General features: G+C 36.6%; 3 protein-coding genes and 1 non-coding gene across 6 annotated transcripts in view; 1 reads left to right on the forward strand and 3 right to left on the reverse strand.

The window, feature by feature from the left end:
- Nucleotides 1-14,507: 14,507 nt before the first annotated feature.
- LOC127132051 (soluble inorganic pyrophosphatase 1) lies at nt 14,508-16,259 on the forward strand. The gene is made up of 8 exons (XM_051060919.1): nt 14,508-14,668; nt 14,768-14,906; nt 14,992-15,020; nt 15,117-15,182; nt 15,289-15,462; nt 15,552-15,672; nt 15,844-15,925; nt 16,010-16,259. Exons 2-8 carry the CDS (start codon nt 14,768-14,770, stop codon nt 16,050-16,052), a joined length of 654 nt encoding a protein of 217 aa, XP_050916876.1. The 5' UTR covers nt 14,508-14,668; the 3' UTR covers nt 16,053-16,259.
- A 507-nt stretch (nt 16,260-16,766) lies between these two features.
- Nucleotides 16,767-27,497, reverse strand: LOC127132052 (endoribonuclease Dicer homolog 1). Its single transcript, XM_051060921.1, has 20 exons — nt 26,393-27,497; nt 26,149-26,262; nt 25,509-25,719; nt 24,952-25,346; nt 24,647-24,881; nt 23,573-23,745; nt 23,356-23,478; nt 23,104-23,264; nt 22,125-22,358; nt 21,879-22,029; nt 21,614-21,796; nt 20,740-20,901; nt 20,552-20,647; nt 19,817-20,448; nt 19,339-19,439; nt 19,057-19,256; nt 18,071-18,982; nt 17,760-17,924; nt 17,290-17,657; nt 16,767-17,203 (listed from the first exon to the last, which is right to left on the reverse strand). The coding sequence occupies exons 1-20, from the start codon at nt 27,239-27,241 to the stop codon at nt 17,026-17,028; spliced, it is 5,643 nt and encodes a 1,880-aa protein (XP_050916878.1). The 5' UTR covers nt 27,242-27,497; the 3' UTR covers nt 16,767-17,025.
- Nucleotides 27,498-32,675: 5,178 nt separating this feature from the next.
- Nucleotides 32,676-32,782, reverse strand: LOC127134127 (small nucleolar RNA R71). The gene has a single exon (XR_007807895.1). It is a non-coding gene; the product is annotated as a small nucleolar RNA R71 (small nucleolar RNA).
- Nucleotides 32,783-71,076: 38,294 nt separating this feature from the next.
- Nucleotides 71,077-72,089, reverse strand: part of LOC127132053 (protein LATE ELONGATED HYPOCOTYL) — an 11,615-nt gene continuing 10,602 nt past the window's right edge. For all 3 annotated transcript variants that reach the window (XM_051060922.1, XM_051060923.1, XM_051060924.1), the window contains 2 exons: nt 71,894-72,089; nt 71,077-71,808 (listed from right to left, as the gene is read on the reverse strand). The exon at nt 71,894-72,089 is cut by the window's right edge and continues 1,205 nt beyond it. In XM_051060922.1, the coding sequence (XP_050916879.1) occupies nt 71,416-71,808; nt 71,894-72,089 (589 nt within the window). In that variant the 3' untranslated portion in view covers nt 71,077-71,415. The remainder of the gene's footprint in view (nt 71,809-71,893) is intronic.

Genomic DNA, 72,089 nt, shown 5'->3' on the forward strand with positions numbered 1-72,089 from the left:
GCATGCATGTGTCATTTAACACTTGTGCACATGAATCTGGCATATGCATGTGTTTGTGATGCATGTGTCATTTAGCACTTGCGCACATGAATCTGGCGTATGCATGTGTTTGTCTGTGGTGTCTAGCCATTTGCCGCATGCATTTCATGGTTCATCTACAAATACCTTGCGCATCACCCATATTTGGCGTCTAGCCCTTTGGCGCATGTATTTCATGGTTCATCTACAAATACCTTGCGCATCATCCATATTTGGCGTCTAGTCCTGAGGCATGCATTTTATGCTTCATCTATAAATACCTTGCGTATCACCCATATTTTTTCACATAGCTTTTATCCTCAAACTCCATTTTCTTTCATTCTACTTCAAATGTATGAATACATTCACAAGAGAAATGTCGATTTAATTTTTTCAGTCGTCACACCTCCAATAAAGGTTTGACTTTGGAATATATATTCGTTTGAATGTCTTAATCGGACGTTGAACCATTGGTTAGATGGAGAAATTGCAGATGGTGAAAGGATTAGAAGGATTCAATGACTTGTGTCCACATTCAACCAAAATGAAGAAGTGTTTTTTATGTTGAATATGATGTATTTCTTCGTATAACTTCATTGTGTCAGACAATGTCCCCATGATATTCTGGCCAGTAATCCTCTTTTGCAACTATTGAAAAACTAATTTTGTAAACATTGGATAAGCTTGTGACTTTGTAAACGTCAGATATTAAGTGGGATGGATTCCTTTGAACATTTGAATGTGTCGCAATGACATGGGAACATGGCATATGAAAGGCTTGGAACTTTTTGCAGTCACACCAACCTCTATCTAATTCCACTCTGTATTGTCTCATCGGCGTGCCTTCATTATGATCCATGGACTCAGCAACAATGTACCAACCTTTAGTGCGGTCAAACACCGTGATCACGTGTGTGTTTACTTTGGCAGCTTCATGTCTAATGAATTTCATTGAAGCATCACTGAACAACTTCCTAGATGGCAACACTGAACTCCATTTGGAACGTCTAGATGGCAACACTGAACTCCATTTGGAATGTCTGGTCTCAAACAGCGTCCCTAGCCTGAAATATGTTGCATACACCAAAGCGGTTATAGGTAGGTTTCAGATGCCTTTGAAGACAGAGTTCATTGATTCCACGAGATTTATTGTCATGTGGCATCAACGTTTTCCGTTGTCGTATGCCCTAGTCCACTTCTCCAATGGAATATTGTCGATCCACCATACTGCATTTACGTTTGACAATCTTATTTCTTTCGTGGTAGTGTTTGAAAGAAGGTTCTGATAATGCGTAACATGTGTTGACAACCTTCTCCCACAATGTTTTATCTTTGATCTCTCGCATAAAATTCTGAGCGATATGTCTAATGCAGAAGACATACGTCGACGGAGGATCCTGCCAGCCATTATCAATGTTTTCGGATGCACTGACTATTGAAGGGTCTCGGCCAGAGATCAAACAAAAGTTAGGTTGAGGAAAAACGTGCAATCGGAGATTTCTTAGGAAAAAACTTCATCCCTCAGCAGTCTCCCTTTCAACAAGCACAAAGGAGATTGGAAAAATGTTGTTGTTTCCATCTTGTGTCACTGCCATCAGTAACGTTCCTTTATATTTCTCGTACAACCATGTACCATCAATTTGTATAATAGGTTTTCAAAAAGAAAAACATTTGATGCATGGTTGATACGCCCAGAAGAGACGGTGGAATATTCCATTTCCAATAGCACAAGTCCTATCTGGTGCATACGCCGACAACGTTTCCAACTTGACAATAGTCCCTGGAGCATACTGTTTAAGAGCTAACAAGTATTTTGGAAGTTGTTTGTAAGACTCCTCCCAATTTCCATACACTTTTTCAACCGCCTTTGTCCTAGCTATCCAAGCCCTCATATATGATGGAGTATAGTTGTATTGTGCTACAATATGCGAGATTATTGTACTCACCTTTAACGACAGATTGTCGCTAATGACAAACAAAATTTCATAGCATATTAACTGAGAGCTAAGTTTCTGATGGTCTTGCATTGAGTTCGTGAGCATGCATGTGTGAAATGGACCCATGGATCCAATCTCCCAAGAATCACTCCTCTTCCGGTGCGAAGCTGACAACCTGAAAAGGTAGTGCTCGTTTCGACAATAAATTTTGTACCTCACTGCATTAGTTCTATCAACTCTATAACCGGCTGATAGTTCCATGTGAAACTTTTTAATAGCTTTTACACAATTTTCTTTTGTGCGAAATGTGTCTCCTTTCAAAGATCCTTGAATTTGCACATAAGGATTGTAAAATATATCTGATGAAGGTTCATTGACACCCAAATTCAAGCTTGTCATGTGTTGAGGTGGACAATATACATGACTAGCTGGTAATGGATCCTCTTCTTCATCATCGTTTACCATTGAATCAACCAAAATCTCGATTTCTTCTTCTTCCTCATCTACAACATTGACCTCAGCTTGTTCGTCGTCATCAGTTTCACAAAACACTTGCGACTGATCAATGAACTGAGACACTTGTTGTTGTTGTTGTTGTTGTAATATATACAACTCTATATCGTTGTGTCCAGATTGTTCTGACTGACAAACATATGATGAACATCGTCATCATCTTGAATATTCTTCTAATAAAACTTTACCTGGTTGTCTGCAATCCACACCGGATTTTTGTAGATGATTTGGCCCACAGGACTGCACTGCAATTTCTTTTCTATTCTTTGTTTCAGATGTGAAAAATTTGATCGTCGATTTATTGTAAACCGAGTTACTTCTGTGTTGCGAAAACAAAAATCGAATAATTGATGCCCAAATATTTCACCTTCGGTATGGGAACTAATCATGTAATGTGGTGAGAAAGGTATTTTTTTTAATGTAACTTTAGTGTTTCTACTGATGGTGAACGCATTGATCTGTTATTCACATGCAATTAAATAGGGTAAACGGTGTATGCACTAATCACGCAATTCATCTGCAAAGACAAGACAATGCAATGCAAAGAATCTATGCAAAGACAAGATAATACAATGCATGCGCCTGGAAGGAATCTCTGCACACAAAGCATGTTCCTGTACATAAGGAATCTTTGCCCTAATAATCCAAGGTAGACACCCATTGCAATGGTGCATAAAGCAAGACACGCGTCCTAGCCTTAGGCGCCTCTTCCTTGCATGCATAAAAAGACATGCATGTGCCACTAGCCTTGGTGCATGTGACCATGCATGTAATAAAGCAAGCATGTGCCATAGCCTTAGGCGCCTACTGAAGGAGAATGGCGATCCAAAACGCAGCGGAATTTAAAATTTCTCCTTTAATGATCCTTACGAATGGGCATGATCAGTGATAGAATCGTTACCTCTTGTGGCGATCACGAACATTGAACGATGACAACGCCTCTACTCAGTCCACACGAACGGATTCCTTCAATCTCAGTGCTAGCTGCTACGAATGAAGGCTTTGAGTGAGAGAGAGAGAGAGAGAGAGAGAGAGAGAGAGAGAGAGAGAGAGAGAGAGAAACGAAATTGCAAGTGTGACAATGCTTCTACACAAGGGTTATATTTATAGAACCACTTGTGTGGGCTACAAGCTAAAAAGTCCACTCAAGTGTATATGGCCCATATCTTATAATATGCCAAAATCACTTAAGCGTGTGGTACCTTACCATATTTCGTATTCTACTTAAGTACATCGTACCTTACGATGTTCTATAATTCACTTAAGGGCACCGTACATTACGGTATTCCTTAATTACTCTATCTCTCATCAATCCGTCCTTTGTGTGCGACCCTATAGGTTTTCGCGGCATTGGCAATTATATTAAATCACGTATTTAACATAATAAATAGTGAGCGGTATCTAGCAACACATCACTGCTACCCAAGACACAAAAATGTCATGTGATCTGACAAATCCTTCTGTGATAATAATTATGTGTATAATTACCCTTTTGCCCTTATGTCTATATTGAACACAAGGCATAGACTGTGTCATCCTTGTCCAGTTCAATATTGGGCTCATAGACATTTATCCTGTTACGCAGGATGGGCAAATTCCATCTAGGTCACTAATGTCCCTTAGCATGCTTCGTGGAGTACCCATCAACTGTCTTTATGGTCATCCAATTACGGACAATGTTTGATCATCAATAAGGCACTCGACTCTACATCTAGGGTCCATAGTGGTTTCAGGTCGAAGGGTGGTATACACCATTATCACCATGAGAATAACTTATGACACTTTGCATAACATTCTATATAGTATTCTCATAGCGGGTCAATCCAGTATAAATATTACTCTTAATATTCATACCTATGTTTAAGACTTGATAACTCTTTATCCATGATCCATGAGATGTGATCATCAGTCTATAAACATAATAGTCTTCATGCTTTAATGTTATCCCACTTCACAATAAAGCTTGACTACGGATACTTTAAGAATAGTGTCCTTATGTTTAATGTGATCTCATGATTAAGTCATACTTGATACATTAAACGGACTAGCTATTCTAGGGACTTTATTAAACAAACATAATAAAGAAAAAGCCTTTTATTATTAATAAATAATTTGATACAAGTACCAAAAGTATTGGCCTCTAGGGCTTACACCAACACCTACACCCTTGTCACATGCATCCACCCAATCCAATGCTTCACATGTTGCATACCTATTCAACCTCGGTAACACTTACTCATCTATAAATAGGGCATCAACTCACAACACTCATGATTTGCAACACTAGCAATCAACCTCTGCAACACTCCATCTTTACCATACCCAATCTCTGTAACACTCAACCTCTGCAGCATTATGTCTCTATTGACTATGGGTGATGAACATTGAGGAACAATCGACAATATATCGACATTTGTATGTTATTACTTCTTTTTACTTATTTCGTATTTATTTTGTATTTATTTCTTATTAATGTTTTTATTGTATATTACTTCTTCTTATTTTATTTCTTACTTATGTTTTATTAGGACCCAAAACGATTTCGATGTCGTGTACATGAATATGTACCCCACGATTCTTAGATAGAACCATATATTAGAGGATATGGTTTTGGAAATCTCTTCAACACAGTCATGTACTCGGTTGACTACAAATTTATTCTTGCTTTGTTGGAGAGATGGAGACTCGAGACCCACACATTCCACCTTCCTTTCGGTGAGTGTACCGTCACACTTGAGGCCGTCTACATGTTGTTAGGTCTACGTATCGATGGTAAGGCCGTGAATGGTAGAGTTAACCAGGATAACTCTATTTGCAATGAATTATTGGGTGCCCCTTTATGTGATGACCAAGCTGTGGGAGAGACATCTGGTCAAGCAAGGGGGCAAGGTATTAATTTAAGATATCTCAAACAATATTATGCGGGTATAACATTGACCAAAGAATCTATCGAGTACGAAAAAATAATTAAAGCTCGGTGTTATATTATGATTTTATTTGGTAATTTTTTATTTCCCGAAAGTACTGGTAATACGATAAATATTATGTATTTACCGTTGTTACGAAACATAAATAAGGTAAGCACATATAGTTGGGGTTCATCTATTTTGGCACATCTATAAAGTGCGATGTGTAAAAATGCCAAAAACAAATACTTGTATTTTTTATTCATGCGCATATTTGCTACAAGCATGGGGTTGGTCAAGAATGTCGTCACTCGCCCCGGTAAACGAGAAGCCATTCATATTCTTGTCTGCAACAAAGTAAGTTTAAAACTTTACCATATAATTAAATAGACTTTATATTATAATTAACTGTAAATAATATTTTTCAATTGTTTTTTATCTAGGTGATCAGTTAGAGGAATGAACTACAATAGGTGTCTGAAACACGTTATAGTAGTCTATCGCAATCTATTGGATCACATTGGACTAGACGATGTAATACTTCTACACAACTCTATTTTAATTTAAAAATAATTATCAAATTATTTATCACCTAATCATGTCGTATTATTGTACAGTTTATCTGGAGGCCATATATGGGTCTTGATCATCAAGTTAACCATGATGATGATGCAGTTTGGACAACAAAAACACCAATTATCTGGTTCACTACTGTGGAGATGCACTAGAGTGACCGGGTAAAACTACAATTCGGCATGCAACAACAAATTCCAGAACCTCCGACATGTTTGGGAGATTGGCATAAAAAAAGAGTCGATGCCCAATGGGATTATTCCAACTGGAAAGACTTCGCAAAAGAGATGTGTCGTCATTGGAGGAATCGACGACAACACATCTTAAACGAACCAGTCATACAGGGTGCTAGACCAATTCAGCAGTATATGGCATGGTTTAGGTCAGTTACAACGCAACAATTTGTGTCTGAGGCAAGGTATTTGATTGATCCATGCCAACTAGCTTCGTCATCATACCAACAACAAGTCCCCGTCCAACACCAATGTCAAACCACCCAAACCTAACAACCAACCTCACACCATCACCCTACCACATACACCCAACAACCAAACACCCAACCTCGTAACCCATTCATGTCAAACACCCAACCTCGCAATCCATTCATGACACACACCCAACCTCAAAATCAAGAATCAAACCCTACCCACCAATAACCATACACAGCCACCACAACAGTCTATAGCCCAAATGATTCATACGATTCACTTCATCGTAGCCCCCCACCAATGACCATCCAAACATCTCATCACCATAACCCCCAACCATTTTTTAACTATAGTACACCTCAAGAACCATTGCTTCGTTTCCAAAACGTTTCAATGTCCCAATTCGGGCAACTATACCATCCATAATTTACCCAACCACATCGACCCAACTATGAAAATATAGGCACCAAACTCAATTACGGAAGCATCGTCGGCCAATGCCCCCCCCCCCCCCCCCCGGCTATTGGGAACAAATGATGACACATCTATCAAATACCGTTGAACCTTCCACCGGACCTTCACACCAGTCACCATTGGATCATGTCAGCACTCAAAGATCCCAAACACCTCAGGAAAATCGTGGGAGACCTTGAAGACAGACTAACACACCTAGATGTGGAACAGAGGGACATTTCAATCGGGGCGGTCATTGAATTTTTGGTCAATTCCATGTAATTTTTATTCTAACATAAATAAATAAATAAATAAATATTTTTTTAATTAATTGTTAAATAAACTTTTAAAATTAAAAATAAGGTGTATACGTCTGATGAATTGGCACATACACCAATGCATAAATACATGTGCCATGGTTGTCGGCGCCTCCATGCAATGCTTTGGAAGCATGCGTCAGCTCTAGTGGTGCCTCTTCTTAATGTTAAATGGATGTGCCATATCAATTGTTGCATTTGTTTGGAAAGGTGGTTATTTCGAATTTTTGTTTGAAAAATTGATTATTTTAGGATTTAATTTGAAAAATATGATTATTTTTAAAAAAATATATATGAATCTGCATTAAAAAAAGGAATTAAATTTGGTTCTAGTACATAATAAAAGGTTTAGGTTTAGATAAATAAAATAAGATTAAAAGTGAATTTTATAGGAGTAAATACATAATTACTCTCTTAAGTTTGGACTATGAGCAAAATCTTTTTGTTCAACTGTCTTTTATATAAAAGTTCAAACTTAATAATATAATGGAATAATCATTTTTCAGTGTTGAGACAACTCGAGTGGCTTTTGGCGCATTTGATGATGAGAGATTAACTTGTTTTAGCACAAGATTTTGTGGTGCATGTATCAACTAATAAGTTTAGTTTTCTTAATTTGAATAAAAGAGTATGATGAGTTCTCAATCTTTTAGACCATTTTTAACGCACTCTATAAGTTTCTACTATGCTACACGAATTTTTAAAAATGTCTCACGTTTCTGAAGATGCATTTTCGGACGCACTCACACTCAAGTAAGACTATTCAGAGTGATATCCTATTGTTTGGTTTATTTGATTCCGGGGATGGATCTCCAAAAATTTCTCGTAGTTATATTTCCGTAAGACAGACACATGAGTACTAGACTCAAAAGCATGTAATTTTTTAAATTGAAATTAAGATTCATAAAATAAAATTAGAATTACATAGTGAGTTCAACATAAAATGCAACATTACACTTCAATATTCAGGTGGACGCTTCAACATTTTCATAATATCTTCAACCCATCTTGAAGTCGTCGCTTCCAACTCGAGCGAAACTTTTGTTTTGAAACGGAAAAACGTATTCCACATAGCTCTTACATCCGATTGCGTCTTAAGCTCAAGTTTGCTAAACTCAATCTTCCATTTGTTGCTAATCGACGGTGAACGGTGTTTGAGCTTCACAATCTTCCGATTGTATCCGTAAGGTATGAGATAATGAATTTCTTCTTTTATATCTTTGGGGGAGGTGGAATTGTTGAGCTTGAACGTATGCTTGAGTGTAGAGCTGGAGAACGAGACATTTGAGACATACCAGTCAATGTTTGTTTGTGACGTTTCAGACATTTTCAGTTTGTGTGAAATATAACATAAGAGCACTTTAATTTATAGAAGCCATAGATCAATATGGACCACTCAATGACTGGCATGTTGATTCCGAAGATATATCTCTGAAACCACAACGTATTATCTTGTTAAGGAGGTGCATTTCCGGGACTTCTCCTGAACCAATTTTAAAACAGAACATGATTTTTCATTTACAAAAAACAAAAATGTTGTTACGAGGAAGATAAAAGTATATTAAGACAAAATATGAACAAACTGTGAATATATAACACATCATTTATATTGAGACACAATTACATACAGTTATTTGTTCGATAAAATAATAAATTAAAATGAATCGAAACACATGTCGTCGGCTAAATCTATTGGTGGTACCCCCTTGGACTTTTGTGCATTTGATTATTTTTCAACGTTGTTCAATTTCTCGAATTCTTGCATCCTTTCCATAAAATGACTAGGCAAAGTCTCAACTTTTGTTGTTGAATGAGTCGTCCATTCAGGTGATGTAAGTGGTATAGGGCATCCTGGTTTCAAGTAAACTTGTACAAAATGACTTGATTTTGAAAGCCACCTAATACACATGATACGGTCATTTGGATTTTGAGGTGGGACGGTGCGCAATGGGAAAAAGGTTTCCAAAAAATGTAGTGTGTCAGGTCATCAAACAATCTATCATACGCATATGCTATTAGGTGACTCGTGTCAGGGAAGCACATTCATTTTGCCTCCGGTGCCTGGCCTCTAAGGCAAGGAACAAGAGACTCATAAACTTCATCGAATTTTTCTTTCTTTTCGTACAACTGTGTGTATGATTTTTTATGCATCTTCAACTATTGGATAAGTTGATGACGGACAAGTGTATGATTATCTTCTCCTTTACCGAGTAAAGCTGAAGCGGCTTAGTAACCGCAATTATCGTCCCACACAACATTGACGATCTATTCGATATATTTGTGCATAAAAACTGGCATCTCGTCGATGAATGGAATCTTTGGCGGAGGCGGTGGTGGTTTGCTAATGAGAGCTCCTTTGGCAACACTTTTTTGAGATTTTAGAGTTGGTGAGTAGAGAAACGTTTTGTCAACATGTTCAACATATGAAGGAGGCCGTGTAGTCGAATTGTCATTCGATGTAGGCTTCATTTTCTTTGGAGCACCTTTTGTTTTTACCGGTTGAAAGGGAGGTTTCATGTCAGTGGTTTTAGGATAGGAAATATTCCTCAATCGTTCTTTGATGTGGAGTATCATGTTGTCATCGAATTTCAAAAATATCTCTTATATGACTTTCCATTCGATCAAAATAGAGATATTCTATTTACATTTATTCATGACACCATCATCATCAAACCTAAGTCTCTTCCATTACGTGCAAACTTCGTCCATTTTTATTGGGTCACCAAGTTACACCTTTTTAGAATTAACACAAGCACATGGAAGACCATATGTTTTCACAATTGTGCATCCATACTTTGCACTATCGGAGCCTACATTATCAACTCGCTTAGCCTTGTGAAAAATATAGTTCAAACTCGTCCGAGAAATGTTACCGACCAACTGAGAATTTAGACTGTTGTCTTTAAATCTGTGTTCCAAAACTGTGATGCTCTGGACAAATGATGTTTGTATCTCATTATGATGGTTTTGAATTATGTGGTTCATAGATTCCTAGTCTCTACACAAATCACCATTACTATTTCCCGACCAATTTTTCAAAGTAGCATGGGCATACCTAACTCTATTAGTTGTTGTATTTCCAAGGTGTCTAACATTATCAGGCCATGCACAAACAATTTTCTCCTTCACCTGTTCAAGAATTGTGCTTTCAACATATTTCAACAAATATGGATACTTTTGACATACTTTCTGAAATGCATAACGGAATCGACATATAGCTTTTTTGTGGAAGAATTTATTATACGATTTCATGCATCCATTATTTTTTCCACAATCACACCCGCCTTCACCATTTTTATATCTTTACACTCTATCTGTTTCATCCCTACCGTGAGTTTAACCCTACTTCTCACATTCTTTGTTATGTGATACCTACAAAATATAACTGTGACGAACCTTGTCTTATTTTTCCAACCATTTCTTCTTGTCATTGTTTTGTTACAACTTCATTAATGTTTTTATTTTTCCATAGAACTTTGAAATCACTCCATTAATAATCATGAAATATAAATGTTTTTAAGTGAATCACAAGAACACGTGAAAGGAGCCTTTGTACTTATGTCCTTAAACAAAATGGCTAATAATCCCAATTTAGGAGTCATCAAATAACGATATGATGGCTGGTGAATCTATGGTGATTTGTGGTTTTCAGAATGTTGAGTTTGAGACTAACAGCAAAGGGCTTATGAAGATTATGAATGAGGATGAGTGTGAAATTTCCATAAACAATGTTGGTAGGACATGCAAAATGATGAAGTTTTTTATAAGGATTCCTTCATTGAGTATTCTAGAAGATTCTCTAATATGAATTTCATATTCTCCAATATATATTTCAAATCCATAAGAGAGATGTACTATGTGACCCTAAATTCAAGTGAGGGCTTCGCGCCGTTAAAGTAGACATATGTGACATGCATATATATATATATATGCTCATTCTGGCGTGGTGTGTTTTTGTAAACAATGTGAGATGAGAGACCCCGTATTTACAGGTTTTAGGCCAGTATGGACCTTAGAAATTCAATCATGTCTCAGGGGGGGCATTCCTAATCTGTCCTTCCAGATACACCATATTTCGTTGTTTGAAACTTGTGAAATTATGGTGCATCCGAAAATGCATTTCTGAATAAACCCACTGTTTGTATTTTTTTAACCATTTGGGGTGTGTCCAAAGATGCATTTTTGGATTGACCCAACATTGTTCACACATAACCTGTTTTAGAAACATAACTCGTTTTAGAATACAAAAATGGAGATTTGGTGGGGGGGATGAAGCATACATTGAAATATATGAAAATATGTAGATTTGACATAATTAATATTAATACAAGATTTCTGCAAAACATGTCTAATCACATCAATACATTGTTAAAGGAAAAACTAAAATGAATAGAAACGGGTGTATCGTCTAAATCTATATGTACGGGTGGTTCCGTTATTGACTTTTGTTTATTTGTTTATCTTTAAATTTCACTCAAGTTTGTGAACTCTTGCATCCTATTCATAAAATAATACAACCAAGTTTCAGCTTCCCTTGTTGAATGAGCTCTTTACTCTGGTGATGTTAGTAGTATTTTAGGCATCCCCTAGTATTTTGGGTAACCCGGTTCTATGCAAACAACACTTACGTTTGGATGGCACTCTACCCAAGAAAGAAAATCAACTATTTTAAATTAGGACATTTAGTCTTACAAGAACTAATACAAACCTTATGTTGTTCAAAGCCTCTTCCTAATCCTAATAACTTTCTATTTAAGGAATCCCTCTAAATATGATAACATACTCACTCTCTTATCAATCACACAACCCGTGATTGGTGTTTACAAACTCCATAAACAATGTTGAATATTACAACTCAACTAAGACAAACCAATTATGTCAAGTTACAGAAACATAATGGTGTACATACATCAATAACAAGGACTCAAATAAATCCTAGCATTATAATATCTTCAATGTATTTCTTGCTTTCCAATGTAGGTTTTGAGCTCCTTATATAGCAAAAATATTTTGAGTTTTTCCCAGTTTCAAATAAACTTGAACAAAGTGAAGCGATTTTGAAAGCCATCCAATACACATAATACGATCAGTTGGATTTTGAGGTGGGCAGTTTTCAATAGAAAAAAATGTTTTTGAGAATATGTATCATATCAGATCAATATGCATCCTATCATACACATTTGCTATAAGATCACCCATTTTAGGGAAACACATTCATTTTTCCTCTGGTTCCGGACCGCTAACACAGGGAGTAAGAGATTCATAAATTGCATCGAAATGTTCCTTTTTCCTGTATAGTCGTGTGTGAGATTCTTTATGCGCCTTTAACTCTTTGATAAAATCTTGGAGGACAAATGAATAATTGTCCTCTCCTTTATCGGGCAAAGCAGAAATAGTTCAATAACCGTAATTATCGTCACCCTCAACATTGATAATTTGTTCAATATATTTGTGCATAAAAATCGGCATCTCTTTGATGAATTGGTTTTTGGTAAAGATGGTGAAGTAAGTGGTTTGCTAATGTGAGATCCTTTGAAAATATTTTTTTGTCAACATGTTCAAAATATGAAGGAAATCACATCGTTGAATTTTCATTCGGTGTTGGTTTGACCTTCTTAGGAACATCTTTTTGTTTTTACTGGTTGAGACGGTGATTTCAAATTTGTAGTTTTTGGATAAGAAATCTTCCTCATTTTCTCTTTGATGTGGAGTTTCATATTGTCATTGGCTTTCAAAAACCGTCCTTGTATCACTTTCCACTCAATCAAGATAGAGATATTCAATTTACCACCATTCATCACATACACCATCATCATCAAATATGATCATTTTCTAATGAGTGCAAACCTCATCCATTTGTATTGGGCTATCAAGTTTCATCTCTTTGAAATAAATTAGACAAGCACATGGGAGACCATACATTTTCCTAATTGTGCAAACACATTTTGAGATATCGTAACCTACATTTTCAGCTCGTTTGACTTTATGGAAAAAAATTCAATCTTGCTCGAGATATACTACCAGCCAACTGTGAGTAGAGATTATTGGCTCTTAACCTGTATTCCAACACTGTGATGCTGCGACCAAATGATGTATGCATCTCATTATACTGATTTTGGATCATTTGGTTAACAGAGTCTCAATCTCTACACAAATCACCCTTAATATTTTTCAACCAATTCTTCAATGTAGCATGGACATACTCAACTCGCTTAGTTATTGTACTTTCAAGGTGTCTAACCTGATCGGTCCAAGCACAAACAATGTTATCATTCTTCTGCTCCAGAAGTTTCAATAGTTGTTACATTTTAGTTTTATCCCCCACCCCCCCCCCCCCCCTTTAATGCCATGTTGTTAAGGAAATAAATATTGTATATTTGCTTGGTATTTGAGATATTTCCTAATCTTTATATTTCAAAGTTTCAAATATGTTTTTGGACTGCATCGTATTCAACGTCGTCATATGTCAAACGCGGACAATGAAGAATGAAATACATGAACTTTACCTTAAATTCTATCTTCTTTTACTTCTTTTGATGTGATGAAACACAAGAATGAAGTTTTGGAATACAAAATTTAATTGAGAATGGAAGAATGTTTTTAAGGGCTTTGAAGGAAAATGTGTGTTAGATCATGAAGAAAAAGAACATGCATGGTGCTAATTTCTTAAGTTTGCCTCTTGATATATTTTCGAAAGTGCACTTTTGGAATTGTGACTAACATGCAAAGATGGTATATTTTAAAATTTCCACTTTACAAATCCGGAAGTGTGCATCTGAATTTATCCCTGAGTTGTTAAATTAAAAAATCTTTCATGGGGTGGAAGTTGATATGTATTTCCGGACTAAATTTTGAGAAAAATATGGAGTGAGACTCACTTAGGACGTGTTTTAGTGTGAAAATGGTGCGTCTGAAAATGCACTTTCAAATTCTGAGGAATATTTTTGGAATTTCATAAGATGTTTTTCCACCACTTAGGGTGAGAGAAGCGAATTTCAAAAAGAATAGGAAAGAAAAAAAATATGAAATTTTGTTTTTATTTTATCATGTGATCATGTGATTGAAAATTGACAATTTAAAGGTGAATAAGTGAGATGTTGCGGGTTCGAACTCACGAATCTATATCCGATGTCTTTGCACAGTTATCAATTGAGTTGCTTTAATATGACAAATTTCAATGTTAATAATGAGTTATAAAAAAATTAAAAAATGTAAAATAAAATATAAATATGCTAAATTATTTTAGTCCAATTACAATAGTTTTAGCATAAAAAAAAGTGATAATTGGTACAAATATATTAGATTAGTTTAGCATAGATTTCGGTGTTATGAGGATGAATTAATACCTTAAGAAAAATGAATTAGGTGTAATAACCATGCAAATTTGGACCACAAATGGAATGGTAAGCGTAGATGTCTCCTATAAACATGCATGGTGACAAAGTCTCTCCACATATAAATATATATAAATCAATCATAAGTAACACTTACTCCAATCTCACTTTCATTTACACTTGATCAAGGTGTGTGTCTTCCTATTATTATTATTTTTGGTATTGCATGCAACATGTTTGATATTTGATATCCGGTTATTTATTCATTCATGTGTGTTTGATTTGAAGATGAGTGATCACGATGAACAAGTTCAAGAAGTTCAAGAAATTCAAGAACCCCGTCCAGCTCCACGTTTGAATGAAAGGATTCTTTCTTCTATGTCAAGGAGATCAGTAGCTGCACACCCTTGGCATGACCTTGAAATCGGTACTGTCCATCTTACTCTTTTTCATATCTTAATAAGTTTCGAACCGTTCTTAATTTTAATTCCAACTATTCATTCAATATGCAGGACCTGGAGCTCCCCATATTTTCAATTGTGTAAGTTCTCATCATCATCTATTTCCTTTCCAAAACATTATAGTTACATGTTTCCGTAAACGCCTTTGAGACGAGTTCGCGAAACAATTTTTGCAGGTTGTGGAGATCACTAAAGGAAGCAAGGTCAAATATGAACTTGACAAGAAAACTGGTTTAATCAAGGTATAAACCAATTTCATGCTTCCTTATTGAAATGCTGTGATTTTGAAACAGATTTCGGACACAACTCCAGTGGTGGATCTTTTTTTAACATTTGAATATTGCTCAGGTTGATCGAATTTTGTATTCGTCAGTTGTTTATCCTCATAACTATGGTTTTATCCCTCGCACACTCTGTGAAGACAATGATCCAATTGATGTCCTCGTTCTGATGCAAGAGCCGGTCCTTCCTGGTTGTTTCCTGCGAGCAAGAGCCATTGGACTCATGCCGATGATTGATCAGGTATTGTATCGTATTCTAATATACTTGGTTGTTCACCCTATAAAAAGTTTCTCCTCATTTCCAATAACAAATTTGCGTCATTGACACAGGGAGAGAAGGATGATAAAATCATTGCAGTATGTGCTGATGATCCAGAATATAAGCATTTTACTGACTACAAAGAACTTGCACCTCATCGCATCATGGAAATTCGACGCTTTTTTGAAGACTGTATCCATCGTAACAACCTTCTTGATTTATGATTTTTCTACCGCCTTAATTCCAAAATTTGCTGCATAGGAACATGTTTCACTTTATTTGTCTTACAGAATCATTTGAAAACAAGAAATAACTTATTTATTTTGTTTACAACATGAGTGTTTTTCTTAACATTATGCTAAGACAAGAAGAATGAGAACAAGGAAGTGGCAGTGAATGATTTTTTACCTCCAACCACTGCTGTTGAAGCCATCCAGCACTCAATGTCAGTATATTTGTAACAAATGTTGCATTATTATGCAATCTGCATCATATCTTCTACTAATATCTTATCAATGAATTGGTGCAGGGATCTTTACGCGGAGTATATTCTGCACACTTTGAGGCGATAGACAAGAACAATGTCCTCCAATCTCCAGTAATTTAGAATAAGCTGTAATTGACACAGTTCTATATGTTTTGATCAACCGTATCTACACTTTTATGATTATTATTTTTTTATTGCGTTGGATAATATTATACCACTTGAATGGTTCATCAAGTGAAAAACAATTATCAACATTGCTTGATATGTAATATTTCTCATGTAGAGTCTTCCAGATTGATGTGTTTTAACCACTTTTTGATGCATGATTTGGCATTATGTTATTTATCAGTGTTAACTCATTTGTTATCTTATTCCATAGTCTTGCGTCAGAGTGAAATATTAACTACTAGCAAATTTCTAAAGGAAAAGTGGAGAATTGATTATTACCACATTATTAAAGGGGGAAAACGTATACTTAATTTCAGATAACAGATTTGGCTCAATGTAAAATATATTTATTATGCAAGCAAATTCAATGTTAAGGTTCTATTTTTTGACTCAATAAAAAAGTTAATTTTTATCACTTCTAGTAAAAATGGCCAAACACATAATTATGCTTGCAACATAAACAATATCAAAAAAAAATTACAATGAGACCCTATCAGCCAATAATTTAAATGAGTTGCTTCAAAAATATATCCTACAAAACATGCAATCGAAGTTTAGATCTGTTAACAAAGAGACAATAATCTTGAGGAGAACACTAAAAAGATGAAATTAAAAAAAAATGTTTTCACAATTAAACAGAATTTTGAATTTATTTATGGTAGTACAAGATTATAACTTACAATAAATGTTTTCACTTTACGCTAGTACAAAAAGTGCAGTGTAGATTATAACTTACATGTATTTATCATTGATACAACTTTCATATATATGGTGGTTTATAACTTATTTAACCACTGCATCTGACTGGAATATGGTAGAGTTTGAACAAGTTGATTAATAATGTTACAGGATAGAATGCGAATAATAAACACTCTTCATCTATCTATCTATCACGAGTATAATTTGTTTATTAGTTCTAAGAGAAGAACAGCAGCCGAGTCTTTGGCCTTCTTGACACTTGGCATTGGCTCTCCAACACACTCACCTGTCCAACCTTTATCAGTAGTATTCACACGCACCGCAAATGTAAACCTCTTTGCATGCGCAGGACCACCCTCACTCACACACCTACAAATCAAGTCAAGCCATTTTAGCTCTACTAAAAAGCAAAACCATTCAAAGTGATATTCAAGTTATACTTTATAATTTCATACCGGTAGAATGGCATAGGCCAGTTTCTTCGCAAACAGATGTCATTTAATGTTTGTCTAGTAAATGTCTGGTTCCCATTCTTTGTCCCGTTTTCATCATTTTTCTCCTGAATTTTGCCCACTTCCTTCTCTTTCAAAGCAGCAAGGGCATTTCTGGCTGCTAATTTCTGTGCCATTTTTTTCTGTGGATTTTGAGCAGTCCCTACTTGCACCCCATCAATGAATACTTCAACAGTCGCCAAATTGCCAGCACGACTAGCTCTGTACTCCAAACCTTCGGCCTGCTGCTGGCATCGCTCTTGCAGCTCACGCACAGGATGCATTGGCAAAGTCTCTGGTGTAACCATAGGATGCAAAAGAGGCTGAAAAACCTGGGGACATCAAAAAAAGCAATAATATTATCCATCAAACATTTTTGACAGAAAAGAAATATATATAGGAAGGGTCTATATGCTTAAAAGCTAGGTGCTAACCTCCCAAACGACAGCAGTATTCTTCCCACTGTCAAGAAAAATAGCACCGGCAATAGATTCAAGGATGTCACCAAGGACCTTGGGAGCTTTGCAGTCTCCAAGACCAAACGAGTTAAACCCTGGTTTTAACAATTCTTCTTGAACTTCCTTCACAAATTCTTTAATCTGTAGACAATCAAAAGTGCAATGTCAGGAAGACCACAGACCCCAACAGATCAGCAACAACTTGCTCAAGATATTATGAAATGCAGGCTAGATGATCCATATCCAAGTACTAACTAATAAATGAAATCACTGGGGAGAAATAAAACCTGTTTTTCTAGGGCACTGGACCCATGTCGTAAATGCAGGTGAAGATTGTGTTTAACTGTAACACGTGCAAAATTTTCATTGTTTACAGCAGCAGCTCGAAGGTCAGTCAGACGTCCTGGTGGCAGATCTGTGTACGAGAAAAATAAGTGCCTGGTTATAAGATGGTCCAACACAGCATCCCCAACAAACTCCAACCGCTGATAACAGGATACTCCTGAGGATGGTCTTGAAGCATGAGTTATGGCTTCTATCAGCAGCCCCTTGTCTTTAAACTTAAGATTTAGAGCACCTTCTAAAGCATCGAAATCAACACTCCTGAGTATGCTGTCTGGAACATTGGATGGCTTTGTTGTACACTCCATCTCATCGGGATCGATCTCTATGTGAATACCAATCCATTTCATAAGGTGGTTAGCAGCATTCTTACCACCTTCGACATAATATACTCCAATCAGTGCTTCCACAACATCTGCAAGTGTCTTGCTGGACAGAACTCGGTAAGAACTTGAATCACTCTCAAGCTCGCCATCTTCCATTTCATCCTCAAACCCATCAGTGACGTCCATCATCTCAATCTTACAAATGGACTTCTCTTGGTCAAATAAAGATGACTCCTCATCCTTTGTATCCTCATCAAATACAGGCAGCACCCCAGGAGCTGCCCATCTGGATGGGGCAAAGCGATCTGCTAGAATATATGATTGAAGACCTTTACTTAATGCATACTGATATAATACCATGTTACTGACCATTTGTTGTCTCATCCTAGTAAGCTGGCCTTCATGTTTCTGTGGATATTTTAGGAAAAGAAAGCGACTAACAACCCATTTCAGATAAGCATCTCCTAGAAGCTCTGCCCTTTCATAGCAAAATGTCTCCTGGCAAGAGGCAGCGGTCAAGGCCTCCAAGATCTGTGAATGTAGAATGCATGGGTTAACTGCAGAAACTAGATTTAAAAGCTAACTACCTTGAGCTGAGAAGATACCTTTGAAGCCTGAACAGGATAATTTATCATGTTCTTAAGCTGAACAGCAAGCAGCATGCTTTCAACCCTCCTCATTATTGAAGGCAGCCTCTGAGCACCACGAACGAGTGATCCAGGCAGTGGGTGTACCAAGCATAGCTCGGGAGGAAGGAAAACATAGTAAGTTTTGTCATGAGTCTCTTCAGATTCACCTTCATGTGCTACAATAGCGCAACATTCCCTGTTAAATAAGATCTACAAATTTGTGGAAAAACTTAATAATTGCAGAAATTAAGAGCGCACCTTCACTGTGTTCAAATCGAGGGGACAAAAGATTCTTGCAGTATGATACACCACGCCCTCGTATAAGAGGTTGCTGCTTGTAAACCAAATCAACACCATATCTAAAAGAAAGCAATAGAAGAGAACCGGCAGCCATATGCACCCTGAGTTGTGCAGGAAGAGACAAAAAGCTTCTGTAATCTGGACAGATCAACATGCTATTGTCACTTTCCATTGGACATTCTTGATAAATCCATTCCTATTGGAGGTGACAACAGATGCCTCCTTTACAGATTAAGATTAGCTTCCTGGTCTTCCTGCACAACATTATAGGTGCAATGTGGCTACCATATTATCAGTAACATATTTCAAGACACAAACAATAGAGTAAGAAAAAATGGAATAGGGATGCTTGGCTGGATGATAAAGAGAAAATCAAAACAAAAGAGAAAATACTAGAAGACACTAATACAATGTATAAGAGAATTCTACATCATACTTTTGCTTGTAGTAATCAGCATATGAACTGTATTCCAGAGGACCAAGATAACCTTCTTTCCTAGGGAAAGAGTTCTCTGCTGACATTTCATAGCGTATTGAATCAACATAAAACCTCTTCCCTGAATGAGCAGCAGTTACAATTCTCCCTACCAGATCATCTGCATTGGTACAGGTATCTGCCATCATCAATTTTCCTTTGCTAGTCATGTTGATATGCTTTTCTGTTTGCACGGAATCTCTGTTAGGAACCAATCCTGAAGCTTTCACTACATCAAACTGGGCCACAGCTCCTCTGATTCCATAGGTTGGATGTGATTTTTGCCCAAAAGCCAAGCCATGACGCAACTTCCCAAATCCGTATTCCCTTCTATCACCACCTAAAGTTCTCTCATTAGTGCCAAGGTAAACATCTGGTCGAGCCTTCTGGAGGGGATTTTTCCATGCATCAGCTCCAATTATTGTCTCAACCAGATGCCAGTCTAATTGGTTCATAGGATCTAAAGACTTATCTCCAACCAATGGGACAAACAAATATGCTTTTGCAGGATCCCAAGGAGTGGTAGTTGGTTCAACATCCACATCCAAGACAATGCTCATTAATCTTACATGAAAGCTTTTCAGGGATGCCAGCTGCATGCCATAAAGAAATAGTTTTCTTCCAGTTTTCAGAAATTAAAATATTTAAAAGTTATGAACATTTGAAAAAAGTATAGACAATGGTTAATCTATATACCTGACTCTCAGTGATATCTATTGACTCTCTAAAGACAAGAGATGCCTTGGTAGTCACGGTTCGAGCAATAAATAGATCCATGGACATCGATAACACCTACACAAGTAAATGATGTCAAAGGGAGAAAATGAGTTACAATACTCATATATGATCTAGAAGCAGTAGCACAGATAGAAACTACTAACTACCTCTGCATCCAGCTCAGTGCCAAAAAGTACTGCAAAATCGGAAACCTGAGTCAAGAACGGATCCTTTGATTGGCCTACATTCTCGCACTTTATGGTATACAAATAAAGATGAAGCAATTTGGAGTCGTTGCAAGCATCTTTTCCAGATAAGATCCATTCTCCCTAAAAATCCAGATAGCATTGAGCAACAGTGAATATTTTAGGGCAAGGCAATAAACTCAAGATAAGAGCTGTATTGGCAAAAACATGAAGCTAAGAATAAAACCCCCCTTGTACCTGAAGACCAATAAAAACATACTTTTTTATGGCATAGATAGTAAATGTATTCTCATTTGTAGAAGCATCCTTATTCTTTTCATTTCCTATATGGGTGAAATATTTAGAATTCTAGAATCAAGATTGCAATTATTCACTATTTATCCTCTTTGTTCCTAAGAGTTCCACGGTGGATATTAATATGGCCTGAATAATAGTTATAAGTGGTGGGCATCCCTCACCTTATAAGTTGGTTTTGTGGGGTTAAGTTATGCCAAACCCAGATTCTAGGATATCAGTTGATTATTCATCTACAAGGCCTTCAAAAGCTCTCAGCATTTGATTGCAGATATTATAAGACAAACTTTATATACAATTAATAAACGACAATGCATTCTGGTCATTAAAAGGAATTGGATTTAACTGATCTGACATTAGATATTGTTTTCTAAATGAGACAGTAGATATTGTTATGCCGTCATTTGAATCATCTAGCCAAACCCACCTAGTAGTAAGATAAGGCACTGGTTGTTCTTGTCTGTTCAGGTTAACTATATACCAAAAACCTCACATCACAAAAATAAAAACTTAGAGCATATAATTTGCAGAATGAACCAACCTTCAGAATATCGGCCACACCTTCAGGATAGAACTCCCTATGTCTAGCAGTCCCTGGAAGTGCATCCCCTTCATCATTTTGCTCAGCCTTTTCTTTTTCTCCCCCACTTCCTTTATCAGGCAATAACATGTCAGTAAATGCTCCCATCTCATGCAATTTTTTGCAAGCAGCTAGACAAACCGCCTGCAAAACACCAAATCAATAACCAGCGCTTGTGTATCAAGTTGAGCAAAATCCAGGAGGTTTATAATAAATGATGGCATGCCTGTTGTGCCAAGCGCATTGAACTGCAGATAGGACCCTCCAGGTTTTCAAATGGTGCATTACATGGCAGTTGAAGCCTGCAAGAATATTCAGTGGGGCCTCCGGAGTTTTCATGCTTCTCCATGATAAACTCAGGACGAAGAATTGAATATCTGGATAATGAATAGAAGACATCCAAATCATAATTTGAAGCTCAAAATACAAAAACTATTAAAGCAAATCACCAATCTCAAACAGAAAGTAGCACCTGTCACTAGGTAGCTGAGAGCAGTAGAAGTGGACAAGACCAACAGCAGAATTTAAGCTAACTACTGCACCAGTGGATTTCACCTGGTAAATTGTTTCTGGATGGGTATCTACAGAAATCAACCTTGAAGTGTCTTTCAGATGACTAAGGTCTGTTCTCTCTATTGCTTCTCTCCGCAAAGTCTCCTCACTGTTCCTGGCATTCCTTAGGAATGCTTCATGTGACAAATTTCCCCTATTTACAATACAAATCAATCCAGGGGTGGAAATAGTTCAGTTATTCAGCCCCTACTGTCATACAAAACACCAGGTATAAAATATAAAAGAAGATAACCAATGTTGATCGATGCCATATCCATAAAAAATCTCAGCGTCAGTTATTGCATGACTGCTGGGAAAGGAAAAGCAGTAACCTTTGACAACTAATCATTGATTGAAAACTCATATTTTGCAAATAAATCATTCTGACACAATCAAATGTGATTCTTGCCTAAAGTGGCCCGAGTTTAGACTACTTGATCCCATGTCCACATCCTAAGGGACAACTATGCTACAGCTTCAGTTTACCTTTCAACCCACACTAATTACTGGACCTCACTTGCAACAAATATATAAGAAATCCCCTTCCCAAAGAACCTCAACCAAAAAAAAACAGAACAGAAAAACAATGGTTGGAGGAAAATCATAATGATGTTAATAGTTTAAAAACACCCAAAAAATAATAAAGCCATTTCTAGTAACACTGGTGAATGGGTTATCTACACCTTTCACCATGACAGAACCAATGCTATGATAGCAGATCATTGACTTGAATTTATGCAAAACCATAAGAAAACAGGTCATCCAAGGAAGGATAAAACCCAGCGGCCAAACATAATCAATTCTGTTGCATAGGTGTTTTAATTTTTTTTGGCTTACCAAAGCTCTATAAAACAATACTTGAACAACGCGCCAACAGGTGACACAGCCGTAGCAATTACCTCTCAACCATTAGGATGTAATCAGACCCGGGCTTTCTAGCACGTCCCCTAGACTGAATGTATGCCAGAACAGTCTTTGCGAGATCAAAGCGAATAACAACATTACATTGCCGGATATCAAGTCCTTCTTCAGCAACACTAGTGGCAACTAACAATGTGACCTACATAAAATGAGATCGGAAAAATACAAGGGATTATTTCTCCCCATGTGAATCTGATTGTGCAGTCAAGTTAGCAAGATATATATCTTACCCGCCCATCACGGAACTTAGCAATTGTATCATGCATTTGGTGGGTCCGCATTTCCTGACTATTGTTGTGACCAATCAAGCTTGCACACTTCACAAAACTAAGAGATGGAAGCTCAGCAAAAACCTGCAAGATTAATAGACAATAATGGGCCAATAGGATCTTCAGTATGCAATTGAGGCGAACAAAACAAACTATGCATGTAATTTACATATATAACCTTTGGTAGAACTAACGCAGACACAACACGCTCAACAAAGATGATTGCACGAAAGTCGTCTGTGTTTTGATACTTGAGGAGTATTTTGATTAAAGCCTGCACCTTAGGGGTCACCTTGCCATCCGCCACAGCAGCACCTATTATGACATCCACATGCTCCCCGCCAGAGACAACTATACAAAAGTGCCCTGGCTTAATTAGAAGACCAAACTACATTCCATCTTAACCATAGGTGTATTTAAGTTTAAATAGCTTTACATATTGAAGTGTGAAAGAGAAGCATCAAGGATAAAAACATGGCAAGTTAAACAGGCAGAATGTCACTCAACATGTGAAGTAATTCAGAGATTGGTACCACCAAGTGTCCAATATTTTAATGTTCATGCACAAATGCACACACATTATGAATGCTTTTACACATTGTGTAGTCTCGCATTGGATGAGATATAGCAATGACATTGTGTTTATAATTGGGGGCAGCTTTTACCTTAACAGCCGGTTTTATAAGGATGTGTTTGGACTAACATAAATTTTAAGATGGTATCAGAGTCTATCAATCAAGGACACCCACCATTTATATTTGTGCACCAAGTCCAATAGTATTGAGGAAAAAAAATCCAAGTCCCATAAAGAAAAGAGTGAAGACCAGAAAACAGTTTATAATGAGAGGCCCCCATAACCTTACAAATCGGTATTGTAAGGGTTGAATTAAGCTCAAACTGGGCCATACTCTATCACGTTTCCACTGTAGGGCCAATCAAGCCATGCTCCAGATGTCCAGTTCTGGGCGTGAAGGGGGCGGGTGGTGTTAAGAGTTCCACATTGGATAAAATATGGCCCAAGAAAATGTTTATAATGGGGGAAGTCCCCACCATAAAATCCGGTTTTGTAATGATGAGTTAGGCCTAACCCAAATTCTAAGACACGTGTAAAATATTGTCAAATATTGTCTAAGTTTCTGAGGAGACCTTTTTTTATGCATACTAGTAACTTATCGGGATAAACTACAACAAACTATGAACCACTCAACACATGTAACTTTAGCCATTATAACATTTGAAGAAACAGGCTCACCGTGACTGTCCGGAAGCTCTCCTTCTTCAATCTCTTCGTGTTCATTAGACCCATTGTGAGCAGCACCATTACCTGAGTCATCTACTCCATCATTTTTGTCGGAAACGGCACCCTCTGACAGTTGACATTTCAGAAGGGACACAACTTTACTCAGATAAGATTCCTGAAACTTGACATCAAGTTGGTAGTTTGCCCTTTCATCATTTTGCAGAGCTGCAAGAAAAGACTGTGCAACCTGAAAACCAAAGAGAAATTATATAGCTATAAAACTCATGATTCCTCACTCTCCATGAAATAGTGTGTACCTTATATGAACACCACTGTCCCAGTTCACCAAGTGCATAATTAATAGCTCTCAACTTCTGAATTAGGTTTGCAGCTCCATCACTTTCTGTTCTTTCAGAAACACCATATACTTGGCGCAGCTCTTCCTTAGCTCCAGCGTCTCTAGCTCCCATAAACTGCCATTTGCTTCTTCTTGAACTAGATTTTGCAGCTTCCTCAACTTCAGCCTCCATCTGCTTTATTTGCTCATGTAAATAACAGAGACTGGCTGCTTTATCATACTCCACCACAATTTCAGAAGGCATAGGCACATGTTTCTCCAGCTCTTTACGATCTTTAATGGTACAAACTATTGAATCTAGCTTACTTTCAAGATTACGAATTTTTATTGCACAGTCTACTTGGCTGGAGACACCTGAATATACCATAAACACAAAAAATGTTGATCGTGTATACTAAAAGAGTAGAAAGTTGTTGAACTATGGGTTCAATCCCCCAAGCAAATCGTGGCATAAAGAGAAGAAAAAAATAGTAACAGTGAAGGATCCGTAGTTCAATTGAGTATCTTCATAATTACCCTTAAGGTTAACAGGAGAAGCAGTCATTCCGAATACAGATGGCCTCTTTTCTCTGGGTGTTGTATGGTAGAACTCGGACATCACCAGGGAATATGGGTGTTTCTTTACAGCATGATGGCATTCATCCAGAATCAAGAGATTGATTCCTTCCATTTTTATTATGCTATGTCTCAAAATGTTCAAAAGTATTTGAGCAGTCATGACTAAAACCTACAGCACAAATAACCAATTGAGTAGTTGCGGTACAAAAATTCAAAAACACAGGTGGCCGAAGAAGTATAGCTACAAGGTCAAGAAAATCAATTAAGAAAATCTTTAAGCTCATATAGAGTCATGTCTTTTACGTATGAATGTGTTTATAACTAGCATCTTCACAAGTACAGCTTTTTAAGTTTAGAAAATAGAAATCAACTTTAAGAGGGTTACAAACAAACAAGCCAATAAGTACACATTTCTAGTTTTTAGGATAAATTATAACCTGGAGACACCCAAGGGCCTAACCCCAGGTGGTGGCATAGGAGAGTATAAACAAAGCATATATGCAACCCGAGAAAAACTATACAAAAGGCCATGCCGAATCAAAAAAGTTAATAAAAGAGAGAAAACAATGTGATCTTAAATAGAAAGTTGAAAACACACATGCTTAGTGTCAAATTCTCGCTGCCACCTTCGAGCATCCCAGAAATCCTGCCCCATTTCTCCACAATAGTGGCCCACTTGATATCCAGTGCGCTCACGAATTACTTCAGCTTGCTGTAATTAGACAAAGAGCAAGAACAATTTCAGTTTCTTGTAACTAGAACAGCATGAATAGACATGCACGCTAATTACATTCCATTCCATTCCATTCACTAAATCTATAGATTGTGAGAGTGTACATTACCTGGTAAACAAGTGGAACTTTAGGAACCAAAAACACTGCAAGCATTTTCTTATTCTGCTGATTCAAAGTCTCATGTATAGATTTAATGAGAAGAACGGCAATGAGGGTTTTCCCAGCTCCAGTTTCTAGAAAAGCTATGGTATTTCTACTCTTTGCCTGCTCTAGAACATCCAACTGATACTGTCTTGCTTTTTCCTCAGGAACCTTCTCCTTACTAACCTGCTCAGTATTCTTATCATCACTGGTTTCCTGTTTGATATCTATAACCATTTTATCTTGGCGAACCCGATCAGGTTCCCAAGTTCCAGAGCGAAACACCAAATCATTGGAACCAGTAGACTTATCCCTCTCCCAATAACCCCTAACATCTCTCCTAACACTAAAAGAGCTATCCCTTTTCTTGAAATCTTGACTCCTCGGCCTCTTCCGACCATTGAAACACCTCTCAAATTTCTCCTTCCCGTTCGTTTGATGATTGATTCTTCTCTCATTGTTGCATCCGTTAACACGAGCTCTTTTGCTGAACCTTTCTTCATCTTGATCAACAACAGTACCATTAGTAACAATAGCTTGATTGACATTGGAGAGGTTAGCATCATCATCAGTGAGAAGCGGTGGTGGTTGAGGTGGCGGATTGACGGGAAGAGGGAGGCCAGCACCGTTTTTGATACTGTCCAAGATTCGATCAATACCACCGAAAAAATCTTGATGATTGGATTGTGGTTGTAGTTGGTTGGGTTCAGAGACGATGGAAGAAACATGGAGATCAATGAAATCATCACAAGGGATATCTTCGCAAGCATCCAACCAGTAAGAGGGGGATGAAACCCTAATTGCTGCATCCTCCATAGTATTGATTCTGATTGTAATAAAATAAGGTTTTGAAAGAAGTGTTGAGTTGAGAGAGAGGGTTTTGATTCCGTGATTGTACGCGTCCGCGGTGAATCAACGCCTATTCTTGGAATCAGCAGCCTCGCCTCACTCAACACACTTCTTCTTCTACTTGGAGTGTACTAGTAGTATACTAGTACTTGTAAGTAATAGTAACAACCAGTAACACCGCAAAACAAAAGTACTGCGAAAACACACTCAGACAAATAATCCTGATCACACCTTACTTTTATTTTATGACAAAAACTATAAAAAATAGTTTATATGAAGTGAATTATCAATTCAACTAACACCTATTTAAAGCATCTCTTTAGTAATGAACAAACTATAAAATATTAACAATTTTGAAATATATTTGTTGTTTAAATATTTTTAATTTCTTTTTAATACTTACTACAAATATCAGTCAAAAAAGATAATCTTAAAGGTTGTTATTTCTTTTTCATTCTTATTTTAAAATTTTAGAATAGAATTATTTTTTATTTTCTCAATGTGAACTTTTCTTTTAGAAATAAATTATGTATTAGAAATTAATAAATATTACAAAAGTTTTATTGGATTTTTCATCATTCTTATTCAGATCATTGGATATGTTGTTTTTGGCCGCATACCTAGCTAAGTCATGCACTGTTTCATTTGTCTCATAACCAATATGTTTAAACCTAGTTCCCGTAAACATGTTACTCTTCGTTTTCATCCCTTTAACCAACCCTCCAACAATGTTTTTTGGAATTCTTTCTCAGTTTTTTTCATCATTTTTATAAGATTCAGATTATATGATTCAAAAACCTTCCATGTACTTTTCTTGAAGCACTTTCTCCATCATCATCCTTAAGGTCATTGCTTCTGCTTCTATCGGGTTGTTGGGACCGTTCATTTTTCTAGTTACCGAGTTGATGATCTCACATTCTTCATCCAATAAAATTGCTCACAAGCCCCAAGTTCCTCCAACTGCTAAACTAGCGTCTGATCGGCTCAGTCTCCATTTTTGGTGAGTGATGTTACTTCCATCTACTTGCATGTTAAGGTTATTTTTCTTATCTGTAAGATTATTCACCTAATTTATCTTTTCTTTTTCTTTGTAGTTATCTTAACCTTTTTTTGCTTTGATGTTGTTGTTGGCTTGCTTTTTCAAAGATTGCACTTGCGACTTCCTCTCATTTTTGCCCATTTTGTTGTTGCAAGTATGTTGAGGTTTTGATTTTCTTTGTATTTGGATACTTGTGTGAGGTCTCTCCATCTTATCTCTTTGGGTTTTATTGTTCTTCCTTATCTTCTATGTGTGGTTTCAAATATTCTCTTTTTTATCCCTCATATGAATTATTTTAGTTGTTTGTCATTTTTAAATGATACAGAGCTCATTCTCCTTTCTGATATCATTTCAGTGGCCTTCGAGTTTGATTCAATCTGAATCCCCTTAAAGTTGTAAGTATGTTGTTGTTCTCTTACCTTGATATTTCTCTTCCATTAAGCTCTTACCTTTTTATGGTTATCCTTTCCAATACATATGATTTTGTATTTGTTGTTTTTGTGCATGTTGTCTGTGTTTGTTGTCACCTCCTCTGCTTCAGTGAAAGTTATGTTGCTCTTCTGTTTTCCTTCTTTATGTTTGTTTCTTATCATTTTTTATCCTCGTAATTCTTATGTTATTTCCTTTTTTCCTTCCAGCTTTTCTGTCTGATTCACTCCTTACTGAATTTTGGAAATCTTTGATGTAATAAGGTATGCATTTCTGTTATGGTCCTCTTTGTCTTCATTAGTTTTCTTCTTGTGGTTATTATAGTTATCTTGGTTTTTATTTTGTTTTCTTTGTTGTAGTTAGACTTGGTTCTCTTGTGCTCCTTGTTGCTCATATTGGATAGGAAATTGTTTTTGTTATCTGTAGTTACTTTATTGCTTCAATAACATGCGTGTCTTTTGTAACACCTCAATTTTTAATTAAATATTTTATTTTATTATTTGTGTGTTCATATGTGTGTTATTCGATATATTCGAATTAATTGTGTTATTTGGTACTTAAGGGTATTTTGGTAATTTAATAATTATCGGGGTTATAGAATGGGAGAGCAGAAAAATAAAATATTATTATTAAGGTTATTGCAAATAATTATACATATTTAATTATTTTGTAATAGGTTGAAAGAGTAGTAAATATAGAAACCTGGATTAAATAATCATTTGAATTAAATATTTATTTAATTTAAATAATAAATTGTGGAAAAATTGAGATGGGGGAGAAATTGAATTTTTAAATAAGCTGCAAGGTTAAGCTCTAATAATGAGATGTTGTGGGTAAAAAGTATGAATTAGTAAAATCTATTAGGTTATATAAATAGAAAATTTGGAATTTGGGAAAATGTTTTTACATGGAATTGAGACGAGTCTGAGTAACGGCTATAAGAAAACCCTAATTTTCACGTTAAAACTACATCATATTTTTATTAAAATCAAGAATGCAGATCTACATCATCTTTATTCCACGTTAAAGCTAACTCCCCTGATTTTTATGTCCCATTACTAATACAATATATGTTGTAAATGTTGGTTAAGAGACCAATTTTACTAACATTGTTTATCATTTTATCATTACTACATGTTTTGGTTTCAGATAAGAAAGTAATGTTTGGAGAAAGAGACCTTATCTTTTATTTTAGAGATCTGATGGTTTGGGGGTTTCCCAACCCCATAACATTGCAAGATATAATTTTCATACTTACTTGGTTGCCTCATCCTTAAGGTTGGTCTTGTTAATTGTTATTGTTGTTGAGTTGGAGTTTGAGTATTCCTCTAACTCATAAATTCTTCTCTTTTTATTTTGTAAACTTATGTTTTCAACTCTGGTGTCTTCTTTTTCTTTTTCTTCATTCAACCTTATTTTTTGTAATTTCTCTATCATGTCATTAGGTATGGGATTGTGTTGACCGATGCTGGGTTTTAGAATATGGTTACTGTTGAATCTTTTTTTCTGCTTGAGAGATTTGTTTTCTTCTTGTTTGGGTAGCTTTCATCCAAGGGTCAAGAGGATTAACTTCAGTTGTTCCATGACTATGAGGGGTTTCTTTTAAGCAGTGTTCCTCATTGTGCCCCATGAAACCACAGAAGAAGCAGAACATATGCAACCTCTCATAGCAAATATCTATCTGATTCACTCCATTATTTTTGCTACCAATATACATTCACAGAATAATAGGTGTATTTATCTTCAAGCTGATGATAACACTGAAACACACTGCGCATTTGACTCGGATTGCACATGCTTATTAGGATTTTATTGTCATTTTCTTGTGTTATGTTTGCTTTTTGTCCTATTTTCAGGTACTTTGCCCTACAAGAGCCTTTTGTGAAGAAACGAAGCCAAACGAGCAAGAAATAGAAGTTTTATGGAAAATTGTACACATGGCGTCCAGCATGGCGACCGCCAAGGGGGGTGCCATGACGTGTAAGCTGTCAACCGGTGGTAACTGCCACGTTTCCATGATCCTTTCATTTTGTTCACATGGAGGGCGCCATGGTGGGGATGGCGGGCGCCACCTTTGTTGGCTCATTCCCACTAAGGATAGTTGGAGGGCAGCTTTGTCTTTTCCTAGCTTTTGAGAAAAAAATATAAATAGGCGTCTTCATTTCACTCGTGAAGGCATCCAACTTAGTTCACAACACTAAGCCTGAAGTTCACCACTGTAAAAGTGATAATCCGTCACATCGGAGGGTTATCACACTTGAGTTGTAGTTAGGTTGGAGCACTGTACAAACAATCTTGTCGCCATTTTACTTTCCAGTCAAATCTTACTTACCAGTCAAGTTTACTTTCCAGTGTACCAGATTAAAGTCTCCGATTTGGAGCAGGTTTCTTATTCAAGTTTATTTGCATTTACGTTTTATTTATCTTGCATGCTTTACTTTATTTACTTGTCTGCCTTGCTTTTACCTACTTGTTTATTAACTTGCACATTTTATTTGTCTGTTCTTTTAAACATGATTAATTCTGATATGTTGATTTCTATTTCCATGTTTGGCTAAGTATGTAAAGGTTAGGATGTAAGGATTGTCGTTAAGATGATACTCCATAATTTGCATCTATAGAAATGCTTTAGGGGTTGCTTTGATTTTAATACATGTTTTTAGTACTTATTTTGATCGGTAACTACGAAAGTAGAGCCGACATATAGTTGGGTAAGATCGAAAGTCGTCCAACTCTTAAAGATAAACTTGGTTAGTTTTAACTGGTCAAAAGTAGCGAAAGCACTCTGTCCGATTAATTAGGAATTGTTAACACTATTAGAAAATGATTTTGAAACTATTTTCAGGCGCGTTTGTAGGTTTAAAATCCGGATCCTTGAGAGAAAGCCATGGATCTCTTTTAAGTCAAACTTTCCAAATCAAAATCACTTTTTAACTAAGTCAAGAATTAAATTTCTTAAAAGTAGGTTTACTACTTTAACGCAACAAGCACCCTTCATAAGTGATAATGAATGGCATTAATTAGAGAGTAAACTCGATTCTGAATACGCGAAAGCGGCAGTTTCTGTTAAATTGATTCTTCTCAAAGTAGAAAATATTGCCCCATAAGTAGTTCTATTTAGAAACAATCGGAGTATTTCCTAACTAATATGAATTACATCCGAGACTGCATTTTTTATCTGAATTTATTTACTTCATTATTTCCTTTTCTGTGTACGTGAACTTACTTATTTGATTTGCCTTAGACAAACACCGTAAAAATAGAAATAGATAGATTGACAATTTGGTCTCTGTGGGAAAGATAATCTTTTATATTACTTTGACGTGTTTCATATACTTGCGGATAGCAAATACATCATCAAGTTTTTGGCGCCGTTGCCGGGGATCAATTACGTCAAATTTTCGTACCCTATTGTTACACCGTATAGGCTAAGGCCATGTTAGCCGGTAAATGCGAAAAACTCATAGTACCAAAAGTTTAGAGGATCCGATGGCAGAACCAGAGCGATACGCCCACGCACGTCGTTTGCTCCAAAGAATTAGGAGAGCAATGACCGAAGATCAAAATCGAAAACCACTTAAGAAATTCGCCCAGCCTTCTAACAAATAACCCAGTTCTAGTATAGTAAACTCGGCTATTCCTGCTAATAATTTCGAATTAAAACCCTCTCTATTACAACTAGTACAACAAAACCAATTCGCAAGTCTCGCTATAGAGAACCCAAATTAGCATTTAAAAGTTTTTATCCAATTAGTTGATACGTTCAAGACCAACGGTGCTTCGCCTGAGGTAATTCGTCAAAGACTATTCCCGTTTTCCCTCAGAGATAGAGCACAGACTTGGTTAGATTCCCTTCTGGCTAACTCGATAACGACTTGGGAAGACCTCAAGAGAATATTCCTTGCAAGATATTTTCCCCCGAGTAAGACTGTTGTCCTTCGAAACCAAATAACCAGATTCACTCAAAATATGGGTGAATCACTTTTTGAAGCATGGGAAAGACATAAATAACTACTAAGAGCTTGTCCACACCATGGCCTAGAACAATGGTTGATAGTTCACACCTTTTATAATGGACTTCACTATAACACGAAAATGTCCATCGACGCTGCCGTCGGGGGTGCTCTGATGAACAAACTCTACCCCGACGCTTGTGCTCTCATCGAAGATATGACACAAAACCATTATCAATGGGAGTCGGAATGAGCATCAGTGGATAAAAGGAGGAATACATGAGGTAAATTGTATGGATATGATGAAAGCTAAAATGGACGCTTTAGCCCTGAAGGTTGAACACATGTCTGCAAATCCTACAACTGCAGTAGATGTAGATTGTGAAATTTGTGGAACCAAAGGACATCTTGCACCAGAATGCAATCTGTTAACTGAATCAAACTCAAACCAGGTCAATTATGCCCAAGGAAACCCGTTTTCGAACACTTACAACCCTGGATGGAGGAATCACCCAAACTTCTCTTATAAAAATAATAACCCTATTCAAAGCTCTACACCTCAAAGACCACCAGGTTTTCAAGCTCAAAAATGAATCAACCTATGCAAGTCATTCCTCAAAAGCCAAACCTTGAGAAAATCATGGAGAACTTCATTTCGGCCCAAACTCAGCAAAACAAAGAGTTCCTAAACCAAGATATTCATGTAAATGAACTGATCATACAATTAGGAACTAAGTTTGATTCAATAATCACTCACAATGAGATGCTTGAAACCCAAATCTCACAAATAGCATAACAACCAGCCCCCTAGGCCACACCTAGAGGGCAATTTCCTGGACAACCTCAGCCTCACCCCCGAGGGCAAGCTGACGATGTTACCCTACAAAGTGGGACCACTTATGACGAACCTGTAAAACCAGCCTTGAGTGGATCAGAGGCTTCTAAGAAAAACGTTGTGTCTACAGATGAAATAGAGGAACTAGAGGGACGAAAAGACCAGGAAACAAAAGATAAGGGAGAAGATAAAGATAAAGTTTATGTTCCACCCTCTCCTTATAAACCATAAATTCCATACCCGCAAAGACTTAAATAGACCAAAATTGGTAACCAATATAAAAAATTTATAAAGGTGATCGAGAAACTCCACGTAGAAATTCCATTCACCGAAGCCATCACCCAGATACCATCTTATGCTAAATTCCTTAAAGACATCTTGACCAACAAACGTAGGCTTGATGATCCCAAACCTTTAGAGTGCAACTCCATTGCTGAGAATAAACTTGCTAAGAAGGAGAAAGATCCCGAAATCTTTTCCATACCTTGTATTTTAGGGAATCATGTTATAGACAAAGCATTCCTAGACTTGGGAGCAAGCGTAAGCTTAATGCCTTTAGCAGTTTGTAGAAGGTTAAACCTAGGAGAATTGCAACCGACTAAGATGTCTCTTTAATTAGCCGATAGATCTGTAAAATATCCAATAAGCATATTAGAAGACATTCCAGTTAGAATCGACCAACTTTATATCCCAACAGATTTCATGGTAATGAACACTAAAGAAGACGACGAAATCCCAATCCTCATTGGTAGACCTTTCTTATCAACAACGGGAGCCATAATAGATGTTAAAAGAGGAAAATTAACTTTTGAAGCAGGTGATGAAAATATAGAATTTATACTTTCCAAATTCCTAATGGCATCAGTCATAGAAGACTCATGTTATGCCATTGATATCTTTGATGAATGCATAAGCGAGCTAGATCAAGAAGGACATCCCGAGACAATGAAATTTCCCTCGACTTCCATAAGAGAAGACGACGGATTTGGAATGAAGCCTTACATGGATGACAACCTTTATGGATGCTTAGCACTTACCCCGAACCATATGTCATGTCTTAAGAAACCATCTATAGAACTTAAGGAACTGCCCAAGAATCTAAGATATGAGTTTTTAGATGAAAAACTAAATTGCCCCGTTATAGTGAGCGCCACCTTGAATGAAGATGAAACGAATCAACTTTTAGATATCTTCGAAAGTATCCCTCGGCTTTAGGATATAACATATCTGATCTCAAAGGGATAATCTCATCTGTGTGCATGCACCGGATCTTACTGAAGGAAGATTCTAAACCTTTCAGAGAACATCAACGAAGGATAAACCCTATAATGAGCGATGTGGTTAAGAAAGAAGTACTAAAACTACTAGAGGCTAGTATACTTTATCAAATTTCAGATAGTAAGTGGGTGAGCCCTGTACATGTGGTACCTAAAAAAGGAGGTGTCACAGTTTTGGAAAATGAGAAAGGCGAGCATGTAGCTAAGCGTGTGGAAAATGGTTGGCGTATGTGCATCGATTACAGAAAACTAAATAAGGTAACTAGGAAAGATCATTTCCCTATCCCATTCATAGATCAAATGCTTTAAAGTCTAGCTAGACACTTTTACTTTTTCTATTTAGATGGATACTCAGGATTTTTCCAAATTCCTATTCACCCCGAAGACCAAGAGAAAACAACATTTACATGCCCTTACGGAACATTTGCCTATAGACGAATGTCATTCGGACTTTGCAATGCCCCAACTACCTTCCAACATGTATGATGTTAATCTTCGCAGATTTCCTCGATGAAATTATGGAAGTTTTTATAGACGATTTCTCGGTATGTGGATTCAGTTTTTAAAATTGTCTAGCTAACCTTGAGAAAATTCTAGAAAGATGCGTGGAAGTAAACCTTGTGCTAAACTGAGAAAAATGTCACTTTATAGTTACCGAAGGAATATTATTAGGACACATAGTCTCTGAAAAAGGCATTGAGGTTGATAAAGCCAAAATAGAGGTTATAGAGAACCTCAAACCACCCAAGACCATTAAGGAAGTACGAAGATTTCTTGGACACGTCGGTTTCTACCGACGCTTTATTAAAGACTTCTCCAGAATAACCAAACCTCTGACTAGCCTTCTAATGAAAGATGTCGAGTTTATTTTCGACAAAACATGTATTGAAGCATTCAACCTTTTGAAACAAGCACTGATTTCCGCACCTATTATGCAACCTCCAGATTGGAGCCAACCTTTCAAAATCATGTGTGATGTTAGCGATTATGTTGTTGGTGTTGCTCTAGGGAAAAGAAAAGACAAGAAATTACATGTAATTTACTATGCCAGTAGAACCCTGGATGTCGCCTAACTTAACTAGGCAACAACCGAGAAAAAACTCCTCGCTGTTGTTTTTGCTATTGATAAATTTCGATCTTATCTGGTTAGAGCTAAAATTATAGTTTATAGAGATCATGCAACTATTTGATACTTGTTAAGCAAGAAGGACTCTAAACCTAGATTACTTCGATGGGTCCTTTTACTGCAGGAGTTTGACCTGGATATTCGAGACAAGAAGGGCACGGAAAATGTAGTTGTTGACCACCTTTCTAGGCTTGAATATTTAAAACCAGACCTAGTGCCTATAAATGACGATTTTACCTACGATAGACTTATGGCTAAAATAGAAACCATTCAGGATGATGACTCTGAATTTTCAATGGATTGAAACATTAAAAAAATTATAGCACTGATTGTAGCGATAAATTCATGACCATTAAGCTATGAATAAACTTAACATCAATAAAACCAGAGTCGTCGCCACGCTTTTATTGTTTCCAAAGGAAAAGGGAAAAGCACGAAGAAAACCCAAAGATAAGAAGTTTTCAAATCAAAACTAATAAAATGCCATAGATTACAGGTAAGGGGTTGGTTACACAGAGGGAAGGTATTAGCACCCAAAGTGTCATAGGTACTCCTAGGGAGCCTTTTTTATGTGTGTATGTGTTTTTGGTATAAAAGATGTTTGAGAAAAATAGAGTGTGGGGGTGAGAAAAGAGTTTGTTAATTATATTTTTGTGTTTGACAAGACCTTCGGACTTGTGCCTACGTACCAACATAAAAATGAGAGATCAAAATCTCGTAGTTCGTGGTAACAATTTCAAAATGAGTGGGTTGCTTTTAATCAAAATTTAAGTTAAAAAAAGAGGGGCACAAAGAGCCCAAAAGTTTGAATGAGTGTTAGTTCTTTTTGTCTTTTGAAATTTTAAGTCAATATGATTAGATTTATTTACAAGTTTGATTTAAAAAAAGAGTTTGAAAATTCATTGGCATAAGGCCAAAGTTTCTATTTCGAAATAAGGTCTAATTTTGAAATCACAAGCAAAGAAGGTTTTTTTAAAAGGGGGAGAGATTTTGAAATTTAAGAAATGGGAGGAGATGAAGAAGCTAACCTAAACATAAAATTAAAAGTTTAAGAGTTGGAAAGATCTGACCAATGGGATACAATCCAACAGACAAGAATGTCATATAGAAAACCCATTTTCCCTTTGGACTTTGAATCAAGCAATAATCAGCAAGCAATTAGCAATATCAGACATCATGAAGATCAAGGCATCAAATAAAGATAGCCACATCCAAGCAAGCAAAATCCATATCTAGCAATCTTCTTTGTCTTCTTATGTATCAGATGAAATACTCCTTGGTTAACTCAGAATAAAGCATTTGACATAAGATCAAAATAACAGTTGTATCAAGACCATGTAACAGATGAATTCAAGTGTATCCCAAATGCTTGCATCAGATGAAAGCTCAAATTACAATAACTTGGTCTCAAAAATGTTGGCATTGGCCAAGTCCTTTTGCATAGGGAATATTGCCTAATCCTAAACCCAAAAGTTCATATAAAACTCAACAGTCCACACAAACATTTTTTATGGGTTTTTGTTGTTTATTAAGTATTTTAAGGTCCTAAGACCACAAGCACAAACAAAATTCACAAACAAATATATACAATCACAATATATGGCTCAAATGAGCAAATTGAAAAAAGACATAAACATAAACAAGTTAAATGATATGTAAATGACAAATGAATGGTAAAGGACTAAAAATTAAATTGCATAAAGTAAATGGCTTGAAAGTAAAGCAAAGTTAATAATAGTTAGTTTTAGTCAAAGTTAATTAGATGTTAGTTGATTTTGCTTTTTTAATTGATTAAGTCATTCTTTAGAGAACACTCAACCCTCTATTCACAAGCATGGATCCTTGAACTAAGACATCTTCCATAGGAAGGAAAAAAGGCCAAGTTTCCGCACAATACCATGAAAAAGGGGAGAATTACAATCTCACTTACTAGAATGATATGCCTTTAGGGTCAAAATTTAGCTCTATGTTAAGCAATCGTAATTGGACTTATGTAGAAGTCACAACTATGTGAGGCTGGGCAATAAAAATTTAGGTGCTAATGCATGTTATAAATTTGGTATAATGAACCAAACTCCTAAAACATGCCACACACTAAAAGAAAATATCAAAATGGATGGACCTATCTCATCCATACTTGTATTGGTTCATCTAACACAAAGCCATTGATGAATCAATTAGCCTTAGGATATTGAGACTTCATTGGTCAATGAAAGGAGTGGGAAAGAATAGGGATGAAGATGAAGAGGGATGGGAGATGAGAGAAACACAAATTGGTCATGGGAGGAATTTTATCAAATTAAAATCATGCATTCATTTTGGGAGATGAAATATACATTTCATCAATCCCCTAAATCCAATGATTTTAATCCAACAAAAGTCAAATCAACCTTGACCAAGGCTCAAACAAATAGTCAAACATCACAAGACCATAAAAATGGCTCAACACACTTTTTACACAATTAATCAATTAAAAATACATTAAAATTCAATTTAATTTGGTAAAAACCTAAAATCTCTTCAAAACACCAAACAAATGGCCAAAAGATTTATCCTAGGTCAAAGGACCTTAAACAATTTTTTTTATAATTTTTGAAAAGTCAGAAGTATTTTTAAACAATTAAAAATATGCACAAAAACAATTAATTCATGAAAAATATCAAAATTAATCCAAAAATAATTTTAATTCAGAAAATTAAAGAGGAAAATATTTAAAGATTTTTGGTGAAATTCTCTTATATTTTGCATTAAAAATGGAATTATTATGAATTAAACAAAATAAAGAAATTAAATGAGAAATCAGAAAATACAAAAAAATAAGAGTCATCAGATCTCCCTCATTAATTGAGGTGGCAGATCTGATGGACAAAACGCGCGCTCCATCATGTTCCCAAGTCAATGCATGTACATGCATGGTAATCAGAAGCGAATGATAGGATTAGAAGATAGGGAGAAGATCTAATGGATAGGGGCATGCCACCACACCACCGGAGCTAGGGCTCTGGTGGACCTCACCAGACTGGTCCACCACCAACCACCACTAAAATAAAAAACAAGGACATGGATTTAAAGAAAAAATGTTGAGGAGCTCGAATTTGGCCTCAATTTTCTCCAATTCCAAGTATATAAAAAGATACAGGGATTTGAATTTTGAGGATCGTGAACTGAGTCGCTTCGATTTGACCTCAAAGCAACTCAATATTGTTGCCTACATTGGTAGGACTTCAGTCAACCAAAAATCACAAAGAATGGTGAATAATTGAGAGAGGATCAAAGAGATGAAGTTTCTAAAATATCACCTTCGAGTTGCTTCAAATTCACTTGATCTTGATCTAGATTTGCTTGCTTTCTCTTCCTGATGCTTGTAGAAACCAATTGAGATGAAGAGGGCAGTGAGTTCTTGGATTTTGAACTTCCAAACATAAGATGAAGTTCAAGATTGATTTCAAATGAAATCTTAAAGAATTCTATGGAAATGAGGGTTTGGATTGCTCTGGAAAAGCTTGGGCAAAGTGTTCATAAAATTCTGATCACACTGCACTTGTATTTATAGCCAATGCATATGTTTTTCACACACTTCCATTTGAATATCCAAAATTAGAAAGTTCCTTCATGATCTAGAATGGGTGTGTGCAAAGCCCAAATAATCATTTAAAAAGATCCAAAATCATGCATAGGTCATGCTGAAAGTGTTGCATTGAGCCATGCAATGTTGAAATGAGTTTTATCATGAAATCCTTCCAAATGGTGTCATACATTGCACCCATGCGCAAGTCCTTCAATATTGTTCCAAATGGGATGATCTTGGACTTTTTGGAAAGGTGAGATCAAGGGGAACAACTTTCATGTTGAACACGTTTCCATTTGAAGCTTGGATCATGATGAATCTTGAGGTGGAAGTTTGGAAAATCAAACATATATGAAAATTTTCTAAGTACCAAGTCAAATGTTCACTTCTTCCACCTTGAATAACTTTTGATATGTACTTAAAATGGAAAATGTTCCTTCATAAAAGTTGTAGATATTTAAAACCTATTAAATTTGGTCACCAATTTGAATAAATTTGGATTTGGCATGAAGGAGTTATGCATTTTAGAAGTTGAGGAAAATCACTTGTTCAATGGTAATGACCCAAAACGACCTATAATGTTTCCTCTTGGCACATGCATTTTCAAGTTGAATTTGAACTTCCTCCAAACACAAAATTTGAATTTTACATATTTAATTTGATTATGGAATTTGAATGGACTTAATATCATAAAAATTGAGCAAGTTATGGTCTTGAGAAGTTGACCTCCTAACTAGGGTTCAGACAAAATGACCTATAACCTTTCACCATAAATAATGACTTTACAAGCAAAAATAGCTCTTTAATTCAACATTAAAGTTGTTTGTAATTTCATAAGTAGTAACTTTAATATCAGAAACATTTTCATATGACAAAAATTGTAGGAGATAGGGTCTAGGGAACCCCAGTTTTGACTAGTTGACTTTCTCTTGTCAACCACCATGAACCATCTTGCTAGCTTGATATTCTCTTGATTTTTGGGGATCATGGAGGATCATATATGTGTAATATGATGTAATATGAAGTATTCCTTGAAATATTTGATCAATTGATGAAGAAACTTGTTGAGGAAATCACACAAGACACCCAGATGAATTGGGGTTTCTAAAGCAAACAAACTTCAAACTCTTGATGAATTCTTGATCAAAATGATATGTGAAGACCATAGGGATCCATATATGATGTCTAGAACCAATGTGAAACATTTCTTGATTGATCTCCTTGCCTTGAGGGTCTTTAACCCTAGATATGAACTTGATGAAGCATAGGTGAGTATAGACATATTTTTGGCATTTTGGTTAGTAAACAAAGGAAAATGAAGTATAATACAATCAAATGTTCTTAGTGACCTCTCCCAATGCAAACCCAATGGATGAGGGGTAAGGAGGATATCAAGGTGTGATCCTAAAGCCAATGCATATGATGAGATAGCATGAGGGGTCTTAGGGTCAAAATTTGGGTCTTATAGCTTCCCCTATTTAAGGACATTCTAGATGAGGATGTAAAGGTTAAAATCTTCGTATCAACTTAGTAGAATGGGCTTAAATAACAACATCTAGAAACAAATTTTGGTCCCTAAGAGACCTCATGATGCATATGATATGAATGCTAAAACAATCTTCGCGGGGAATATATTGCCACAAAGGAAAAGAATCTGGAGAGACCGAAAGTCCACAGGAGCATACTTCATTCCGTAATGAAAACTCACTAGGGAGACAGAGACTCTGGGGATAAAAGTTGTGCGTAGGCCAGGCTACGTCTTAAAAACTGCTGGAGACACAAGGGGAATTTCCATGAAAATAAATCAGTGGAAGGACTCAGTTTGGGGATAAGGGAAACCTGCATGGGATATGAGTCGATCAAAATAAAACTGAAATACCCAAACCGAACAGAGGGTTGGTGATTTCACGGAGGAAATACGCACTCAAACTGAAATGGGGAAGAATGGAGTTCAACATAGAAGTACCAAAGATATATTAGCTATTACCGATTACTGGGTAGAAAGATAATATTCTCTGACAGAGGGACATTCGTTACTGGTTAGGGTAAACATATCAAGGATGACTCGCAAAGGAGAAAGAGGTGTATTCGTTAGGTGTTACTGGCTAAGAATAACCTATTGGGGAGATAATTCAAATAGGATTTACAACTATCGGTTCCTGGGCAGAAGACCAAAGAGAGAGTAACTGTCACCTGGTTAAAGTGAACATATCAAGGATAAACTCAAAGGAAAATATCCGTAATCGGTTAGGATGAACATATCAAGGATAAACCGCCTGAAGAACGGAAAAGAATATCCGTTACCGGTTAGGGTAAACATATCAAGGATAAACTGCCCGGGAAGAAGTAAGAATTATATCTATCAGTTACTAGATAGAATACCAAAGAGAGAATATCTGTCACCAGTCAAAGTGAACATATCAAGGATAGACTCAGAGGTGAAAGATAAAATAGGAATTACAACTACCGGTTAATTGGCAGAATACCGAAAAAGGGAGAGAAAATCCGTAACTGGTTAAAGTGAACATATCAAGGATAGACTCTTTGGGGAATAAAAATAGGGATTACAAATACCTTTTTACTTGGTAGAAAACCACAAAAGGAAGAATATCACCGGTTAGGATGAACATATCAAGGATAGGCTACCTAGAGAAACGTGAAAATGAATCCTCCGGGGAAAGAAAAGGGAGTAGATTACATTTTACCAGGTATTGGGAAAAATTAAGGTACTCAACAATCAAGAAGAATGTTACCAGTTACTGGGTAATAAACTCCCAGTGGACTAAAAAGTTTATCTTGGTAATAACTAGAAAGAAACAGTCAAACAAAGACTCAACCCAATGAGGATATAACTCAAAGGGAGTGGTTCCGTCCAGACAATTAATTGGGGAGGAAACTGAAGTAATAATCATCCACGAGGAAATAACTCAGCGGGGAATGAGAATGGTTAAACTCTTTTTGTTTAAGGGGCTGACACTTAACAATTGAAGGAGGGCAGACACACTCAATTTGCATAGGTAAATGATATCACTGAAGCAGGGGATCGAAAGCAAGAATCAAATGCGATAATATGCATAATGAAATATCTGATGTTGGATTTTAGGCATGAATATGCATGTATATGATTTATGATTATGCTGACAAACAATGCAAATGATACAAATAACAAAGATTTGAATCATTGTTGCAACACTCGGCTAATATCAACAAGATGGAAACACCAACTGGAGAAAATTCTAGGATAAAAATAAATCATCCAACTCTGAATAAATCAACTATGGCTGAGAAAGTCATGGAGAACATGCTTCCAATCAATCACGACAAACTCTACGGGGAGAGAGCACTGTTGAAGGATGATCAACCAAACATGCCAAGGATAGAAAAATGATCTGCTGAGAATCCAAATTATCAACACTGCAGGGAATTTTAAGTCAACACCATATCCGAATGGGAGACAACCTTGTAGGGGAACAAAAACCAAACACTGCTCAGAATCCAATACTGTCGGGAACGAGGGATCTTCATATCAAAAGATGAACTCCGCCGGGGAATACAAGAGGTAAAACTCTGTAGGGGATTCTAAGAAAATCGTTGGGGATGATATGACCAAGATCGTCACATTGCTCAATACTCATCGAATTCTTTTTGGAAATTGTGAAATAAACCAATTCCAAGGCAAAGATAACTGAATCTGATTCACACAAAGGAGAAACTGTCAAAGTTATGCAACATTATCAAATGCAAAATGGATATCAAATAAAGGTTTTGGATATCCAGGGTCCAATCAAAAGACTGGGAGGAATCAAACAGGATCACCACAGATGGGGAATATGAATTTGCAAAAGGGATCAATCATCAGCTCGACTAGAGATAAGACCCACCGACTCTACTGGGGATGATGAAATATTCTGGGAGAAACTCATCAACCAAGCTAGGGATAAATGACGCACTGATGGGGAGGAAAATAGTTACCAAACCAACTGCTTGGGTATGATCAACAATGCTTCACACTTCAAGACTTACCTGTTCTTAGATTGCAGTTGACATTCCTTACTGAAATCGATTATTCTTACAGTGATTGTTTTTATTATTTTAAGAAAAAATAATTATTATTCATTAATTTATTTCAAAATTATCATCATAAAAATTAAATTTTATTTAGCAGAAGCAAATAATAACATAAATAATTGGATAAAATCTCAACTTTATCTAATAGAATGGTAGTCCGTAAATGACGAGACTCCATAGATCTTTACAAAGTTTGAAAAATGGCAATTTACATGGAAAATGGCTACATTGAATACAATGATCACCACTCTCCCTACCAACTTTAAAATCCATTGTGCTTGTCTTCAGTTGAGAATGATGGATTAGAACCAAATGACTTGCTCAAAACTACTTCCGGGACCAGACGTATGCAGTTACTTGCCATAATCCCTAATTTTTGCCTAGATTGCCCCAAGGTGGGGTACTCAATCTACTGGGATAATTTTTCTATTTTATGTCTCTAATTTTTGCTTGGATCGCCCTTTCGGGTTTTCAATCCACCGAGACGCTCATTTTTTCCTAAGTCGCCCTTTCGGGTTTTCAACTTAGCTAGTTGTTCTTTTGTTTTTAGGCAAAGTATTTCTCGACTGCATCAACATTTATAAGACGTGTGAACTCTTCAGTATCCATAGTTGTAAGAATCAAAGCACCACCTGTAAAGGCGCTCTTAACAACATATGGGCCTTCATAATTAGGACTCCATTTGCCTCTGGCATTAAGTTTGAAAGATAAAATCCTCTTGAGCACAAGGTCACCTTCTCTAAACACACGAGGTCTGGCCTTCTTATCGAAAGATTTCTTCATTCGCTGTGGATATAACTGACCATGACACATGGTAGTTAATTTTTTCTCTTCAATCAAATTCAACTGATCATATCTGGTATGGCACTATTCATCTTCTATCATCTTGGCTTCTATCAAGACACGCAATGGTGGGATCTCAACCTCCACAGGGAGCACAACTTCCATACCATAAACGAGAGAGAAAGGGGCTGCCCCTATTGAAGTGCAGATGGATGTACGGTACCTATGGAAAGCAAATGGGTGCACCTCATGCCAGTCTTTGTATATCATAATCATCTTCTGAATAATCTTCTTGACGTTCTTGCTTGCAACTTCAACAACCTCATTCATCTTAGGTCTATAGGGAGAAGAATTATGATGTGCAATCTTGAAGTCTTTACAAAGAGCTTCCACCATATTATTATTTAAGTTCGATCCATTATCAAGAATGATCTTACTTGGCACACCATAACAGTATATAATCCGATTCTTGATAAATCAAACCACAACCTGCTTGGTCACATTTGCATATGATGCCGCTTCAACCCACTTTGTGAAGTAATCAATAGCCACAAGAATGAAACGATATACATTCCAAGCTTTGGGCTCAATCATACCAATCATATCAATTCCCCACATGGAGAAGGGCCATGGAGAGGAAATGACATTCAATAGTGTCGGAGGAACATGAATCTTATTTGCATAAATTTGACACTTGTGGTATTTCTTCACAAACTTGCAACAGTCAGATTCCATTGTCAGCCAATAGTAACTTGTTCTCAACATCTTCTTAGCCATAACATGTCCATTGGAACGAGTATCAAAGGAACCTTCATAGACTTTAGTTATCAACATGTCTGCTTCGCGTCTATCCACACATCTGAGGAGAACCATATCAAAGTTTCTCTTGTAAAGCACATCACCATTCAGGTAGAAGTTGCCAACTAATATTCTCAAAGTCTTCTTATCTTTCAAAGATGCCCCAGGCGGGTAAATCCGACTATGGAGGAAACACTTGATATCAAAATACCAAGGATTCTCATCTTTGAATTCTTCAACAGTAAATACATGAGTTAGCCTATCAAGATGCATACAATCAAATTGGGAACTTCATTCCAAAATTTCACCATAATCATTGAAGACAACGCTGCAAGAGCATATGTCATCCGATTTTCATCTCGAGGGATATGATGAAACTCCACCTTTGTAAAGAAAGTTGAAGTCCTCCTCGCATAGTCTTTATATGGTATTAAACCGGGTTGATTCATCTCCCATTCACCTTTGATCTGATTTACAACCAAAGATGAATCTCCATAGACGTCAAGATATTTGATTCTGAGATCAATGGCCTCTTCAATCCCCATAATGCAAGCTTCATACTCAGCCATATTGTTCGTACACCTGAAAGTCAATCTAGCTGTAAACGGAAAATGAGTGCCTTGAGGAGTAATAATCACTGCCCCAATTCTATTACTATACGAATTAACAACTCCATCAAATACCATGCCCCAACGGGAACCAGGTTCTGGCCTTTCTTCAAGCAATGGTTCATCACAATCTTTCATCTTCAAGTACAAAATCTCTTCATCAGGAAAATCATATTGTACTGACTGGTAATCCTCAATCGGTTGGTGAGCCAAATGGTCAGCCAAGACACTACCTTTAATAGCTTTTTAAGATCAGTATTCAATATCATACTCGAATAACAACATCTGCCAACGGGCAATCCTCCAAGTTAAAGCAAGTTTCTCAAAGATGTACTTAATTGGATCCATTTTGGATATCAACCAGGTAGTATGATTTAACATATATTGGCGTAGACGCTTAGCAGCCCAGGCCAATGCGTAACATGTCTTCTCAAGCATAGAATACATAGTCTCGTAGTCGGTGAATTTCTTACTGAGGTAGCAAATTGCATACTCTCATCAAGCACAGTCAAATACATGATCAACGGTCTTCCTTCAACAGGAGGAGACAGAATCAAAGGCTCAAGCAGATACTCTTTGGTACTATCAAAAGCTTTCTGGCAATCTTCGGTCCAATCACAAGACTGATCTTTCCGAAGAAGCTTGAATATAGGCGCACATGTGGTACTCATATGCGATATAAATCTTGTGATATAGTTCAAGCGGCTGAGAAAACCTCTGACTTGCTTCTTAGTTTTTGGCGCAAGCATCTCTTGTATTGCTTTGACCTTGGAGGGATCAACTTCAATACCCTTCTTACTGACAATAAAGCCCAACAACTTACCAGAACGAACATTAAAAGTACACTTATTGGGATTCGAGCGGAGTTTATATTTCCTCAAACGCTGGAATAACTTCAACAAATGCTCAACATGTTCTTCTTCATCTCTTGATTTAGGAATCATATCATCAACATAAACCTCAATCTCTTTATGCATCATATCATGAAAAAAAGTGGTCATAGCTCTCTGGTATGTCTCACCAGCATTCTCTAAACCGAAATGCATCACTCTATAACAGAATGTTCCCCAGGTTGTAACGAATGTGGTTTTCTCCATATCTTCAAGTGCCATCTTGATTTAATTATAACCGGAAAATTCGTCCATAAACGAAAAGATTTTGAATTTAGTTGTATTGTCTACAACCATATCAATATGTGGCAGAGGAAAATCATCCTTCGGACTAGCTTTATTCAAATCTCTATAATCAACACACATACAAACTTTTCCATCTTTCTTCGGAACATGCACAATATTGGCCACCCACTGTGGGTACTCGGAGGTTACAAGAAAACCAACATCAATCTGCTTCTGTACTTCCTCTTTGATCTTCACTGCCATATCAGGATAAGTTCTTCTCGATTTATGCTTGACCGATGGGCATTCTGACTTCAACGACAATCTATGCTCCATAATCTCATAATCCAAACCAGGCATATCTTGATAGGACCAAGCAAATACATCAGAATAATCTCGAAGAAGATCAATCAACCCCTTATTAGCTTCTGGACACAGTTGAGACCCAATCTTGACTTCCTTCACATCATACTCGGAACCCAAGTTGACTAATTCAATATGTTCTTCAAATGGTTTAATGGCTTTTTCCTCATGCTCAAGTAATCGAGATAATTCATCAGATACTTCTTTGGCATCATTCTCCTCCTCAGCTTCAAACACAGGGAAATCAAAGTTTGTAAAGGGAGTAGGATCATTGTATTCAATGGATTTGAGAATCAACCTGCATAATGATTTGATATTTTGATTTTAGAGAAGTGGAGTGCGAACAAATATTATCCAAATGGAAGATCATTATTTATTTATGTTTTTTGTGATTACCATTTTCAGAAAAAGCAAAAAGTAAAAATAAAACATCATAGACGTGGATGAATAAAATTGTATTTTATTGATGATAATAACAAAAATGCCCAACAATGTCCACTTCTCCCTTAGGCATAGGATAATGGGTTTTCTTAAGATAATAGAAAACAAATTACTTAGAACGGTGAATGACAACAGGAACATCAATAGCAACCCAATTGTTGCAAGTCTGGCCATGCGTCACAAAGTTGGTGCAAGCTTCATCTTCATCACCACTGTCTTCAATAACGGCAGCTGAGTATTGATCATTCTCATGAATGAATCCTCCACTGCGGAAAATTGGTTGCATAACTTTGACTTTGGCATTGAACGATACTGGTTGAAATCCTAGTCCGACTCTGTTCTTTTTCTTGGCGACCTCCACAACACGACCCCACTTGTCAATGTTGCCAGCTTGAATAGCCTCTTGTGTATCTTTCAAAGAAGACATGGGTACCCCAGTTTTCTTCAATTCATCAACAATAGATAAGGCTTAGAACGGTGTTCCAACCTCCTCTTTAGCATCAACATATGTGAAAGATGACAAATGGCTCACTAACAATGCCTTCTCTCCACTAACAACGACAAGTTTGCTGTTCTTCACAAATTTCAGCTTTTGGTGTAGAGTAGACGTTACTGCTCCAACTTCATGAACCCACGGCCTTCCCAAGAAGCAACTGTAGGCCGAGTGGATATTCATTACCTGGAAAGTAATCTGGAAATCACTCGGACCTATCTTCGCTGGAAGGTCCACTTCACCAATGACAGTTTTACGAGAACCGTCGAATGCTTTGACAACCACGCCGCTATATCTCATTGGGGCGCCTTGATAAGAGAGTCTTGATAAAGTTTATTTTGGTCACACACTCAATGATGACCCAGTGTCAACCAACACGTTAGACAAAGCGTCCTCCTTGCAATTCATAGAAATGTGAAACGCCAAATTATGATTCCTGCCTTCCTTAGGAAGCTCTTCATCACAAAAACTCAAATTGTTACAAGAAGTGATGTTGGCAACTATGTGGCCAAACTGATCCACGATCACATCATGCTTAACATAAGCTTGTTCTAGCACTTTTTGCAATGCCACCCTATGCGCTTTAGAATTCATCAGTAATGATAGCACGAAGATCTTTAGTGGAGTATGGAGAATCTACTCTAGAATATTGAATTCACTTCTCTTAATCAACTTTAGCACCTTATCATCCTCATTAGTCTTCAATTTGTTGGATTCATCAGACTGACACATTGGAACACTAACTGGATTCACTACTGAAATCTCTGCCTTCTTACTTGTGGAAATATCTTCTGCTTCTTTTGGAAATACTGGACTAAACACACGACCGCTACGGGTCACCTTCGTTATATCTGCAATATTCACCACTGAGTCTGCAACTGGTAGAGGAACGTCTTGACCATTTTCTATCATAGTGGCATTATATTGATATGGTACAACTTTATCGGATGAGTAGGGGACATGGCTCGCTAACCGTATAACCAACGAATATACCGATCTATTGACATTGGTGTTGCTGCCACTATCAAACTGAATGACTACCCGCTCAAGGGTTTTGAACACTGGCACAATCACATTCACATCATCTCCCAAATCCCTCGATTGTTAAATCTGGATTACATTCTCATCCATCAACTTCTGGATATCTCTCTTGACGACCATACACCCACGGGGGTTCACGCTACAGATTGCACAACCATCATGGTCATGCTCACAATCACTGATTAAAAACAAAGTCTTATGCATCTCCACCAGAGATCTTCGGATACGTCTCACATCAAAAACTCGGAAATTCCCTGGATAACCGTCCATCATGTTGACATAAGTGTTACCATGAGCAGGCAACGAATTAGCTTTCACATTCGGTGTTTTATCCTCAAAGGACACCATACCATCCTTCACAAGGTTTTGAATTTCGTACTTTAACGGATATCAATTCTCTATGTCATGGCCAGGGGCTCCATGGTGAAAAGTGTAACACCCTGAAATCCCATGACTCTTATTTAATTAAAATCATAAAAAGTAAACATAATTAAGCACTGAGGGTGTCACACATCTCTTTAACACAATATGCTTCTCAAAACTTTTTCAAAAATACGTAACGGATAATCTCAACAGGTTTAACTGAATAAATCCAAACAAATGGTTCAATACTCAAACATGAGGGAAATTAGTGCCATCAATTTTGGAAAAATAAAACACAATTAAAAAATAAATCTCGTCCCAGTGTTACATATTAGAGCGACAACACGAAACCAAAAGAAACTCGAAAATGTAAATAAAGAAGAAGACAATATGCGTCATTCTCCAACTCACAGCTACTACCCGCTACCTGTATCTGCAACATAGGCATAACGAGTCATGCAACAACAAAAAAGGATGAGAATAACTTTACAGAAGTTATTGATGTATTAGTCAGTAAGGATAACATACATAGACATAACACAATCATACACAAACAATAACAACGTATCACAATGCAATGTATTAATGCAATGCACTCCTCCTCCAAAAATGCATGCGGTACAAAAAGTTTGGATGTTCGAGTTATTTTACGGAATTATCCGCGTCTCCAATTCCTCTCTGGAAAATGTTCTCTCTGAACAATGAGTCTGTCATTGGCTCCCTCTGAGCACTGGACCTCATCATTGCCTCTCTCTGAGCACTGGACCTCATCGGACCGAAGTCATATCTATCTCTAATATACATGAATGCATGAATATATAATGTCAATCACAACTCAAAATTAATCAATAGATAAAATCTCGTAATCTCGCAAAATATTCTCTTTGCACAAAGTCCTCTTTGGACAAGGTTCCCTTTGAACCACAATTTGTCAATGCAAGACAAACACAATAGTTCGATCTAAACTACACAACTCGAAAAGAATACTATATAACTAAATATCAATAATTATATTAAAAATAATAGAGTAAAACTATATTATTACTCAATAACTCCAACTTACACCTCAATTCAACAAAAGCTCAAAATATGTCAACAGAGTAATAATTAATTTATTTTATATCCGCAACTCATTTAAGATTAACAATTCTTGACTTTTACTCAACATAGTGCTCAAGGCGAACTCTAAACAACTCTTTAACAATTTCTACAACTCTAAAATAACTCTAATTGATAAATATCTTCAACTCAACTTTAAAATATTATAATAAATAATATTAAATTATTATTATTATTATTATTATTATTATTATTATTATTATTATTATTTTATTATAAAATAAAGTTCACTAGATTTAATTCTAAATAATTTGAAAACAAATCTGACAACTCTAAACATGTCAGAATTACTCAAAATAAATAAATAAAATGACTCTAAAGTATTCTAAAATACTTTAAAATACTCAATTGACAATTCTGACATGATCAAATTATAACTCTAATTAGTCAGTTAGCTCCTTTTATTCAATATCCTTTAACTTTAACTCAAATCTTAAAATATAACTTTAAACTAATCAAATTCAACTAATATTATCAATTAATATAACAATAATAATAATGTATATTATCAAAACTAATATGATCATTGTATTTCGATCTGATATTTCATGATACCAAATATTCCATAGTGACTATTTGAAAATAATATTAGCGTACAGATAATATTGTTCAAATGCAAAAAATGTATGAATAGAATTATTCGAATGCTAAATCTCTATTTTTTTTTACTTCTGTATGCATGCATAATCATACTATTTTTCAACCGAAGTACCATTCAATAATTTCTGGTCATGTTATTGTAGCGAGTAAAAATAGAATTGCTAACGTGATAAACTAATATCATCTTACTGTACCATAATTGAGTCCATTTTTTTTAAATAATAATAACTATTAACAATATTTATTAATAAATCAATAACTCAATAATATTTATCAATTAATTCGCAGCTCCGCCTCAGACTTTTTTTTCCTTTCCCGACTCGATTGATGCAAATCAATATTTACAACATACTCAATTATTATAATTTGCCTCAAGGACACATCCACAAATTATCATACAACAACAAGGCAATCAAATTAGATTCAATAGAAATAATCTTATAAATTTATAAATACTCATGAAAATAAGGGAAACCTACCAATCGATAATCAAAGGGTTTTGTTCAAACCCCTTTTTACCATAAACCACGATCACAACACAAAACACAAGAGGAGAAGGAAAAAGATATGAGTTTCTCCCCCTTACCTCAAAGTTTAACGATCGATGAAAATTTTGGGTTTGAGATTTTATTTATGCCCCTTTCCAAATGATAGCTCACCTTAGATTTTTCTACCGCTAACTCTTTCCCACAAATTCATGTTCTTTCCAAAATCTCATCCAACTTATCTATTTATTTAAACTAAAAGTCTCAATTACTTCTTTCACCTCTAAAACTCTTCTCAAACCCGGACTGAAACTCTATTTTCTATTTAATTTATGTTATTCAATTAATTAAATAAAATTCTAAAATAATTATTTTATTCCAACTCAAACAATTTTCTAATTATATAATTATATAATTACTCAAATAAATTCAATTATCTTAATTAAAATAATAATTTCATTATCCTCACTAAATCTCATCACATCCTAAACTCCTTACTCAAAACACCGCATTCTCTTTAATTTTAAGTAAAGTTTTATTTTTTCCCAACTCTAAAATATCTCTAATTTTCTTAATATTTATAATATCTAATTAAATTAAATGAAATAAACTAATATAAATTCAATTAAAAATAGATAACTAAATTTGGGGTGTTACAAAAATCACAATGAATGTCAGGTTTGAACCACCATGGTAGTGGCTCAGGAATTTGCGAAGGATTTCTTGGCTGAATGAGGTTCTTGAGAACCAATGGTGAGTATAACTCTACATACGTCATAGGAATAGGATCAAATGAGACCTTCTTCCTCTTGAAATTTTGTTGATGATGATTATTGTTGTTGTTGTTAGTTCTTTGTTGCGGTTGTTGATGTTGTTGTTGCTAAATTCGAACTGGTTGATTAGAATTGTTGGAAAAAATTGGAATTATTAAAGAAACTTGATGTTGATGTTGACGAGGTTGAGAACTCTTTCTGACATGAGGCCTCATCTGCCTCCCCACTGATACTGAGTTGGTTTATCCTTCCTTCCTCTTGAAGAAATTCTCACCGTATTTCTTGCTGGATGATGCTTCTTCTTTAGACAAACGTCCTTCACAGACTCCTTCTTCTAGCCTCATCCCCATGTTTACCATTTTGGTAAAATCATTGGGGGCACTCGCAATCATACGTTCGTAGTAAAACGAACTCAACGTCTTCAAGAAGATTTTCGTCATTTCTTTCTCTTCAAGAGGTGGACTTATCTGGGCAGCCAGTTCTCTCCATCTCCGTGCATACTCTTTGAATGTCTCTTTATCCTTTTGAGACATAGACCTCAACTGGTCTCTATCAAGTTCCATATCCACGTTGTACTTATACTGCTTGACAAAGGCTTCACCCAAGTCATTAAAAGTACATATGCTTGTACTGTCCAGACCCATATACCACCTCAAGGCAACTCTAGTTAAACTGTCTTGGAAATAGTGAATCAACAACTGATCATTATCAGTTTGAGTAGACATTTTTCTGGCGTACATCACAAGATGGCTTAGTGGGAAAGTATTTCTTTTGTACTTTTCAAAGCCTGGGACTTTGAATTTCACCGGGATCTTAACATTGGGGACCAAGTAGAGTTTAGCAGCACTCTTCCCAAACAAGTCTTTCCATTTCAGAGTCTTCAACTCTTTGCATAGCTCGAGGAATTGATCTTTCATCTCATCCATCTTCTCATGTACATCTGGGCCCTCAGACGACTCAGAGTGGTAGGTAATATCCTCAACACGAGGCAAAGTATGGACAGCTGGAGGTGGCACTGACATGACCGAGCTAGATGCCGACAGAGAAACAAATGTGAGCACATACCCTTCTGGCATAAAATTTGATGGCATTCCCCAAGGTAATCCAACAGGCATAAAAGGAATGGATTGATTGGCATCAACAACAAGAACAATTGAGGTAGCAACCTCAAAAAAGACAATCCTCTGGAGAGGAGGAGTTGTAGGAGTAGGTGATGACTGATTCTATGCAGCAATGACAGATTCCATTAGCGTCGTTAATCTGGCGATCTCATCATTAAGCTCTCGGTTATCTTGCTCTAGATTCTCCATGGTCTTTGGTTGATTAGCGCGAGTGTTATAGCGGTGAGTCAGCTTGGCTGATATACAAAATAAGGACTGATAAGACATCTGGCGGAAGAAAGACTATTATGCAAATGATGCATGAAATTCAATGTTTTTTATTGTTTAATTTCAAGGAACATATGAAGTCCATTTTGCATATATATATATGAATAATAATAATAACAATTTGATTGACCATAAAATCTCTTTTTATTCATAATTTTTTTGGAAGGATTATACTGAGTGTAATTTCAGAAACCAAAACACAAATACAAGAGAAAAGGAAATTATCATCCTAAGGATCCCTTAGCAACTGCATAAGATGATCTGGCTATGGATGCATACTTCCTTCGGATGCGTCGAATCTCGGACTCAAAGGATGTATTCATCTGAGCCTTCTCAAGAACTAGCTGATCAACAATCTTCTTCCAGGCACCGGAAGACTGAGGCATATCAGAGGAAGGTAAACCGTTTGGATCTCTTTGTCTCTTCACTGCACGATCTTCAAGAATCTCAATAAGTGCATCCTTGTCTTTTGACTCAAGTTGCAACTCTTCATGCTTTCGGCTCAAAGCATGGAACCACTCTTCCTACATATCTTTCTCTTGCTTCATCTTGGTGAGTGTGTCTTCCAACTCCTCTAAATCTTGGTTAGGGAAAGTTGATGGCTCAACCATAACCACAAACATAGGTCAATCATAAGCGTACGACATCTTGAGCTCTAAAGCTCTCTTCTTCATCCAAATAGTATAAGCTTCCAAAGCTCTACAATTGCATGGACCAAGCTCGGATCTTCCTTTCTTATGCACATTATATTAAGCATGTATCATCCTCTGCTTCAAATGTTAGGGATATTTACCCTTTTGATATAATAGACCTTCTAACTGGGTGTTATTAGCTTTATCTCTCAAGGGGAACCCAAGTTGTCGACGAGCCAAAGCAGGGTTGTAGTTGATTCCTCCTTGTGTACCAATAAGAGGCACATTAGAAAATTCACCACAACTATCAATAATGTTCACACTACTCAATGCAGAATCATACCAAACAATATCATCATTAGTGAGAGGCATAACTCTCTAAGACCATTGTAGACATTGCTTGTTCTCCAGAAAAGCAGACGTCTGAGGCAAGTGTAAAATAAACCACTTGTACAGAAGAGGAACACAACACACAATAGTCCCACCACCTTTATAATTCCTCAAATGCAAAGATAAATACATGTCACCCAATAAAGTAGGAACAAGATTCCCAATCGAGAAGATTTTAATGATGTTAACATCAAAAAATCGTCAATGTTCGGGAACAAGGTTAAACCATAAATGAGCAATACAAATATGGATTCAAAAGCATCTATACTACCGACTTGAGCAAAGACAATAGCTTTACCAATGAGGAACTCATAAGTCAACCCAATAATACATCCTTTCTTCACCAAATGGCCATCAATCTCATATTTCTTGAGATGAAGAACTTCAGCTATAATATGAGATCTGAGAATCTCATCCAATCCACTAAAAGGTACTTTGTCAGATACAGGTATTCCCAAGAGATGTGCATACTCATCTAACGTAGGTGCAAGCAGATAATCGGGAAAAGTGAAGCATTGGTAGAGAGGATCATAAAACTGAACCAAAACACTCAAAAGTCCTTAAACCACATCAATAGATAATACAGACAAAAGTTTCCCATGACGTTGCTTGAAGTCCAAGGATCTAGTACAAAAGATGATAACTTCCTTATCTCTTCCAAATCAGGACATCTGAAACCGTACTTCTTAGTGTTCCTTCGTCCACAATCCATGGTCTGGAAATATTTGCAAATGAGACCTTAGCTCCTTGAAATTTTACTTTTCTGTGATGAATGTTATGATACGCATGTATGCATGAATGCAACAATCACACACAAGGGATCACACACAAGACAAACACAAACAAAGGTCAAGGGATGAATCACGTCATCATCAAGATTAATCATTCATTTTGGTGGATTATGGTTTTCACCTTATCAACACCCAATTTCCATTGATATTGATGAAACTTGATCGGATCAACCGAGAATCAAAGGGTTTGTTGTGAGTCACGAGCATGAAGTCAGGTTAAGAACCATCCCAAAGGAGTTTACTAAGGATAAAAATCTGTAGATCATGTTCTAAAGAAGTTCCTAGAGTCTTAATCCCATCTATAAGATATTATTGGTTAGGATGACTGACTCATCAACCCCTAATATTCTCAAGAGAAACTCGTCTGAGTGTAGTATCGCGTAACAACTGTTATCAGGTCTACACCTGAATAGTCTCTGCACTACGTCCTAAATAGGCCAAGTTAGGCTAAATGTTCTACAATCCTCAGCTTCTCGTACCCAAAATCAGAGAAAGTAATGCTTATCCACAAATAACTTATGTGACATCAGTAACTCCAAAAGGGTCTCCATTGGGTAGACGGGTCTCAAGTTAACTTGTTAAGGATCACTCCTCATAAGTTGAACATGACTATACCATCCTCTTATCTTAATTTCACTCAATTTAGGGTTAGAACTTATCTCACCACTCAGAGATCACCAAGCACGACAGACATATTATATCATACAAACAATATATACAAACATCAAATATACAAATATATACACATAAAAAAAAGTAGGTTAAACCCAATGAGGACCACTCCCCAGCAGAGTCGCCACTTAACTTCTGTAGCGGTAAATTCATGACCATCAAGCTATGGATAATATTAACATCAATAAAACCAGAGTCGCCACCGCGCTTTTATTGTTTCCAAAGGAAAAGGGAAAAGTACGAACAAAACCCAAAGGTAAGAAATTTTCAAATCAAAACTAATTAAATGCTAGAGATTACAAGTAAGGGGAGTTGGTTACACAGAGGGAAGGTGTTAGCACCCAAAGTGTCTTAGGACTCCTAGGGAGCCCTTTTTTTTATGTGTGCATATGTGTTTGGTATAAAAGATGTTTGAAAAAAATAGAGTGTGAGGGTGAGAAAAGAATTAATTGATTATATTTTTATGTTTGACACGACCTTCGTACTTGTGTCTACGTACCAACATAAAAATGAGGGATAAAAACCTCGTAGTTTGTGGTAAAAATTTCAAATAAGTTGGTGAATTTCTTTTAACAAAAGTTTATTAAGAAAAGGCACAAAGGGCCAAAAGTTTGAATGGAGTTGTTAGTTCTTTTAATCTTTTTGAAATTTTAAGTCAATATGATTAAGTTTATTTACATATTTGATTTAAGAAAAGAAGTTCAAAAAAAGTCAATGGCATAAGGCTAAAGTTCCTAATCATTAAAACAAAGTCTAAGTTTGAAATCACAAGAAAAAAAGTTTTTGAAAGGGGGGAAAGATTTTGAAATTTAAGAAGTGGAAGGAGATTAAGAGGCTATCCTAAGCACAAATTTAAAAGTTAAGAGTTGAAAAGATCTGACCAATGGGATGCAATCCAACAGACAAGAATGTCATATAAAAACCCATTTCCTTTGAAGTTTAATCAAGAAATAATCAATAAGCAATGAGCAATATCCAGACATCATGAGGATCAAGACATCAAATAAAGATAGCCACATCCAAGCAAGCAATTCCCATATCTAGCAGTCTTCATTGTCTTTCCATGTACCAGATGAAATATTCTTTGATCAACTCAGAGCAAAGCATCAGACACAAAATCAAAATAACAGTTAAGCACAAAGACAGAGTAGTAGATGAATTCAAACAAATCCTAAGGCTTGTTTCAGATGAAAGCTCAGTCCACAATGGCTGAGTCTCAGAATGTTGGCATTGGCCAATTCCTTTTTGCACGGGGAATGTTGCCTAATCCTAAGTCCAAAAGTTCAGATCAAGCTCAAAAGTCCACCATATATTTTTAGGATTTTTATTGTTATTAGGTATTTTAAGGTCCTAAGACCACAAGCAAAATCAAAACACACAAGCAAATATATATAATCACAAAGTATGGCTCAAGTGAGCAAAGTGAAAATGACATAAACATAAACAAGTTATATGAAATGTAAATGGAAATGAATGATAAATGATTGAAATTTAAATTGCATAAAGTAAATGACTTGAAAATAAAGCAATATTAACAAGAGTTAGTCAAATGTTAGTCAAGTGTTAGTGGTGATTTTAATTGATTAAGTCATTCTTTGGAGAACACTCAACCATTCATTCACAAGTATGAATCCTTAAACCAAGCCATCTTCCATGAGAAGGGATCTAACTTGGATAATTCAACAAGTATGCCACTAGCCACCATGAAAGGAAAAAAGGTCAAGTCTCCATACAATGCCATGAAGAATAAGAGACTTACAATCTCACTTACTAGAATGCTATGCCTTAAGGGTCAAATTTAACTCTATGTTAAGCAATCATAATTGGACTTATGTAGAAGTCACAACTATCTGAGGTTGAGCAATAAAAATATAGGTGTTAATGCATGTTAGAGATTTGGTATGAAGAAGCAAACTCCTAAAACATACCACACACTAAAAGAAAAGATCAAGAGGGAGGGACCTATCTCAATCATACTTGTATTGATTCATCTGACACAAGGTCATTGGTGAATCAATTAGCCTTTAAACATTAGAGATTTCATTGGTCAAATGAGGGAATGAGGAAGAATGGGGATGAATATGAAGAGGGAGGGGAAGATAGAAACACAAATTGATCATGGGAGGAATTTCATCAAATTAAAACCATCCATTCATTTTTGGAGATGAAATATACATTTCATCAATCCCCTAAATTCAATGGTTTTGATCCAACAAAAGTCAAATTAACCTTGACCAAGGCCCAAACAGAAAGTCAAACATCACAAGACCATAAAAATGTCTCAACAATATTTTTAAACATTTAATCAATTAAAAATCCATTTAAAAATGAATTAAAATACATTTGCATTTGGTCAAAACCTAAAATCCCTTCAAAACACCAAATAAATGACCAAGGGATTTATCCTAGGTCAAACAAGGTCAAAGGACCATAGACAAAAAATTTCACTATTTTTGAAAAGTCAGAAGTATTTTTAAACAATAAAAAATATGCACAAAAAGATTTAATTCGTGAAAAATATCAAAATTAATCCAAAAAATAATTTTAATTGAGAATATGGAAGAGAAAAATATTTAAAGATTTTTGGTGAAAGTCCCATATTTTGTGGATTAAAAATGAAATTTCTATGAATTAAATAAAATATGAGCAATTAAAAGAAATTCAGAAATAAAAATAAAAAGCAAAAAAACAAGGGCCATCAGATCTCCCTCATTAATTAAGGTGGCAAATCTGATGGTCATGCGCGTGTTATCTACCATGGTCTCTAGTCAACGCGTGAGAATTGTGGTAATTCAAACCCAAGGCTAAGATTATATCCTTGGACCAAGATTAAATGGATGAGAGGAAGCCAACTCACCACCGGAGCCCTAACTCTGGTCATCTTCTCCGGTGGACCTCACCGGACTGGTCCACCCTTAACTTAATGAAAAATGAAAAACAATGACACTATTTCAATGGAAAAATGCTCAGGAGCTCGAATTTGGCCTAAATTTTCTCCAATTCCAAGTATATTGAAAGATACAGGGATTTTACTTTTGAGGATCATGAACTGAGTTGCTTCAATTTGATCTCAAAGCAACTCAATATTGTTGCCTACATTGGTAGGACTTTAGCCAACCAAAAACCAAAGAGAATGATGAATAAATGAGAGAGAATCGAAGAGAGAAAGTTTCTTAAAAATCACCTTCGAGGAGCTTGAATCTTGCTTGATCTTGCTTCCAATTGGCCTTGGCTTGACTTCAGAAGCTTGCAGGAAGTGAATTAGATCAAAGAAAGACTTGGATTCTTGGAGTTTCAACTTCAAAACATAAGTGAAATTGAAACTCAATTTTCAATTGAAAACCTTCATGTTTATCCTCTGATGGTGAATGGAAGGTTGTAGGAGCAAAGCTTGGGCCAGGTGTCCCTAATTCTGAGCATGAGGCAATGTATTTATAGTCTAGGCAATTGATTTCCACACACTTCCATTCAAATGCCAAAAATAGAAATTCTCACTTGCATGGATGCATGGGCGTGTGATAGGCCCATGAAGTGATGCCAAAAGGTCCAAAGTTGATCATGAGTGATGCTGAAAGTGTGACATGAAGACATGCATTTGGAATTGAGAAGTGATCATGAAATTCATCCAAATGGAACCTTGAAGAAAAGCCATGCACAAGTCATTCAAACCTTGGCCAAATGAAATGATTTGACCTTTTTGGAAAGGTGAGATCAAGGGGAACAACTTTCATGTTGAACACTACTCCATTTGAAGCTTGTATCATGATGAATTTTGAGATGGAAGTTTGGAAAATCAAACATAATTGAAATTTTTCTAAGTACCAAGTCAATTGTTCACTTCTTCCACCTTGAATAACCTTTGCTACAGGATTCAAATGGAAAACGTTCCTTCATCAAAGTTGTATATCTTTCAAACCTATTCAATTTGGTCGCAAATGTGACCTCATTTGGATTTGGCATGAAGGAGTTATGCATTTTAGAAGTTGAGGAAAATTGTTTGTTCAATGGTAATGGTCTAAAATGACCTATAATGTTTCCCATTGGCACATGCCCTTGAAAATTGAATCCGAAGTTTATCAAAGAATAAAAGTTGTAGCGGACACCTTAAAATTGATCATGGAACTTGGATGGTGTCATACCCCAAAAATTACCCATCATTTTTCCTAAAAAAAAAAAAAAAAAAAAAAAAAAAAAAAAAAAAAAAAAAAAAAAAAAAAAAAAAAACGAAAAAAAAAACGAAAAAAAAAAAATTTAATTAATTAATTAATTAATTAATTAAATAATTAAAATAAATAAATAAATAAAATGTAACAAATTATTTTGGACTTGGGTCTCCCTCATTCCAAGCCCATTACCCACGAAATTAGTCTATAAATACTGAAGTTTCAGTAGGGGAGTTACACTTGGAGTTTACGCTGGGAGATTTACTGGAGAAAGAAGGAAGAGAAGCAAAACACTCTGAGGTTTCCTTGGAACAAAACCTTGAGGAAAAAGAAAGAGAGAGAACAGAGAAGGACGGATAGAAACTTTGGCCTAGGAACCCTGCCTACCCGGAGAATTCAGAGTAAAGAAACCCTGAAGGCAGCCCATCTGCACCGAAGCCATCGCCGTCCAATTCCCGCTGCCTAACTTATTCCGATACTACAAGTGGTCAATCCCTTCAACCTTGAATTGGCAAACAGGTTTGCGTATCTCTATTGTTTATACTTTCAATTGGCCATATCTACATATATAATGCATCATGATTAAATGTTGATATATAATTTGCTTTCGTATGGGAATTTAAATATGCCTGAATACCCTGAATGTTTGACCATGTTATTCCTGTGATAAAATGCCATAAAATTCAAAGTTCCTAACATGGGGCTGTTTTCAAATTCAAAATCCGTGGCCTTCGCTAGGCGAGGCAGAGGCGAACGAGACAGTACCTGATTCTTCTAGTCTGTTTTTTTTTATGTTTTTATCATAGCCATGCATTATTCATCCTATCCTATTTATTGTTGTGATATTTCTCCGGTGTAATCTTCGATTGCACCCTGATTTGGTGTTCTGACATGTTTCTTTTTTTGAGTTTCGTAAAGGTTCACATATCCCAGGAAAAGGTTATTGGCTAGGTATTCCATTTTATTTGTGGGATACCCTTGTGGAGTTTCACCCTAAATTAATTTTTTAATGTATTAATTTCTAATGTATTAATTTTTTAATATATTATTTTTAATAATTTTAATGTGGAGTTTCATCCTAATTATATAATTAATTGTAAAACTTTGCCTTTGAATAAGTGATCTTGGACCTCTCTTTGTTGCCTTACGATTACGATATTACGGTCATGTCCCGCGAACGTGGGGATACCCTTAGCAAAGACCCTTCGGTTAAATCATCATAAAATAAATTATAGTCCCTCGGATGTTGCCTTCGAATATACAACTTTGTACCTCGATGACCCTCCGATGTTGCCTACGGTTAAATGATGATAGTCCCTTCGAATGCTAAGGTATCCTCATAACTGTTGCCTTCAATGACCAATCGATGACCCTACGATGACCCTTTTACATCCAAAGGATAAAACTACTTATTTCTCAATAATAAGGACAGTTTTACCCTCATAAGGATAGGAAATGCCCGTAAAGACCTTGGGTCGGTATAACTCTTAATTGCTGGCTCACAACTTAAAACATTTTTTTGCACCTCACACCTTTCAAAATGCCTTTAGAAAATCACCACTTGGTATACATTCATACTAGAATCATTACCGAGTTATATTTTTCTAAACAATTTTCAAAACTAAAACGGGATAACCACTTTGTATACATTCATACAAGAATCATTACAAAGTTAAATTCTCTTTTCAAAACAATTTTCCAAACAATTCACAAACACTTTTTTAGACAAAAATAATATAAGTGATCGAGCAATTAAGAGCCCATGGATAACCATGGATACAAAGGGTGCTAACACCTTCCCTTTGTATAATGTACCTCCCGAACCCAAAATCTAAATTAAGGTCTTTCCTGTTCTTTTCCACCTTTCCTTATTGGATAAAAGAAAAGTCGGTGGCGACTCTTGCTAACCGCGACATTGCGATAAAAAACACAAAAAGTCCAGTTCACCGTATGACAGAACTGGCGACTCTGCTGGGGACCCTAAATATTTAAAAAGAGAGGTTACCTTAAAAACAAGATCACTTATTCAATTTGTCTGATTTATTTTTAAGGGATTGCTTGGGTATGTTATGCTTGAGTGAAAGATCCTACACCCGGATCTAGTGTACCTTAGGTAAGTAGCAAGAGATCATCGCGACTGTCCGGCGTATACTGGAATGGTCAAAATGATGGCTACGGTTAATGTGGCACTTTGGATGTCCTGATGTTCCTCATGTTAGTTGAGGAAATATTTGGCATTCGCGTGGTGTCATAAAAGCATTAACCAGACCTTTAGAACCCTAATTGACTCATCCTGGCCATTAGAAAGTAGTGAGATAACTGGCTTCGGTTCCGACTGGAGTTGGTTGAGACTCGATACTACACTCTTTGAGATTGGACTTTAGGGAAGCTTCGGTCAACCACTTGGTGTTGCACTGAAGTGGACTTAAGGAAAGGTCAATGATTTGAGATCCTTCTAGAACCCGATTACTATTCTAAGACAGGTTGAACCAACCAAACTTCAGTGGGGAGGGTATTTACCTATGGAACTCACGCAAGCCTTAAAACCTAGGAATGATTGTTGTGTGACTTGCTTGTGCTTGTTATTTATCTAACAACATAACATCATAACATCATAACATCGTGGCATTGTACTAACCATTTCAAGGATTTAGGGATTTAACTCTGCTAAAAAAAAAACAAAAACAAAAGCAAAAACAAAAGAGAAAAGAAAAAAAAGCTCTTTTTGTTAGTTTATGCAAAGTTAAATCCCGAAAGTCCTTGAAAACATTTCATACATTGCATTGCATCGCATAACAGGTATTCTAAAGGATCAGTGTTCTCACGATTTTCCTATCAAACAGATTCCAGCAGATTCAAACAGATTGAACAATGGCTCTCGAACAAACTGTCAAAGATCTCCAGGCCCAGAATGCTCAATTCCAGGAAATGATGCTGAGCTTATCTAAGGGGCAGGAAGAACTGAAAGCTCTTTTGATGGAGAAGAAGAAGGACCAGAAACCTGTGGGTTACATCAACCCGGGGAGAAGGCTTAAGGGACAGGTTACAGGAGTCAAGATTAGAATTCCGAAGGATTCAGAAGAAGAGACCGAGAATGATTCGGAAGATGAGAATCCTAATCTCGTCAATTCTGAGGACGACGATGAAGATTATGAACATGAACAGTACTCTCCGAAGGATGATAAGTACAAGTTGCTGGAAGAACGTATGCTAGCTATGGAGGGGCAGAAAGTGCCCGGTCTGGATTTCGAAAACTTGGGTCTGGTCTCTGATGTGGTCATTCCCCGCAAATTCAAGGTTCCCATTTTCACTAAGTATGATGGTGCCTCTTGTCCTCAGATGCATCTAAGGGCTTATGTGAGAAAGATTCAGCCGCACACTACTGATAAGAAACTGTGGATCCATTTCTTCCAAGAGAGTCTGTCTGGCACACAGTTAGAGTGGTATTATCAGCTTGAGAGCTCTAACATCCGCACATGGACTGATTTAGCAACAGCTTTCTACAAGCACTACCAGTATAATTCTGAGTTAGCGCCTACTCGGCTACAGCTACAAAATATGACTATGGGCTCTAAAGAAAGTTTCAAAGAATATGCTCAAAAGTGGAGAGATTTGGCTGGCAGAGTCAAACCCCCTATGACTGATCGAGAGTTAGTGGACATGTTCATGGGTACACTGACTGGCCCATTCTACAGCCATCTACTGGGAAGTTCCTCGTCAGGTTTCACTGAACTTATCTTGACAGGTGAACGGGTTGAAAGCGGCATTCGAAGTGGAAAGATACAGGCAGCTACTTCTGCAAGCACCAAAAAGTCCTATCAGGGAAAGAATGAATCAAATGCTGTGTACAGTGAGAGGAAGCATAACAAGAAGAATCGTGACCATACTGTTGGGGCAGTTACAATTGCCGCACCGCCATCTCAGAACTTCCAACACAGACAAGACAGGTCGAGAAGACAGTTTACCAAGATCAATATGACTTTAACCCAAGCACTGCAGAGTATGTTAAAGGCCAATTTGATTACCCTCAGAGGCCCTCCTGCAAATCCCAACACTACTTCTCCTCGTTATAATCCCAACGCCAGGTGTGCCTATCACTCCGATAGCCCCGGGCATGATACGAATGATTGCTGGTTGTTGAAGAACAAGATTCAGGATATGATCGACGCTGGAGAAATTGAATTTGATCCTCCGGCGACCCCCAATGTCATCACAGCACCTATGCCTAATCATGACCAGAATGTTAATGTTGTGGACGACAATTCTCACGTTACTGACGTTGCTGATTTAGCATCTCCTCTCCTGATCGTTAAGAAGAATTTATTGCAAGCTGGTTTATTTCCAGGTTGTGCTGAAGATTGCGATCTCTGTGTACTCCGACCCAATGATTGTTTGAAGTTGAAGAACGGCATTCAACGGCTGATGGATGATCGTACAATTCTATTTGAAAGGGTTCCTAAGGTGGACAACTCTATTGAAGAGGTATCTGTGATTGCTAGGTCCAAAGCTCCAGTGAAGATTACCGCTACTAGAGTGCCTGTGAAGATTACCGCTGAGCCCAAAGTGGCTCCCCTGATTATTACCGCACCTGGCCCCGTGCCATATTCCTCCAGCAAAGTTATTCCGTGGAACTATGGAGGCGACGTTTACATCCATGGCATAAAGCAAGTTGGTAGTTCTGCTAATCCTAATGATATTGTGGGGACTAGTAAAGTTACTCGAAGTGGAAGGATCTACTCCCCAGAAATCTCACCTCCCGCTCCCGAAATTCGAGGAAAAAGACCAGTCAATCCTCCTCAGTCAGAGACATCGGTCGAAGTTACTTCTGAAAATGTTGCCAAACAGGAAATGGAAGAGATGCTGAAAATCATCCGTAAGAGCGATTTTGATGTAGTGGAATAATTGGGGCATACTCCGTCTAAAATCTCAATGTTGTCCTTGTTATTATCCTCTGAATCCCATGCCAATGCATTGATGAAATTCTTGAAGACCGCTCATGTGCCTCAAGAAACATCCGTCGATCAATTCGAACATTATGTTGCTAATTTGACTGTTGACAATGGCCTAGGCTTTTCCGATGCTGACTCTGAGGTTTCCTTGGAACAAAACCTTGAGGAAAAAGAAAGAGAGAGAACAGAGAAGGACGGATAGAAACTTTGGCCTAGGAACCCTGCCTACCCGGAGAATTCAGAGTAAAGAAACCCTGAAGGCAGCCCATCTGCACCGAAGCCATCGCCGTCCAATTCCCGCTGCCTAACTTATTCCGATACTACAAGTGGTCAATCCCTTCAACCTTGAATTGGCAAACAGGTTTGCGTATCTCTATTGTTTATACTTTCAATTGGCCATATCTACATATATAATGCATCATGATTAAATGTTGATATATAATTTGCTTTCGTATGGGAATTTAAATATGCCTGAATACCCTGAATGTTTGACCATGTTATTCCTGTGATAAAATGCCATAAAATTCAAAGTTCCTAACATGGGGCTGTTTTCAAATTCAAAATCCGTGGCCTTCGCTAGGCGAGGCAGAGGCGAACGAGACAGTACCTGATTCTTCTAGTCTGTTTTTTTTTATGTTTTTATCATAGCCATGCATTATTCATCCTATCCTATTTATTGTTGTGATATTTCTCCGGTGTAATCTTCGATTGCACCCTGATTTGGTGTTCTGACATGTTTCTTTTTTTTGAGTTTCGTAAAGGTTCACATATCCCAGGAAAAGGTTATTGGCTAGGTATTCCATTTTATTTGTGGGATACCCTTGTGGAGTTTCACCCTAAATTAATTTTTTAATGTATTAATTTCTAATGTATTAATTTTTTAATATATTATTTTTAATAATTTTAATGTGGAGTTTCATCCTAATTATATAATTAATTGTAAAACTTTGCCTTTGAATAAGTGATCTTGGACCTCTCTTTGTTGCCTTACGATTACGATATTACGGTCATGTCCCGCGAACGTGGGGATACCCTTAGCAAAGACCCTTCGGTTAAATCATCATAAAATAAATTATAGTCCCTCGGATGTTGCCTTCGAATATACAACTTTGTCCCTCGATGACCCTCCGATGTTGCCTACGGTTAAATGATGATAGTCCCTTCGAATGCTAAGGTATCCTCATAACTGTTGCCTTCAATGACCAATCGATGACCCTACGATGACCCTTTTACATCCAAAGGATAAAACTACTTATTTCTCAATAATAAGGACAGTTTTACCCTCATAAGGATAGGAAATGCCCGTAAAGACCTTGGGTCGGTATAACTCTTAATTGCTGGCTCACAACTTAAAACATTTTTTTGCACCTCACACCTTTCAAAATGCCTTTAGAAAATCACCACTTGGTATACATTCATACTAGAATCATTACCGAGTTATATTTTTCTAAACAATTTTCAAAACTAAAACGGGATAACCACTTTGTATACATTCATACAAGAATCATTACAAAGTTAAATTCTCTTTTCAAAACAATTTTCCAAACAATTCACAAACACTTTTTTAGACAAAAATAATATAAGTGATCGAGCAATTAAGAGCCCATGGATAACCATGGATACAAAGGGTGCTAACACCTTCCCTTTGTATAATGTACCTCCCGAACCCAAAATCTAAATTAAGGTCTTTCCTGTTCTTTTCCACCTTTCCTTATTGGATAAAAGAAAAGTCGGTGGCGACTCTTGCTAACCGCGACATTGCGATAAAAAACACAAAAAGTCCAGTTCACCGTATGACAGATGGCCTTCATAGCATAAAAATTGATCAAGTTATGGTCTTTGGAAGTTGACCTCCTAACTAGGATTCAAACAAAATGACCTATAATCTTTCATCATAAAAAATGACTTTCCAAGAAAAACTAGCTTTTTACCTCAACACTAAAGTTGTTTGTAATGTCATAAGGAGTAATTTTTCTCTTGGAATCATTTTCATATGACAAAAGTTGTAGGAGATAGGGTCTAGTGATCCCGAGTTTTGGCCAGTTGACTTTCTCTAGTCAACCATCAAGAACCAACTTGCAAAATTGAAGTTATCATGATCTTTGGGACTCATGGAGGATCATATATGCATAAGGTGATGTATAATGAAGTATACCTTGAAATTTTTGATCAAATGTTGAAGAAACTTGCTGATGAAGTCACATAAGATACCTAGATGAATTAGGGCTTCCAAGGCAAACAAGCTTCAAACTCTTGGTGAATTCTTGATAAAAATGATAAATGAAGATCATGGGGACCCATATATGATGTATAGAGCCAATGTGAACCATCTCTTGATTAATCTCCTTGCATTGATGGTCTTAAACCCTAGATATGAGCTTGATGAAGCCTTGGTGGATGCACACACTACCTACAAAAGAAGTAAAACTATACATAGACATATTTTTGGAATTTTGGTTAGTAAACAAAGGAAAATGAAGTATAATACAATCAAATGTGCTTGCTGATCTCTTCCAATGCAAACCCAATGGATGATAGGTAAGGAGGATGCTAAGGTGTGATCCTAAAGCCAATGCATATGATGAGATAACATGAGGAATCTTAGGGTCAAAATGGGGTCTTACAGTATGGTGTCATTATATGGTGTGACACCCTATAGATCCATGTCATGTAGCCTTCATCGTAAGCCTGCTGAAAAGTAATTTGCACCCGACGATAGTCCTCTGGTACCAAGTGACTCTCGAAATTATCTAGTATCAAATCAAGATCTCTGCGGAGGACACCTGGAGGAGAGGCCTCATATGGAGGTCTCTGAATAATCTGAAAGTAGCCAAATTGGCGCATCACTCGCTCGGGCAGATAAAGATACATAAGAGATGACCACATGCCAGCTATCTGTAGTATAAGGAAAAAACGTCAAATTGACGCGTCTTGCAATGACTCTCGTATGGACAGAAGCAAACATTATCTAGTACCATACTGTCAAGAGAGACTCTGAATGGTTTGATCCCACTATTCACCCTGTACATAATAAATGCGGCTACATGTGTCCAGTTCTCATTGTAGCTAGGCGCAACTTTCCACCCGGTGATGTGGTGGAAGTGAGAGGTGATCCATCTCTGAAAATGGTTCAGATACAAAATTAATAACAACTGTAACAGATGAATTATGAAAATATTAGTAACAAGAAAATACCGTGCAACATGCATCTCCCTGTCATCTACTTTATCTTCCAAAGACAACCATCACCCAGCTTCGAGTACAAGTAGACCAAACAGGCGGGCCCCCAGTTGTACTCATGGATCGAAGTCAGGTCGATGAAGTACTTAAGGTACACCACATCGGCATAGGTTTCATTTTTGTCCACAAACATGGACGTGCCAACCTGGAACAAGAGATAACACGTCAATGTACATTGTCGGCGATACTCAACCTGCATATCATCACCTTCGGCATCCAAGGCCCCATGAAAATGGTTTTTATAAAGATTTAAAAAAAACTAAACCTAACATGAGCACCTCTAGTGTCAGTTGCCTCCTTGGAGGCCTTACCAGGGTCAACACCCAAATGGGCGACCATCATAACGATGACTTCCTCTCGCCCGATCCTCCCATAGTCTAGTAATATCCCCCTGATGGAAAGATGCAGGAGGTATGAGATGTCATCCAAGGTGATGATCATCTCGCATATAGAAAAGTGGAAAGATGACGTCTTAGTGCCACCTTTTAGCAAAAGTCACCTGTATGCCATGGTTTATGGTCATGTATGCAGCAAAATATAAACTGACAAGACTAAAATAACAGATATCGTCAATGAACCAAGCAGTTGTGGGTTGTTCTATCTCCAATATCTTCCTGATGTGGTTTACATATTTCAAACAATAATGCCCATGTCAAAAGAAAATATCACCATCAACATCAATTTAGTTAGTTGAAAACATATGAATTTCAAAGAAAATAAAGATACCTCTCATTCTCATACATGCCTAGCAGCATGGTCGACAAATAAATGAAGTAAGGATGTGTCAAACGGGTCTCCTGGGTAACTATTTAAAGGAGCATCAGTAGTGGCTTCCTCTTATGCTTTAGGGGCTTTAAGAACTTCAGGATCTACTGCATCATATGCCTGAGAAAGTCGGATATGAGAACTAGATGAGTGGGAACCTCGGGGCTGCAAAGTAGATGCATCATCAAACGAGTTATCAACAATTAGTGGTCTCATAGTCCTCGATGCGGCCCTCTCACGTCGTATCGATGCAATTTGGGACACGCGGCCATACCTAATTCGATTAGTGTTGTTTTCAATCATTGCACCTGCGCTAGAAACAGAGACAATTATAAACAACATGCCAGGACAAATTCACAAAATCAACCAAATTTTTGCCTGAGTCCATTTCAGAGATGTATCTCCGAAAACAATGCATACCAAATTCAGAGATGCATCTTCGGACAAATCTGCGATTGTCTCAGCCATGCTAGTCATTTATGCCCTAACCGTAAAAAAATACCTCAATTCTTGTTCTTTTAGCCTACCAAAATCGTTTACACCACTATCTAGTGTACCTAGAACAACTAATGTAGCTTAAACAACTAACTACAAATCAAAACATAAGAAGAGATAAAAAATTTAAAAAATTTACTGAATTAAATTGAATGTATGAGTTATGATATACTAGAAATGAGGAGTTAGAGCTCCAACAATAAAAGCTTGCTACAAAGAGAAGTTTGAATGGGACAAAGAGCTTACAAGTTTAAGAGGAGGAAGCAAACTCTTTTGTGTGTGCAGAAAATGAATAAGGAAGTGGCAAAGGTAGTCTAGCGCGATATATGAAACAAAAATGTCAAGGGATGCATCTCCGGATCACCCACTAACTTTTGAATAAATTGAATTTACCGAGATGAATCTTCAGAAATACTTTTTACGCATATGGAGATGTATCTCCGGATTAATTTTTGACACAATGAGGATACATCTTCAATTTGATCTGAGAACTGACTAAAATAGGTGCATCCGAAGATGCATCTCAAAACTTTAGAGATAGTCTGAACTTGTCATTGTGGTGTGAAATAACACAAAAGGACGAAAAGAGCAATTCCCATGATAAAACTAATATTATTTCAAAACACAATCATTCATTCAATAAGGTTTTTTTGCTAATCCTTTTTGGCTTTCTTTTAGAAGAAGTTCAAGTCAACCCAGATGCGTATGATTTTTTCTTTCAATTAGTGTTTGAAATAGAAAGAAAAAAAACACTCCCTCCGTTTTCAAATGACTGGCATATTAGGAAAACAATTTTTTTTCAAATTAAATGTCATTCTCACTTCAATATAGAAATAATTGTTATTTTTCCAATTATATTATTTAATTATTATTCTATACACTACTTTCAATACACTAATAAGATTAATTTAGTAAAAGTGCAATGTCTTAAAACATTATTGCATTCTTTAATCTGTGTGCAAAAATTTTAAATGATAGTAATTTTAAAATGGAGAGAATAGTTTATAAATGTCACACAACTATAAGTTAAACAAAGAAAGGGATAGAATGAAGGATTACCATAAATTACTTTTCAATGCTCAAACAGTACTTAATGTTTCTTCTCTAATGCTATTTTAGCGGATAAATTACTTTTCAATGCTCAAACAGTACTTAATGTTTCTTCTCTAATGCTATTTTAGCGGAATTTTTAACTGCAGCAACATCAGTCCAAGAAAGTAACACAACGTAGGTAGGTAGTAATTTAATATGGTACACACACCTACACGACAAGTTTTGTGAGCTGCAGAATTAGAAAATAAACAATACAACCGAGCAAGAGGAGTTAGAAATAATGCGTAAAACTCGGATTTTCTGTGATTCTATGCATATATCAAGCATCATGTAGAACTCCCCCCTTCCAGGCGTATCCTCTTGGGACCTGTCTCTTCAACTTGATTACAGGCCGTTCCAATTCTGGTTTCCTTCGCTTCTACTAAACATCTTTTGTAAGGTTTAAACCCTGTTCGACGAGTCTTAAGTTTACCTTGTCCAAGACCTAAGGTTAGCAATCCCTCATCCTCACTGTTATTTTGTACAAATGGTAGGTTTTGCAGCAACCGGTCACAACTAGAACTGCATTTCTTGCTGTCAAGGTGATCTTTATGGTGTGCTTTTTCCTCATTATCCTTCATGTTGCCCATCTGATGGTCCTTATTTATCAAATCAGGAGGAGGTGAAAAGCTTTGGGGTAACACCTCTCTGGAGAATAGAGCCCGAAACGCAAGTCGTCCCTGTAAATAACACTGGCATAAGGACACAAGCAATGCATGAATACAATACATTAATTACATTTTATTGTAAGATATACTGTGATACCTCTTCAGACACCTCCTTCCAAGAATCAAGAATGTTGCTAATGCTTCTATATCGACGACTACTAGGATCAGTAGCTAAATGGTCTGCATCAGGTATTTTGGGGTCTTCCTTTTCTTTCCCATTCTTCTCTAGCGCATCCGTCTCTTCACTGCCAGAGGTTGTGTTGGAACCACAGGAAGACCGGTCTACCAGTTTC

This window comes from Lathyrus oleraceus, chromosome 3, assembly GCF_024323335.1.
Source record: "Lathyrus oleraceus cultivar Zhongwan6 chromosome 3, CAAS_Psat_ZW6_1.0, whole genome shotgun sequence".
Classification (NCBI taxonomy): Eukaryota; Viridiplantae; Streptophyta; class Magnoliopsida; order Fabales; family Fabaceae; genus Lathyrus; species Lathyrus oleraceus.

Bases quoted from the DNA above. Each gene is read 5' to 3' on its own strand.
- LOC127132052 (XM_051060921.1), bottom strand. From the start codon at position 27,241: ATGGAGGATGCAGCAATTAGGGTTTCATCCCCCTCTTACTGGTTGGAT. The intron at 26,263-26,392 runs GTAATGTACACT...GTCTAATTACAG, and splicing joins AAGTTCCACTTGTTTACCAG to CAAGCTGAAGTAATTCGTGA. The intron at 21,797-21,878 runs GCATGCCATCAT...GGTGTTTTGCAG, and splicing joins CAATGCGCTTGGCACAACAG to GCGGTTTGTCTAGCTGCTTG.
- LOC127132051 (XM_051060919.1), top strand. From the start codon at position 14,768: ATGAGTGATCACGATGAACAAGTTCAAGAAGTTCAAGAAATTCAAGAA. The intron at 15,021-15,116 runs GTAAGTTCTCAT...CAATTTTTGCAG, and splicing joins CTCCCCATATTTTCAATTGT to GTTGTGGAGATCACTAAAGG. The intron at 15,673-15,843 runs GTATCCATCGTA...CATTATGCTAAG, and splicing joins TCGACGCTTTTTTGAAGACT to ACAAGAAGAATGAGAACAAG.